This window comes from Arachis stenosperma, chromosome 9 (assembly GCF_014773155.1).
Source record: "Arachis stenosperma cultivar V10309 chromosome 9, arast.V10309.gnm1.PFL2, whole genome shotgun sequence".
NCBI classification, from domain to species: Eukaryota; Viridiplantae; Streptophyta; class Magnoliopsida; order Fabales; family Fabaceae; genus Arachis; species Arachis stenosperma.
Window position 1 is genome coordinate 72,979,156 of NC_080385.1, and position 72,089 is coordinate 73,051,244.

Below are 72,089 nucleotides of genomic sequence, written 5' to 3' on the forward strand. Positions count from 1 at the left end.
AAGTCAAATGGGAAGTGGCGAATGTGCACCGACTACATCGACCTCAACAAAGCCTGCCCAAAAGATCCTTATCCACTCCCAAGCATCGACGCTTTAGTAGATGCCTCATCGGGATATAAGTATCTCTCATTTATGGATGCATACTCGGGATACAACCAGATCCCAATGTATCCACCGGATCAAGAAAACACCTCGTTTCTAACACCCAAAGCAAACTATTGCTACATCGTAATGCCTTTCGGCCTTAAGAACGCAGGAGCTACTTATCAAAGGCTAATGAATAAGGTCTTCTCAGACCACATCAGAAAAATCATGGAGGTCTATGTAGATGACATGTTGATAAAGACACAAAGTGAAGAGACATTACTGACCGACTTGGTTCAAGTGTTCCACACCATACGGAAGCATGGCATGCGACTTAACCCGGCCAAATGCACCTTCGCAGTGGAAGCAGGTAAGTTCTTGGGCTTTATGCTCACACAAAGAGGAATCGAGGCAAATCCAGATAAATGCCAGGCCATACTCAACATGAAGAGCCCAACCTGCGTCAAAGAGGTACAACAACTCAATGGGAGATTGGCGGCCTTGTCCAGATTCCTAGCAGGGTCAGCGATAAGATCCCTCCCTTTCTACGCTACTTTAAGGAAGGGAAAAAACTTCGAGTGGACAACGGAATGCGAGCAAGCCTTCCGAGACATCAAAGAATTCTTGGGACGACCACCTATCCTATCTCGACCACGAGAAGGAGAACCACTCATATTATACCTCGCAGTAGGAAGTCGGGCAATAGCCTCAGCACTAATTAGAGAAGACGAGGGTGGGCAACAACCCGTCTACTTCATTAGTAAAGCACTGCAGGGGTCAGAGCTGAACTACCAAAAAATAGAGAAGTTTGCCTACGCTCTCATACTAACATCCCGACGACTTTGCCCGTACTTCCAAGCTCATACCATTAAGGTTCAGACTAACCAGCCCATGAAGGGGATATTGCAGAAAACAGATCTAGTAGGAAGAATCCTACAATGGGCAATCGAATTGTCTGAGTTCGGCCTCCAATACGAGGCGCGGACAGCCATTAAGTCACAATACCTAGCCGACTTCATTGCAGAATTCACAGACACCCCGGATATCCCCATAGAGTGGAATATATACGTGGACGGTTCCTCGAATAAAACCGGAAGCGGTGCAGGTGTGATAATCGAAAGTAACCAAGGAACCCAACTTGAGCTTTCCCTCAAATTCGGATTCCCGGCCTCGAACAACCAGGCGGAATATGAAGCGTTATTAGCTAGTTTGAAGCTGGCTAGGGAGGTTGGAGCTAAAAAACTCAACATATACAGCGATTCACAAGTCGTTACCTCACAAATAACAGGGAGGTACCAAGCCAAAGACCCTACCATGAAAAAATATTTGGATAAAACCAAGGAACAACGCAGACAACTCTGGGAATATAGGATCTACTACATACCCCACGAGCAAAACGCCCGAGCTGACGCACTCTCAAAACTAGCCAGCACCAAACTAGGGGGCAACAATAGAAGCCTCATCCAGGAAATATTGCAGAACCCGTCAATATCGGAATAAGAAAAAGTCCTAGCCATAACAGGTCGGGATCAAGGATGGATGACCCTCATAATTAACTACCTCAAAACAGAAGCGCTCCCTACAGATGAAAAGGAGGCAAAGAGGTTAAAAAAGGAGGCACAGTACTACACTATCATAAACAACACCCTATACAAAAGAGGGATCTCAGTACCATTGTTAAAATGCGTACCGACCTCCAATACAAAGGGAGTCTTGGAGGAAGTACACAGCGACATTTGCGGCAATCATCTCGGAGCGCAAGCTCTCACCAAAAAGGTACTCCGGGCGGAATTCTATTGGCCAACTCTATGAAAGGAAGCTACAGAATTTGTAAAGACATGTCCATCATGTCAGAAGCATGCCAATTTTCACATCGCCCCGCCGAAAAAGCTCATCAGTGTGAGCTCACCCTGGCCATTTGCAAAGTGGGGACTCGATCTTCTATGACCCTTTCCCCAGGGATCGGGACAAGTCAAATTCCTCATAGTAGGGGTAGACTATTTCACAAAATGGATCGAGGCAGAACCCCTAGCCAACGCCACTGCTCAAAGAAGCCGGAAATTCCTATTTAGGAACATCATTACGAGGTTCGGGGTCCCATACTCCATCACCACAGACAATGGCACCCAATTCACAGATGCAGGCTTCAGAAAACTAGTGGCCGACTTGAATATAAAACACCAGTTCACCTCCGTCGAACATCCCCAAGCCAATGGACAAGTCGAAGTAGCCAACAAAGTCATATTGGCCGGGCTGAAACGGAGACTGCAAGAAGCAAAGGGAGCTTGTGCCGAGGAACTTCCACAAGTCCTATGGGCGTATCGAACAACCCCCATTCTACTACGAACAAATCACCATTTCGATTAGCATACGAAGTGGAGGCAATAATTCCAATAGAAGTCGTGGAAGGGTCTCCCCGAGTAGTCCACTATAATGAACAAACCAACTCTCAACTTCAAAGAGAAGAGCTCGACCTACTTCCGGAAATCCAAGAAAGAGCTCGGATCAGAGAAGAAGGACTAAAGCGAAGAATGGCTTCCAGGTATAATCAAAAGGTATTGCCAAGAGGTTTCGCTGAGAATGATCTCATCTTAATCCGAAATGATATTGGAACAACTCGACCCGGAGAAGGAATGCTGGCAGCCAACTGGAAAGGACCCTACCGAGTCAAAGAAGTACTTGGGAAGGGCTACTACAGACTGTACGAACTCGAGGGACGAGAACTCCCTAGATCATGGCATGCCTGTAACCTAAGAAGGTACTATAGCTAGGAAAGGTCAAGATCTCATCACAAGATGCACTCTTTTTCCTGAAAAGGTTTTTTAATGAGGGATCAAGACTGAGATTTAATCCGACTTAAGGGTACGAAAAAGTCCCGCATGTATATATTTGCACTTTCTTTGAATAAAATACGTTTCAGATATTCTACAAATTCCTAAGACGCATTAATCTGAAGCATTCATCGTCCGATTATAAAGCAACAGATCGACAGAAAGTGAAGAACAGATTCACTGTACGATCTCGATAGGAATGATCGTCCGACAAAGGTGAAAACGCGATTCACCTAAAGGACGATCAAACCAGGACAGAAACCACCATCTACAAATTGGCAAAGATGAACACAGAATAATGCAAGAAGTTATCGAAGGTGATCTGATGAGCGGATAATTTATACGCTTTTTGGCATTGTTTTTAGGTAGTTTTTAGTAAGTTTAAGCTACTTTTAGGGATGTTTTAATTAGTTTTTATGTTAAATTCACATTTCTGGACTTTACTATGAGTTTGTGTGTTTTTCTGTAATTTCAGGTAATTTCTGGCTAAAATTGAGGGACTTGAGCAAAACTCTGAAAAAGGCTGACAAAAGGACTGCTGATGCTGTTGGAATCTGACCTCCCTTCACTAGAAATGGATTTTCTGGAGCTACAGAACTCCAAATGGCGCGCTCTCAACGGAGTTGGAAAGTAGACATCCATAGCTTTCCAGCAATATATAATAGTTCATACTTTATTCGGAAATTGACGACGTAACTTGGCGTTGAACGCCAAGTACATGCTGCTGTCTAGAGTTAAACGCCAGAAAAACGTCATGATCCGGAGTTAAACGCCCAAAACACGTCATAACTTGGAGTTCAACTCCAAGAAAAGCCTCAGCTCGTGGATAGATCAAACTCAGCCCAAGCATACACCAAGTGGGCCCCGAAAGTGGATTTATGCATCAATTACTTACTCATGTAAACCCTAGTAGCTAGTCTAGTATAAATAGGATGATTTACTATTGTATTAGACATCTTTTGATAGTTTAATCTCTTGACTGTTTAGCCTTTGATTATTCGATCTCTTGATCACTCAGGGGGCTGGCCATTCGGCCATGCCTGAACCTTTTACTTATGTATTTTCAACGGTGGAGTTTCTGCACACCATAGATTAAGGGTGTGGAGCTCTGCTGTACCTCAAGTTTCAATACAATTACTATTACTTTTTATTCAATTCTCTCTTATTCTTATTCCAAGATATACGTTGCACAACACTTTGATGAATGTGATGATCCGTGACACCCATCATCATTCTCACCTATGAACGCGCGTGATTGACAACCACTTCCGTTCTACCTTAGGCCGGGCGCATATCTCTTAGATTCCCCAACAGAATCTTCGTGGTATAAGCTAGATAGATGGCGGCATTCATGAGGATCTGGAAAGTCTAACCTTGTCTGTGGTATTCCGAGTAGGATCCTGGGAATCCGGAAAGTCTAACCTTGTCTGTGGTATTCCGAGTAGGATTCCGGTATTGAATGACTGTGACGAGCTTCAAACTCCTGAAGGCTGGGCGTGATGACAAACGCAAAAGAATCAATGGATTCTATTCCAACCTGATTGAGAACCGACAGATGATTAGCCGTGCTGTGACAGAGCATTTGGACCATTTTCACTGAGAGGATGGGATGTAGCTATCAACCAAGGGTGATGCCTCCAGACGATTAGCCGTGCAGTGACAGCGCATAGGACCATTTTCCCGAGAGGATTAAAAGTAGCCATTGATGATAGTGATGCCCTACATACAGCTTGTCATGGAAAGGAGTAAGAAGGATTGAAGGAAGAGCGAGTAGTGAAGCAGAGTTTCAAGAGGAACGCAGCATCTCCATACCCCTATCTAAAATTCCCACTATTGATTTACCAAAGTATTTCTATCCTTTTTATTTTCTTTTTATTATTAATTTTCGAAACCATAAACCAATTTAATCTGCCTAACTGAGATTTACAAGGTGACCATAGCTTGCTTCATACCAACAATCTCTGTGGGATCGACCCTTACTCACGTAAGGTTTATTACTTGGACAACCCAGTACACTTGCTGGTTAGTTGAACGGAGTTGTGAATTCAAATAGAGCCAATTATTAAATTTCATACAAGTACAAAGACAATAGATCACAATTTCATCCACCAAGTTTTTGGCGCCGTTGCCGGGGATTGTTCGAGTATGGACAACTGACGGTTCATCATGTTGCTCAGATTAGGTGATTTTCTTTTCAAAAATCTTTTTCAAAATTTTTCTTTTATTTTTCATTTTTTTCTAACATTATTTCCGAAAAAAAAATTAATAAAAATACAAAAAAATTAGAAAATCATAAAAACTAAAAATATTTTGTGTTTCTTGTTTGAGTCTTGAGTCAATTTTTAAGTTTGGTGTTAATTGCATGCCTTTAAAAATTTTTCTTGCATTTTTCGAAAATTCCATGCATTCATAGTGTTCTTCATGATCTTCAAGTTGTTCTTGATAAGTCCTCTTGTTTGATCTTGATGTTTTCATGTTTTGTGTTGTTTGTTGTTTTTCATATGCATCTTTTGTTTGTTAGAATCCATGCATTAAAGATTTCTAAGTTTGGTGTCTTGCATGTTTTCTTTGCATAAAAAATTTTTCAAAATTATGTTCTTGATGTTCATCATGATCTTCAAGGTGTTCTTGGTGTTCATCTTGACATTCATAGCATTCTTGCATGCATTCATTGTTTTGATCTAAAAATTTCATGCGTTGAGTATTTTTGTTGTTTTTCTCTCTCATAATAAAAAAAATTCAAAAATAAAAAATATCTTTTCCTTATTTCCCTCCAAATTTTCGAAATTTTGGGTTGACTTGGTCAAAAATTTTTAAAAATTAGTTGTTTCTTACAAGTCAAGTCAAAATTTCAATTTTAAAAATCTTATCTTTTCAAAATCTTTTTCAAAAATCATATCTCTTCTATTTTTTTTATTTTTGAAAATTCTAAAAAATTATTTTTCAAAATCTTTGTCTTATCTTTTATACCATATTTTCGAAAATATGCTAACAATTAATGTGATTGATTCAAAAATTTGAAGTTTGTTACTTTCTTATTAAGAAAGGTTCAATCTTTAAATTCTAGAATCTTATCTTGTAGTTTCTTGTTAGTTAAGTCATTTTAAAAAATTAAATCTTTTTATCTCTCATCTTATCTTTTTCAAAATTCTATCTTTTTCAAAATTTGATTTCAAAATATCTTATCTAACTTCTTATCTTCTTATCTTTTTAAAATTTGATTTCAAATCTTTTTCAATCAACTAACTAACTTTTTGTTTGTTTCTTATCTTTTTCAAAACCACCTAACTACTTTTCCCTCTCTAATTTTCGAAAATATCTCATTCCTTTTTCAAAAATTTCTTTTTTATTAATTAATTGTTTTAAATTTTAATTTTAATTACATCTTATCTCTAATTTTCGAAAATACTAACCCCTTTTTCAAAATTATTTTCGAAATTTCCCTTCTCTTTTCTTATTCTATTTAATTATTTATTTACTAACACTTCTGTTCACCTCTCTTCATCCAAAAATCCGAATCCATCCTTCTTCACTCTTCTACCCCCTTTCTTCTTCTACTACTAACATAAAGGAATCTCTATATTGTGACATAGAGGATTCCTCTTCTTTTCTTGTTTTCTTCTCTTTCATATGAGCAGGAACAGGGAAAAAGGCACTCTTGTTGAAATTGATCCAGAACCTGAAAGGACTCTAAAGAGGAAATTAAGAGAAGCTAAATTAAATTATTCTAAGGGTAACCTTTCAGAAATTTTCGAACAAGAGAAGGAGATGGCAGCCGAAAATAATAATAATGCAAGGAGAATGCTTGGTGACTTCACAAAGCCAATGTCCAAATTTGATGGAAGAAGCATCTCCATTCCTGCCATTGGAGCCAACAACTTTGAGCTGAAACCTCAGCTAGTTGCCTGAATGCAACAAAACTGCAAGTTTTATGGACTTCCATATGAAGATCCTTATCAGTTTTTAACTGAGTTCTTGCAGATCTGTGAGACTGTAAAGACGAATGGAGTTGATCCTGAAGTCTACAAACTCATGCTTTTCCCTTTTGCTGTAAGAGACAGAGCTAGAATATGGTTGGATTCACAACCCAAGGATAGCCTGGACTCATGGGATAAGCTGGTCACTGCCTTCTTAGATAAATTCTTTCCTCCTCAAAAGCTGAGCAAGCTGAGAGTGGATGTTCAAACCTTCAAACAAAAAGATGGTGAATCCCTCTATGAAGCATGGGAAAGATACAAGCAGTTGACCAAAAGATGTCCATCTGACATGTTTTCAGAATGGACCATATTAGATATATTCTATTATGGTCTTTCTGAATTTTCGAAAATGTCATTGGACCATTCTGCAGGACGATCTATTCACCTAAGGAAAACGCCTGAAGAGGCTCAAGAACTCATTGATATGGTTGCAAACAACCAATTCATGTACACTTCTGAGAGGAATTCCGTGAATAATGGGATACCTTAAAAGAAAGGAGTTCTTGAAATTGATGCTCTGAATGCCATATTGGCTCAGAACAAAGTGTTGACTCAACAGGTCAACATGATCTCTCAAAATCTGAATGGATGGCAACATGCATCCAACATGCATCCAAAAGAAGGAAGCAAGCGAAAAAAAAAAAGAAGAAGAAACCGAAAAAAAAAAGAAAAAAAAAGAAAAGGGAGAAAAAGAAAGAAATAAAGTTGTGATCCAAGGCAATAAGAGTGTGCTTAAGAACCCTGGACACCTCTAGTTGGGGACTCTAGCAAAGCTGAGTCACAATCTAAAAAGGTTCACCCAATTATGTGTCTGTGGCATGTATGTATCCGGTGGTAATACTGGAAGACAGAGTGCTTTGGGCCACGGCCAAGACTCAATAAGTAGCTGTGTTCAAGAATCATCATACTTAACTAGGAGAATCAATAACACTATCTGGATTCTGAGTTCCTAAAGAAGCCAATCATTCTGAATTCCAAAGGATAAAGTGAGATGCCAAAACTATTCAGAGGCAAAAAGCTAAAAGCCCCGCTCATCTAATTAATACTGATCTTCATAGATGTTTTTGGAGTTCATTGCATATTCTCTTTTTTTTTATCCTATTTGATCTTCAGTTGCTTGGGGACAAGCAACAATTTAAGTTTGGTGTTGTGATGAGCGGATAATTTATACACTTTTTGGCATTGTTTTTAGTATGTTTTTAGTATGATCTAGTTAGTTTTTAGTATATTTTTATTAGTTTTTAGTTAAAATTCACTTTTCTGGACTTTACTATGAGTTTGTGTGTTTTTCTGTGATTTCAGGTATTTTCTGGCTGAAATTGAGGGACCTGAGCAAAAATCTGATCCAGAGACTGAAAAGGACTGCAGATGCTGTTGGATTCTGACCTCCTTGCACTCGAAGTGGATTTTCTGGAGCTACAGAAGCCCAATTGGCGCGCTCTCAACGGCGTTGGAACGTAGACATCCTGGGCTTTCCAGCAATATATAATAGTTCATACTTTGCCCAAGATTTGATGGCCCAAACCGGAGTTCAAAGTCACCTCAAGAAAAACTAGCGTTAAACGCCGGAACTGGCACCTAATTGGGAGTTAAACGCCCAAACTGGCATAAAAGCTGGCGTTTAACTCCAAGGAGAGTCTCTACACGAAAATGCTTCATTTGCTCAGCCCAAGCACACACCAAGTGGGCCCGGAAGTGGATTTTTATGTCATTTACTCACCTTTGTACACCTTAGGCTACTAGTTTTCTATAAGTAGGACCTTTTACTATTGTATTAGACATCTAGAGATCGGGGTAGCTATCTTTGAGTTTTATGCTATCTTAGATCATTTGGGAGGCTGGCCATTCGGCCATGCCTAGACCCTGTTCTTATGTATTTTCAACGGTGGAGTTTCTACACACCATAGATTAAGGTGTGGAGCTCTGCTGTACCTCGAGTATTAATGCAATTACTATTGTTCTTCTATTCAATTCCGCTTGTTCTTTATCCAAGATATTCATTTGCACCCAAGAACATGATGAATGTGATGATTATGTGACGCTCATCATCATTCTCACTCATGAACAAAGTGACTGACAACCACTCTTGTTCTACAAGCAAACGAGGCTCTAGTGAATATCTCTTGGATTCTTTAACCGGAATCTTCGTGGTATAGGCGAGAACTGATGGCGACATTCAAGAGAATCCGGAAGGTCTAAACCTTGTCTGTGGTATTCTGAGTAGGATTCAATGATTGAATGACTGTGACGTGCTTCAAACTCCTAGCAGGCGGGGCGTTAGTGACAGACACAAAAGAATCAATGGATTTTATTCCGGCCTGACCGAGAACCGACAGCTGAATTCCACGTGCCGTGACAGGTCATATGCAATCGTTTTCACTGAGAGGATGGGAGGTAGCCATTGACAACGGTGAAACCCTACACAAGCTTGCCATGGAAAGGAATAAGAAAGATTGGATGAGGACAGTAGGAAAGCAGAGAGACGGAAGGGAAAGCATCTTCATGCGCTTATCTGAAGTTCCTACCAATGAATTACATAAGTATCTCTATCTTCATCTTTTATGTTATTTTCGTTTATCACCATATCCATTTGAGTCTGCCTGACTAAGATTTACAAGATGACCATAGCTTGCTTCATACCAACAATCTCCGTGGGATCGACCCTTACTCACGTAAGGTATTACTTGGACGACCCAGTGCACTTGCTGGTTAGTTGTGCGAAGTTGTAGTGATCACAATTTCGCGCACCAAGTTTTTGGCGCCGTTGCCGGGGATTGTTTGTGTATGGACAACTGACGGTTCATCTTGTTGCTTAGATTAGGTATTTATTTTATTTTATTTTTTTCGAAATTCTTGAAGGTGAATTCTAGAGTTTCATGATGATTTGTTGAAATCTGGCTGGCTGAGAAGCCATGTCTAATCTTATTGGACCGAGGTTTCAACTTATCATCATAGAAGCTTGTTGATTTTTTATCAATCTTGCTTTTGGAGCAGTGATCTGCTAAGGCTTGGCTGGCCTTTGGCCATGTCTAGTGTTTTGGACCGAAGCTTTCTTTGAAAGCTTGGCTGGCTGTGAAGCCATGTCTAATTCCTGGACCGGAGTCTTAGACTAGCATTGCACTGATTCCTGGAATTCTCATTAAGAATTTTGATGTCTTTTTTTCAACTTAATTTTCGAAAATCACAAAAAAAAAAATTTTCACAAAATCATAAAAAACCAAAAATATTTGATGTTTCTTGTTTGAGTCTAGTGTCTCATCTTTAGTTTGGTGTCAATTGCATGCATTCATTCATGTGTCTTAAGGATCTTCAAGTAATTCTTGATGATTTCTTACTCTGATCTTTGAATTCTTTTGACTTGAGTGTTTATGCGTCTCATATAGTGTCAGTAGTATACAAACTGCTAAGTTTGGTGTCTTGCATGCATTGTTATTTGATTCTTGTTGCATTTTGATTATTAAAAATCCAAAAATATTTTTAATTTGTGTCTTTTCAAGTCAATAATACAAAGAATTGAAGATTCAGAACATACTGCAGAGGAATTACACAGAAAAAGCTGAGCATTCAAAAATGCCCAGTGAAGAAGACAGACTGGCGTTTAAACGCCAGCCAGGGTACCTGGTTGGGCGTTTAACGCCCAAAAAGGGTGCATTTTGGGCGTTAAACGCCAGAATGGATACCATTCTGGGCGTTTAACGCCAGGATGGTGCTAGGGGGAAGATTTTGTTTTCAAATCAATTTTTTTTAGTTTTTCAAAATCAAATCTTTTTCAAATCATATCTTTTCAATCAAATGTTTTCAAAATTAATTTCTTTCCTTTTTCAAAGATACTTACTAACAATTAATGATTTGATTGAACATCTCAAGTTTGTTACCTTTTCTGCTGAGAAAGGTTTAATGTTTGAATCATATCTTTTCTTGTTAGGCAAGTCATTAACTTTTAAAATCAAATCTTTTTAAAATTATTTTCAAAACATATCTTTTAAAATTGTTTTCAAATCAAATCTTTTCAATCATATCTTCTTAACCACATCTTTTTCAAAATAAGTTTTCAATCAGATCTTTTTAACTTCTAATTTCAAAATCTTTTTCAAAAATCACTTGATTTCTTTTCACTTTGAATTTTCGAAAATTATCAATCATTTTTTCAAAATGTTTTTGACATCTTTTTAATTAATTTTCGAAAATTCTCTTCCTTCCTCCCACATCCTTCTATTTATGGAGTACTACTCCTTCTTAATGCACAATTCGAACTCTATCTAATCAAGTTCGAATTTTCCTTCTTCTTTCTTCTATTTTTCTTTTCCTCTGACACCTCAAGGAATCTCTATACTGTGACATAGAGGATTCCATATTTTCTTGTTCTCTTCTCTCTCATATGAGCAGGAACAAAGACAAAGGCATTCTTGTTGAAGCTGACCCTGAACCTGAAAGGACCTTGAAGCGAAAGCTAAGAGAAGCTAAGGCACAACTCTCTGTAGAGGACCTAACCGAATTCTTCAAAGAAGAAGAAGACATGGCAGCCGAAAACAACAACAATGCCAACAATGCAAGGAAGGTGCTGGGTGACTTTACTGCACCTACTCCCAATTTCTATGGGAGAAGCATCTCTATCCCTGCCATTGGAGCAAACAACTTTGAGCTTAAGCCTCAATTAGTTTCTCTAATGCAACAGAATTGCAAGTTCTATGGACTTCCAATGGAAGATCCTCATCAGTTTTTAGCTGAGTTCTTGCAAATCTGTGACACAGTCAAGACTAATGGGGTTGACCCTGAGGTCTACAGACTGATGCTATTCCCTTTTGCTGTAAGAGACAGAGCTAGAATATGGTTGGACTCACAACCTAAAGATAGCCTGGACTCTTGGGAAAAGCTAGTCAATGCCTTCTTGGCAAAGTTCTTTCCACCTCAAAATGGAGTAAGCTTAGAGTGGAAGTCCAAACCTTCAGACAGAAGGATGGAGAATCCCTCTATGAAGCTTGGGAAAGATACAAACAATTGATCAGAAAATGTCCATCTGACATGCTTTCTGAATGGAGCATCATAGGTATTTTCTATGATGGTCTCTCTGAACTATCCAAGATGTCTTTGGATAGCTCTGCTGGAGGATCTCTTCATCTGAAGAAGACGCCTACAGAAGCTCAAGAGCTCATTGAAATGGTTGCAAATAACCAATTCATGTACACTTCTGAAAGGAATCCTGTGAACAATGGGACAAGTCAGAAGAAAGGAGTTCTTGAGATTGATGCTCTGAATGCCATACTGGCTCAGAACAAGATATTGACTCAACAAGTCAATTTGATTTCTCAAAGTCTGTCTGGAATGCAAAATGCACCAAGCAGTACTAAGGATGCTTCATCTGAAGAAGAAGCTTATGATCCTGAGAACCCTTCAATGGAAGAGGTGAATTACCTAGGGGAACCCTATGGAAACACCTATAATTCTTCATGGAGAAATCACCCAAATTTCTCATGGAAGAATCAAGAGAAACCTCAACAAGGTTTCAATAACAATAATGGTGGAAGAAACAGGTTTAGCAATGGCAAGCCTTTTCCATCATCTTCTCAACAACAGACAGAGAATTCTAAGCAGAACCCCTCTGACTTAGCAACCATGGTCTCTGATCTAATCAAAACCACTCAAAGTTTCATGACTGAAACAAGGTCTTCCATTAGGAATCTGGAAGCACAAGTGGGACAGCTGAGCAAGAAAATTACTGAACTCCCTCCAAGTACTCTTCCAAGCAATACAGAAGAAAATCCAAAAGGAGAGTGCAAAGCCATAAACATGGCCGAATCTGGAGAGGAAAGAGAGGAAGTGAACGCCACTGAGGAAGACCTCAATAGGCATGCACTGACCTCCACTGAGTTCCCAAATGAGGAACCATGGGAATCTGAGGCTCAAAATGAGACCATGAAGATTCCATTGGACTTACTTCTGCCTTTCATGAGCTCTGATGAGTATTCTTCCTCTGAAGAGGATGAGTATGTCACTGAAGAGCAAGTTGCTAAATACCTTGGAGCAATCATAAAGCTAAATGACAAGTTATTTGGAAATGAGACTTGGGAAGATGAACCTCCTTTGCTCACCAAAGAACTGGATGACTTGTCTAGGCAGAAATTACCTCAAAAGAGACAAGATCCTGGGAAGTTTTCCATACCTTGTACCATAGGCACCATGACCTTCAAAAAGGCTCTGTGTGACTTGGGGTTAAGTGTGAACCTCATGCCTCTCTCTGTAATGGAGAAACTAGGGATCTTTGAGGTACAAGCTGCAAGAATCTCACTAGAGATGGCAGACAACTCAAGAAAACAAGCTCATGGACTGGTAGAGAATGTTTTGGTAAAGGTTGAAGACCATTACATCCCTACTGATTTCGTAGTCCTAGAGACTGGGAAGTGCATGGATGAATCCATCATCCTTGGCAGACCCTTCCTAGCCACAGCAAAGGCTGTGATTGATGTTGATAGAGGTGAACTGATCATTCAAGTGAATGAAAAATCCTATGTGTTTAAGGCTCAAGGATATCCCTCTGTCATCATGGAGAAGAAGCATGAAGAACTTCTCTCAAATCAGAGACAAACAGAGCCCCCACAGTCAAACTCTAAGTTTGGTGTTGGGAGGCCACAACCAAACTCTAAGTTTGGTGTTGAACCCCCACATTCAAACTCTAAGTTTGGTGTTGGGAGGTTCCAACATTGCTCTGAGTATCTGTGAGGCTCCATGAGAGCCCTCTGTCAAGCTACTGACAATAAAGAAGCGCTTGTTGGGAGGCAACCCAATAATTATATTTTATATTTTTCTCTTTGTTATTTTATGTTTTTTGTAGGTTGATGATCATAAGAAGTCACAAAATCCATTGAAAAAGCAAAAACAGAATGAAAAATAGGAAGAAAAACAGCACACCCAGGAGAAAGAAATCACTGGCGTTTAAACGCCAGTAAGACTAGCAGTTGGGCGTTTAACGCCCAGTCTGGCACCATTCTGGGCGTTTAACGCCAGAAAGGGGCACCAGACTGGCGTTTAACGCCAGAAAACCTGGCGTTTAACGTCAGGAATGGGCACCAGCCCGGCGTTTAACGCCAGAAATGCCTCAAAACGTGATTTTGAGCAACATTTGGTGCAGGGATGACTTTTCCTTGACACCACAGGATCTGTGGACCCCACAAGATCCCCACCAACCCCACCACTCTCTCTCTCTTCTTCACCCATTCACCAATCACCTCAATACCTCTTCCCCAAAAACCCCCACCTATCAAATCCCATCTTTCTCTTCACCACTCACATCCATCCTTCATAAAATCCCACCAACATCACCCTTCAAATTCAAACCACTTTCCCTCCCAAACCCACCCATAATGGCCGAACCATATCACCCCCTCTCTCCTATAAATACCCTTCTTCATCCCTTCATTTTCACACAACCTAAACACCACTTCTCCCCCTCCTTGGCCGAATACAAAGCCACTCCCTTTTCTCCTCATTTCTTCTTCTTCTACTCTCTTCTTTCTTCTTTTGCTCGAGGACGAGCAAACCTTTTAAGTTTGGTGTGGTAAAAGTGTTGCTTTTTCGTTTTTCCATAACTATTTATGGCATCCAAGGCCGGAGAAACCTCTAGAAAGAGGAAAGGGAAGGCAAAAGCTTCCACCTCCGAGTCATGGGAGATGGATAGATTCATTTCAAGGGTGCATCAAGACCACTTCTATGAAGTTGTGGCCTTGAAGAAGGTGATCCCCGAGATTCCCTTTTCACTCAAAAAGGGTGAATATCCGGAGATCCGCCATGAGATCCGAAGAAGAGGTTGGGAAGTGCTTACCAACCCCATTCAACAAGTCGGAATCTTGATGGTTCAAGAGTTTTATGCCAATGCATGGATCACCAAGAACCATGATCAAAGCATGAACCCGGATCCAAAGAATTATCTTACTATGGTTCGGGGGAAGTACTTGGATTTTAGTCCGGAAAATGTAAGGTTAGCATTCAACTTGCCCATGATGCAAGGAGATGAACATCCTTACACTAGAAGGGTCAACTTTGATCAAAAGTTGGACCAAGTCCTCACAGTCATATGTGAAGAGGGCGCACAATGGAAGAGAGATTCAAGAGGCAAGCCGGTTCAATTGAGAAGGCATGACCTCAAACCTGTGGCTAGAGGATGGCTGGAGTTCATCCAACGCTCAATCATCCCCACTAGCAACCGGACCGAAGTTACTTTAGACCGGGCCATCATGATCCATAGCATCATGAGTGGAGAAGAAGTGGAAGTTCATGAGGTCATAGCCCAAGAACTCTACAAGGTGGCGGATAAGTCCTCTACCTTCGCAAGGTTAGCCTTTCCTCACCTCATCTGTCACCTCTGTTATTCAGTTGGAGTTGACATAGAGGGAGACATCACCATTGATGAGGATAAGCCCATTACCAAAAAAAAGATGGAGCAAACAAGAGACCCCTCTCATCATGAGATCCCTGAGATACCTCAAGGGATGCACTTTCCTCCACAAGACTATTGGGAGCAAGTAAACACCTCCCTAGGAGAATTGAGTTCCAACATGGGACAACTAAGGGTGGAGCACCAAGAGCACTCCATTCTCCTTCATGAAATTAGAGAAGACCAAAGGATCATGAGAGAGGAGCAACAAAGACAAGGAAGAGACATTGAGGAGCTCAAGCACTCCATAAGACCTTCAAGAGGAAGAACAAGCCGCCATCACTAAGGTGGACCCGTTCTTTAATCTCCTTGTTCTTCATTTCCTTGTTTTTCGAAAATTATGCTTTATATTTATCCATGTTTGTGTCTTATGATCATTATTGTCTTAGTGTCTATGCCTTAAAGTTATGAATGTCCTATGAATCCATCACCTTTCTTAAGAATTGTTCTTAATTGAAAAGAAAAGAATTGCATGAATTTTGAATTTTATAACAGTTTAATTACTTTGATGTGGTGGCAACACTTTTGTTCTCTGAATGTATGCATGAACAGTGCATATGTCTTTTGAATTTGTGATTCATGAATATTGGCTCTTGAAAGAATGATGAAAAAGGAGACATGTTACTGAGGATCTGAAAAATCATAAAAATGATTCTTGAAGCAAGAAAAAGCAGTGAATACAAAAAAAGAAGGAAGCAAGCGAAAAAAAAAAAAAGAAGAAACCGAAAAAAAAAAGAAAAAAAAAAAGAAAAGGGAGAAAAAGAAAGAAATAAAGTTGTGATCCAAGGCAATAAGAGTGTGCTTAAGAACCCTGGACACCTCTAGTTGGGGACTCTAGCAAAGCTGAGTCACAATCTAAAAAGGTTCACCCAATTATGTGTCTGTGGCATGTATGTATCCGGTGGTAATACTGGAAGACAGAGTGCTTTGGGCCACGGCCAAGACTCAATAAGTAGCTGTGTTCAAGAATCATCATACTTAACTAGGAGAATCAATAACACTATCTGGATTCTGAGTTCCTAAAGAAGCCAATCATTCTGAATTCCAAAGGATAAAGTGAGATGCCAAAACTATTCAGAGGCAAAAAGCTAAAAGCCCCGCTCATCTAATTAATACTGATCTTCATAGATGTTTTTGGAGTTCATTGCATATTCTCTTTTTTTTTATCCTATTTGATCTTCAGTTGCTTGGGGACAAGCAACACTTTAAGTTTGGTGTTGTGATGAGCGGATAATTTATACACTTTTTGGTATTGTTTTTAGTATGTTTTTAGTATGATCTAGTTAGTTTTTAGTATATTTTTATTAGTTTTTAGTTAAAATTCACTTTTCTGGACTTTACTATGAGTTTGTGTGTTTTTCTGTGATTTCAGGTATTTTCTGGCTGAAATTGAGGGACCTGAGCAAAAATCTGATCCAGAGACTGAAAAGGACTGCAGATGCTGTTGGATTCTGACCTCCTTGCACTCGAAGTAAATTTTCTGGAGCTACAGAAGCTCAATTGGCGCGCTCTCAACGGCGTTGGAAAGTCGACATCCTGGGCTTTCCAGCAATATATAATAGTCCATACTTTGCCCAAGATTTGATGTCCCAAACCGGCGTTCAAAGTCACCTCAAGAAAAACCAGCGTTAAACGCCGGAACTGGCACCTAATTGGGAGTTAAACGCCCAAACTGGCATAAAAGCTGGCGTTTAACTCCAAGGAGAGTCTCTACACGAAAATGCTTCATTTGCTCAGCCCAAGCACACACCAAGTGGGCCCGGAAGTGGATTTTTATGTCATTTACTCACCTTTGTACACCTTAGGCTACTAGTTTTCTATCAGTAGGACCTTTTACTATTGTATTAGACATCTAGAGATCGGGGTAGCTATCTTTGAGTTTTATGCTATCTTAGATCATTTGGGAGGCTGGCCATTCGGCCATGCCTAGACCCTGTTCTTATGTATTTTCAACGGTGGAGTTTCTACACACCATAGATTAAGGTGTGGAGCTCTGCTGTACCTCGAGTATTAATGCAATTACTATTGTTCTTCTATTCAATTCCGCTTGTTCTTTATCCAAGATATTCATTTGCACCCAAGAACATGATGAATGTGATGATTATGTGACGCTCATCATCATTCTCACTCATGAACAAAGTGACTGACAACCACTCTTGTTCTACAAGCAAACGAGGCTCTAGTGAATATCTCTTGGATTCTTTAACCGGAATCTTCGTGGTATAGGCGAGAACTGATGGCGGCATTCAAGAGAATCCGGAAGGTCTAAACCTTGTTTGTGGTATTCTGAGTAGGATTCAATGATTGAATGACTGTGACGTGCTTCAAACTCCTAGCAGGCGGGGCGTTAGTGACAGACGCAAAAGAATCAATGGATTTTATTCCGGCCTGACCGAGAACCGACAGCTGAATTCCGCGTGCCGTGACAGGGCATATGCAATCGTTTTCACTGAGAAAATGGGAGGTAGCCATTGACAACGGTGAAACCCTACACAAGCTTGCCATGGAAAGGAATAAGAAAGATTGGATGAGGACAGTAGGAAAGCAGAGAGAAGGAAGGGAAGGCATCTTCATGCGCTTATCTGAAGTTCCTACCAATGAATTACATAAGTATCTCTATCTTCATCTTTTATGTTATTTTCGTTCATCACCATATCCATTTGAGTCTGCCTGACTAAGATTTACAAGATGACCATAGCTTGCTTCATACCAACAATCTCCGTGGGATCGACCCTTACTCACGTAAGGTATTACTTGGACGACCTAGTGCACTTGCTGGTTAGTTGTGCGAAGTTGTAGTGATCACAATTTCGCGTACCAAGGCACAAGTAGGCCAGCTGAGTAAGAAAGTCATTGAAACTCCTCCCAGTATTCTCCCAAGCAATACAGAAGAAAATCCAAAAGGAGAGTGCAAGGCCATTGATATAATCAATATGGCCGAATGCACAAGGAAGGAGGAGGACGAAAATCCTAGTGAGAAAGACCTCCTGGGACGTCCCTCAAGCAAGAAGGAGTTTCCTATTAAGGATCCAAAGGAATCTAAGGCTCATATAGAGACCATAGAGATTCTATTAAATCTCCTTCTGCCATTCATGATATCTGAAGACTATTCTTCCTCTGAAGAGAATGAAGATGTGACTGGAGAGCAAGTTGCTCAATATTTAGGAGCTATCATGAAACTGAATGCCAAGTTATTTAGTAATCAGACTTGGGAAAGTGAATCTCCTTTGCTCATTAATGAACTGGATACTTGGATTCAGAAAATTCTACCCCAAAAGAAACAAGATCCTGGAAAATTCTTAATACCTTGTACCATAGGCACCATGACCTTTGAAAAAGCTCTGTGTGATCTGGGGTCAGGGATAAATCTTATGCCACTCTCTGTAATGGAGAAGCTGGGGATCATTGAGGTACAACCTGCCTTGTTCTCATTACAACTGGCAGACAAGTCATTGAGACAAGCCTATGGAATAGTAGAGGACGTGTTAGTAAAGGTTGAAGGCCTTTACATCCCTGCTGATTTCATAATCTTAGACACTAGGAAGGAAGAGGATGATTGCATCATCCTTGGAAGACCTTTCCTAGCCACAGCAGGAGCTGTGATAGATGTCAACAGAGGTGAATTAGTCCTTCAATTGAATGGGGACTACCTTGTGTTTAAGGCACATGGCCATCCCTCTGTGACAGAAGAGAGTAAGCATGAAGAGCTTCTCTCAGTTCAGAGTCAAGAAGAGCCCACACAGTCAAACTCTAAGTTTGGTGTTGTGAGGCCACAACCAAACTCTAAGTTTGGTGTTAAGACCCCATATCCAAACTCTAAGTTTGGTGTTGGGACTACACAACATTGACCTGATCACCTTGTGGCTCCATGAGAGCCACTGTCAAGCTATTGACATTAAAGAAGCGCTTGTTGGGAGGCAACCCAATTTTATTTATCTAATTTTTATTTTATTTTATTGTTATTTTGTGTTTTATTAGGTACATGATCATGAGGAGTCACGAAAAAAATCATAAAAATTAAAAACAGAGTAAAAAATAGCAGAAGAAAAATATCGCACCCTGGAGGACGCACAGGCTGGCGTTCAACGCCAGTAAGATGCATCTGGCCAGCGTTCAACGCCAGAATAGAGCATCATTCTGGCGCTGAACGCCAGAAACAAGCAACATTCTGGCGCTGAACGCCAGGAATGTGCCCAGAGAAGAAAAACTGGTGCTGAACGCCAGGAACAAGCATGAAACTGGCGTTCAACGCCAGAAACATGCTTTACATGGGCGTTGAACGCCCAGAATGTGCACCACACGGCGTTTAAACGCCAGAATGGTGCACGAAGGCATTTTACATGCCTATTTGGTGCAGAGATGGAATTCCTTGACACCTCAGGACCTGTGGACCCCACAGGATCACCTCAGGATCTGTGGACCCCACAGGATCCCCACCTAACATATTCCCACCTTACCTCCTAATCCTATTTTTGTGATTTCTCTTCCCCATATCACACTTCACAACACTTTTCACCAATCACCTCAATTCCTCTTCCCAATCAACCCATTCACCACTCACATCCATCCACTTTTCCCCATAAACCCCACCTACCTTCAAAAATTCAAAACCAATTTCCCACCCATTCCCACCCTAAATAGCCGAACACAAACTCCCCCCTCTCCCTATAAATACCCTTCCATTCTACTTCATTTTCACACAAAACAACCCCCTCTTCTCACCCTTGGCCGAACCATCACTTCCCCTTCTCCTCCATAGTTCTTCTTCTTCTTCTTCTCTTCTTTCTTCTCTTGCTCGAGGGCGAGCAATATTTTCAGTTTGGTGTGGTAAAAGCATAAGCTTTTTGTTTTTCCATTACCATCAATGACACCTAAGGCCGGAGTATCCTCTAGAAAAGGAAAAGGGAAGACAAAAGCTTCCACCTCCGAGTCATGGGAGATGGAAAGATTCATCTCCAAGAGCCATCAAGACCACTTCTATGATGTTGTGGCAAAGAAGAAGGTGATCCCTGAGGTCCCTTTCAAGCTCAAGAAAAATGAGTATCCGAAGATCCGACATGAAGTCCGAAGAAGAGGTTGGGAAGTCCTAACCAACCCCATGCAACAAGTCGGAATCTTAATGGTTCAAGAGTTCTATGCCAATGCATGGATCACTAGAAACCATGATCAAAGTATGAACCCGAGTCCAAAGAACTATCTTACAATGGTTCGGGGGAAATACTTAGATTTTAGTCCGGAAAATGTGAGGTTGACGTTTCACTTGCCCATGATGCAAGGAGATGAACGCCCCTACACTAGAAGGGTCAACTTTGATCAAAGGTTGGACCAAGTCCTTATGGACATTTGTGTGGAAGGAGCTCAATGAAAGAGAGACTCCAAAGGCAAGCCAGTCCAACTAAGAAGACTGGACCTCAAGCCTATAGCTAGAGGATGGTTGGAGTTCATTCAACGCTCCATCATTCCTACTAGCAACCGATCTGAAGTTACTGTGGATCTGGCCATCATGATTCATGGCATCATGATTGGAGAGGAAGTAGAAGTTCATGAGGTCATCTCCAATGAAATCTACAAAATAGCCGACAAGCCCATCACCAAGAAGAGGATGGAGCAAGCAAGAGAGACCCCTCACGGTTCTCAAGAGATGCATGAGGAAGCTCATCATCAAGAAATCCCTGAGATTCCTCAAGGGATGCACTTTCCTCCAAACAACTATTGGGAACAACTCAACACTTCCTTAGAAGATTTGAGCCACAATGTTGAACAATTAAGGGTGGAACATCATGAGCACTCCATCATTCTCCATGAAATAAGAGAAGACCAAAGAGCAATGAGGGAGGAGCAACAAAGACAAGGAAGGGACATAGAAGAGCTTAAGAACATCATTGGTCCTTCAAGAAGAAGACGCCACTAAAGGTGGATTCATTCCTTGTTCTTTATTTCTTTCTGTTTTCGGTTTTTAATATTGTATTTATCTATGTTTTGTGTCTTTACTTCATGATCATTAGTATGTAACCATGTCTTAAAGCTATGAATAAAATCCATTAATCCTTCACCTCTCTTAAAAGAAAAATGTTTTAATTCAAAAGAACAAGAAGTACATAAATTTCGAATTTATCCTTGATTTTAGTTTAATTATATTGATGTGGTGACAATATTTTTTATTTTCTGAATGAATGATTGAACAGTGCATAATTTTGATCTTGTTGTTTATGAATGTTAAAACTGTTGGCTCTTGAAAGAATGATGAACAAAGAGAAATGTTATTGATGATCTGAAAAATCATGAAATTGATTCTTGAAGCAAGAAAAAGCAGTGAATAGCAAAAGCTTGCGAAAAAAAGAAAAATAGAAAGAAAAAGAAAAAGCAAGCAGAAAAAGCTAATGGCCTTTAAAACCAAAAGGCAAGGGTAAAAAGGATCCAAGGCTTTGAGCATCAATGGATAGGAGGGCCCAAGGAAATAAAACCCAGGCCTAAGCGGCTAAACCAAGCTATCCCTAACCATGTGCTTGTGTCATGAAGGTCCAAGTGAAAAGCTTGAGACTGAGTGGTTAAAGTCGTGATCCAAAGCAAAAGAGTGTGCTTAAGAGCTCTGGACACCACTAACTGGGGACTCTAGCAAAGCTGAGTCACAATCTGAAAAGGTTCACCCAATTATGTGTCTGTGGCATTTATGTATCCGGTGGTAATACTGGAAAACAAAGTGCTTAGGGCCACGGCCAAGACTCATAAGTAGCTGTGTTCAAGAATCAACATGCTTAACTAGGAAAGTCAATAACACTATCCAAAATTCTAAATTCCTAAAGAAGCCAATCATTCAGAACTTCAAAGGAAAAAGTGAGATGCCAAAACTGTTCAGAAGCAAAAAGCTACAAGTCCCGCTCATCTAATTATAATTAACATTCATTGATATTCTGGAATTTATAGTATATTCTCTTCTTTTATCCTATTTGATTTTCAGTTGCTTGGGGACAAGCAACAATTTAAGTTTGGTGTTGTGATGAGCGGATAATTTATACGCTTTTTGGCATTGTTTTTAGGTAGTTTTTAGTAAGTTTAAGCTACTTTTAGGGATGTTTTCATTAGTTTTTATGTTAAATTCACATTTCTGGACTTTACTATGAGTTTGTGTGTTTTTCTGTAATTTCAGGTAATTTCTGGCTGAAATTGAGGGACTTGAGCAAAACTCTGAAAAAGGCTGACAAAAGGACTGCTGATGCTGTTGGAATCTGACCTTCCTGCACTCGAAATGGATTTTCTGGAGCTACAGAACTCAAAATGGCGCGCTCTCAACGGCGTTGGAAAGTAGACATCCAGAGCTTTCCCGCAATATATAATAGTCCATATTTTATTCGGAAATTGACGACGTAACTTGGCGTTAAACGCCAAGTACATGCTGCTGTCTGGAGTTAAACGCCAGAAAAATGTCATGATCCGGAGTTGAACGCCCAAAACACGTCATAACTTGGAGTTCAACTCCAAGAAAAGCCTCAGCTCGTGGATAAATCAAGCTCAGCCCAAGCATACACCAAGTGGGCCCTGGAAGTGGATTTATGCATCAATTACTTACTCATGTAAACCCTAGTAGCTAGTCTAGTATAAATAGGATGATTTACTATTGTATTAGACATCTTTTGACAGTTTAATCTCTTGACTGTTAAGCCTTTGATTATTCAGTCTCTTGATCACTCAGGGGGCTGGCCATTCGGCCATGCCTGAACCTTTTACTTATGTATTTTCAACGGTGGAGTTTCTGCACACCATAGATTAAGGGTGTGGAGCTCTGCTGTACCTCAAGTTTCAATACAATTACTATTACTTTTTATTCAATTCTCTCTTATTCTTATTCCAAGATATACGTTGCACAACACTTTGATGAATGTGATGATCCGTGACACTCATTATCATTCTCACCTATGAACGCGCGTGATTGACAACCACTTCCGTTCTACCTTAGGCCGGGCGCATATCTCTTAGATTCCCCAACAGAATCTTCGTGGTATAAGCTAGATAGATGGCGGCATTCATGAGGATCCGGAAAGTCTAACCTTGTCTGTGGTATTCCGAGTAGGATCCTGGGAATCCGGGAAGTCTAACCTTGTCTGTGGTATTCCGAGTAGGATTCCGGTATTGAATGACTATGACGAGCTTCAAACTCCTGAAGGCTGGGCGTGATGACAAACGCAAAAGAATCAATGGATTCTATTCCAACCTGATTGAGAACCGACAGATGATTAGCCGTGCTGTGACAGAGCATTTGGACCATTTTCACTGAGAGGATGGGATGTAGCTATCAACCAAGGGTGATGCCTCCAGACGATTAGCCGTGCAGTGACAGCGCATAGGACCATTTTCCCGAGAGGATTAAAAGTAGCCATTGATGATAGTGATGCCCTACATACAGCTTGCCATGGAAAGGAGTAAGAAGGATTGAAGGAAGAGCGAGTAGTGAAGTAGAGTTTCAAGAGGAACGCAGCATCTCCATACACCTATCTGAAATTCCCACTATTGATTTACATAAGTATTTCTATCCTTTTTATTTTCTTTTTATTATTAATTTTCGAAACCATAAACCAATTTAATCTGCCTAACTGAGATTTACAAAGTGACCATAGCTTGCTTCATACCAACAATCTCTGTGGGATCGACCCTTACTCACGTAAGGTTTATTACTTGGACGACCCAGTACACTTGCTGGTTAGTTGAACGGAGTTATGAATTCAAATAGAGCCAATTATTAAATTTCATACAAGTACAAAGACAATAGATCACAATTTCGTCCACCATGATCCCAAAAAGAACCTGACAAGGTTTTATGGATTGTTATATAATAACTTAAAAAGACTGGCCGACACTAAAAAATCGGACCAAGTCAACCCAAGTTATCAGCAAATCCCTGGAAAGAGGTTTGGCCAACCCTACTAAAGAGGAATTGCTATAACTTAGAAGAGATCGACCTAACAAAGTCGGTCTCCTACAAGACAAGTTATAAAAGTAATCCTTGAAAGAGACCTAACAAAGGTCCAAGAAAGAGGACTACAAAAATAACTTAGAAGAGATCGACCTAACGAAGTCGGTCTCCTACAAGACAAGTTATAAAAGTAATCCCTGAAAGAGACCTAACAAAGGTCCAAGAAAGAGGATTACAAAAATAACTTAGAAGGGGACCAACACAAAGAAATCGGTTATGGGACGCTAAAAATACAAGCAAAAGCGAGAAAACTGAGAAACAAGTCGGACCCATACAGTCACGGCCTCAAAGGATGCAAGTTACAAACAATAAGTACAAAAGCAACCCAAAGAGGTCAAGCAGCAAGATTCCAACACCCTCAGAAACCAGAAGAGATACCATGTTAAAGCGCAATAAAAGCATAGTATAATAAAGCTTCAAGAGGCCACCAAAATCTACCTCAGAAAGCTACTTTTGTTTTTCAAAGTAAAAGTTGCCAGGCAGGCAACTAAAAAGCGTCAGCAGTTAAACAAAACAATAAAACAGTTCAAAAGCCCAAAAACCGGGCTATTTACACAAATACTTAAAAAGAAGATCAGCAAAGATCGGGAGCCTTCCCACAGCATCAGTACGGGGAGAAGGAGGGCGAGTCTGAATAGGCACATCATCTACAGTTCCATCATCCCAGTTCATAATCTGACAATACGGATCAGACATAACTAGAGGAACCGAGGAGGTCGACACCTTAATAGAAGGCACTGGGGGAGGTTCAACATCATCATCGGGATCATCTGGGACAATGTTGCCATCCTTTACTACGTTATCAAGACTAACGAGAGTCAAATCGGCATTAGGAGCAACAATCCGGAACTGCTTCATCAGGTTCTCAGAGGCGGCTCCGCATAATCAACCCGAGCAATTTCCAAATCATCCCGGAGATGCACCAACTCCCTATAAGCTGAGACATAGCTATCCTTGTGCTTCAGTGCCATGTCCTTAGCCAACTTCAAAGAAGCAGCCAAGGCAATAGAGTTGGCCTTCTCACCCTCCAGTTCCTTCTCTACCTTTCCTAACTTCACCTCTAACTCATTCTTCAGACCCTTGATCCGATCAAATTTTGATTTGGCCTCCTCCATGAAGGATTTGTGGCATGAATCGGGATCCCCTAAACAGTTCGAAAAATAGCCACACCCATATGTGCCATTTTCACACAAATTTTGGTGATAAAATCCAGATGCTGAAGAAGAGACACATCATCCATGGAGAGCCCACCATAGGGGGCAATTTGCTGGTCAACAAACTCGACAGCATCAAAATCTGAGGCATCCAGGTTAAAGGGCTCGGATGTTTTTTGCTTTTTTAAGGGAGGAGCACCAGAAGCAGCGACAGAAGTCTGTGGAGGATCGACCAGATGAACCCGAGGAATATGAATTGCTTTCCTCGGCCCGGGAGAACTCGGCACAGGAGGTTTCACTGGAACCTGAGAAGATCCCTCTCCGGCCACTTTGGCCGAGATGTTTTGAGCAGCAGTTGCCTTCTTTGCCTTTTTGAAGGCCTTCATGGAGTCATTGTTTTTTGACATCTCTGCAAATACAGAATCTGCCATAATAAAGGGTTACAATCACAAGAAGAGAAAGCAAAACTAAGAAAACAAGTACAGAAACAAGTCAGACAAGTACCCAAAATAGTCCGAACCAAGGACAGGTCATTCAAAAACCTTTTTGTATCGAGATGGGGTGGTTCCCCCCATAAATCCTCAAGAACAAAAACAAAATAACGATTAACCTCGTCAAGCATCTTCCATGTATACCGAGACACTCTCACATCCTTCTGCCACTCTAGAGGGAAAGAAGGCTCATCATTTTCATCAAGAAAAAAGGGGCGGGCCCCCTCGACAGCACGAACTCTAAAGAAGTAATTCTTAAAATCCTTAAAGGACTCGTCATACATGGCAAAAACTTTATGGCCCTGGGCAGACCTAAAAGAAACCCAGGAAGCTTTCTTTTTGGAAGAACCACCAGGCTTGGCAGAAATAAACAGATAAAGGAAAAGAGTTTGAGAAGGTTTTACGCCTAACTCTTGGCAAAGTAGCTGAAAGATCTTGACAAAACCCCAGGAATTCGGGTGAAGCTGGGATGGGGCAATGTTACACGACCACAACAGGCTAGTCTCAAAAGCAGTAAAAGGAAAAGTAATGTCCAACTGACTGAAGAAATATTCATAGGTATAGAAGAAGGGACACTCTCCCTTGATGGAGGTAGGAAAACAAACCCTTTCATCAGAAACAGGAGCGACAAGCTCATAATTCCTCTCCCGAGCACTATTACCATAGATCATATGGCGCTTCCTCAGCTCTACGCAAAATTCAGAATCCACAACAGAGACACACATCAAGACAAGGGAGTCCAGCCAATTGGACATCCCCTCGGGAACTCTGGAAAACATCTCTACAATGTTATTGCGAGAAGACATGAGGCCAACTAATCCTACAATAAGAAAAGAAGATGGGATTACTAAAAACATCTTGGACGAAGGACAAAACAAATCGATTAATACAACACAGGCGAACAAACAGAAAAGGAAAACCCCAAGACTCAAACCAAAGTCCTGGGGCATCCTTTGGAGGCAGTAACAAAGCAAGGTTTTCAGGAAAAATCTACAGCTCGCATCCCAGCATCTCTCAAACAAGAAAAGAAGACTTCAAACAAACAAAGCATTTCAAAAAAGGAAAGTAGAAACACAAAAATCATCAAAGCCACTATCTTTCTACAGTCTACCAGCAAAGAGCATTGTCAACAACACCAAGCAGATAATCGTTAAAAACACAACCTTTTGCAGACTAAAGCAAAAACCCTAAAAAGTATCAAGAGGAAGTCAAGAAAATGCACTCCAAGCAAAAAGCAAACTATAGGTATCATTATCTCCCACAAAGATAAAGCAACAAGGATCTTTTGAAATTAAGGAACAAGAGACAGTTTTTCCTAAAATAACAGCCAAAAGCAACAATAGAACATGTAAACCCCTGGGAAACCGCAAAGAAGAAACACCAGGAATACGCGAAGAAGAAAAAACACATTACAGCGACAAGAAAATACAAGATCATAAGAAAGGTTCAAACTTTTTTGACATTCAAGCAAATATCAACAATTTACCAGAGAATTAAAGACAAAGTAAAATGAAAAAAAATGGAACCAACCTGGAAAAAAGCAGGAAGCTTCAGAAAAGTTGGAGATGGAGAGACGGAATCACCGATCACTGAACGACGCCGCAACGCAAGAAAAGCAAAATGTGGGCGAAAGACAGAGAGCGAGAGAACGAAGGGAGAAGTTACGAAGAGGAGCGAAGAAGGGAAACCGTTTTCTGATCGCAAATTCAAAATAAAAGGCCACAAGAAAAAACGGGGCAATTAATACCAATTAATGAAGGTATTAAACCCTCGCACGTTCCCAAAAGTGCTGATATAAAAGCACGCGCTTTTTGAGAAAAACGTTCCACATTCAAAAAGCTTCTACAAAGGAATCGACAAAATGCTTGAGTTCGGCTTCACTAGAGAAGGACCGAAGTCAAGGACTCGACCTCAAAAAAGAAGACCGAGCTCAAGCAGGGGCACTGTTCATACCCTGGGTCGAGCTGTCCGAGCCGAGATGTTCAGTAGCAAAGCAACCGACCTCTTTAGGTCAAGCGGACCGACTTCTTCGTAAAGAACTCGGCCAAATTGACAGGAAAGCCCAAAGAAGGACCCAACTCAAGGAATACGACCCCGATCCAAAGGCAGCCCAAGCCTATAGAGATAAGGGCGGTTCCATGGAAGATAAGCTGACCTCGACAAAAGATAAGATAAGATAAGATAACTAACTTATCTTATCCAAAGAAGGTCACATCTCACCATTATAAATAAACTGGAGCACCCAGGTATAACTCATACTTTGATTCCACTCAATACCTGCTTAATACCCTTGCTAACTTAAGCATCGGAGTCCTTTGCAGGTACCCCCCACCCTCCGGGGACGAAGGATCAGCACTATCACCAAGTCCAACCAGCACAGAAGATCTCGTACGAGATCGACCTCCAGTTTCAGGTAACCATCGGAACAGAAACCAATATGGTAGCTAATGGAGGAAATCCAAATGCTGAAGAGCAAGCAAGGAAGGTTCTTGGCTCATACACTACACTCACAACTGACTTCTATGGGTGCAGTATATTTGTACCTGCCATTGGGGCCAATAATTTCGAGCTCAAGCCTCAATTAGTCACTCTAGTGCAACATATCTGCCACTTTCATGGACTCCCGTAGGAGGACCCCAACAAGTTCATATCTGACTTCCTACAGATCTGTGATACGGTCAAAATGAATGAAGTGAACCCCAAGGTTTACAAGCTCATGCTCTTTCCTTTTGCTTTATGGGACAGAGCAAAGCTATGGTTGGATTCTCAGCCCAAGGAGAGCTTGGACATATAGGATAAGGTGGTCATTGGATTTCTGGCTAAGTTCTTCCCACCCCAGAAGCTAAGCAAGTTTAGAGTGGATGTGCAGACCTTCAGACAGAAAGAGGAAGAGTCCCTCTATGAAGCCTAGGAGAGATACAAGCAGATGATTAGGAGATGCCCTCCTGACATGGTTTTAGAATGGACCCGGCTGTAGATTTTTTATGATGGCCTCTCTGAAATTACCATGATGTCACCGGATCACTCTGCAGGTGGTTCACTACACATGAAGAAGACGCCTGAAGTGGCGAATGAGCTTATTGAGATGGTTGACAATAACCAATACATGTACACTTTTGAGAGGAACCCTGTGAACATTGGGGCTACTTAGAAGAGAAAAGTCATAGAAGTGGACACACTGAATGCCATTTTAGCACAGAATAAGATCACTCATAGCTCTGACTTAGCCACAATAGTCTATGACTTTTTGAAGACCACTCATAGCTTTATGCAAGAGACTCGGTCTTCAATTCGAAATTTGGAAATAAGTGGGTCAGTTGAGCAGCAAGATACCTGAGAGATCGCCCAACACTCTTCTATGCAACACAGAGGTAAATCCAAGGGAAGAGTACAAGGCCCTCACCATGGACAAGAAGGCCAAACCCAAGGAGGAGGATGCTGCTGAGGATTTGAAAGAGAAAAAGTCTCAAGAGGAGACTAGTAGTACACTTGTACATGCCCCAGTGCTGATAGAAGAGCCTGAAGTACAATACCTTCTGAACGTGCAAGAAGAGACCAAGGATGAGCAACTTGCTCAATTCTTGGTAGTCTTCAAGAAGTTACAAATCAATATTCCTTTTGCTGAGGTGTTGGAGAAGAAACCTCCCTATATGGCCTGTTTGAAAAGTGTTTTTTATGAGAAGAAGGCCATAGGGGAGATGAAACTGTAGTGCTAACCAAGGAGTGCAGTGCACTAGTGCAAAAGAAGCTACAGTAGAAATTGCCTCGGAAGCTTCCTAATTCCCTGCACTATAGGGACCATCACATTTGAGAAGACATTATGTGACCTTGGATTAAGCATAAATCTGATGTCTCTCTCTGTAATGAAGAAGCTGGGAATCCAAGAGGCTGTAGGATCTCACTGGAGATGGCAAACAAGTCCCTAAAGTAGGTATATGGATTGGTGTAAAACGTTCTAGTAAAGGTTAACACTACAAGAAAAAAGGCCTATGGCCACGCTTTTTTCTTGCCACGCTTTAAAAGCGTGGCCAAAAGTGGTCAATGGCCACGCTTTTATGAGGGTGGTGATAGATTAGAGATTTGGCCACCTTTTTTTTTGCCACGCTTCAAAAGCGTGGCGAAAAGGATCAACGGCCACGCTTTTATAAGGGTGGCAATTGATTAGAGAAACGGCCACGTTTTAAAACTGCCACGCTTCAAAAGCGTGGCCATAGAGAGCAACAAGGACGTTTTAAAAGCGTGGTGAAAGGGTTTCATTAGGACCACGCTTGGAAAACGTGGCTATATCCTGGTCCTCTTTTGGCACGCTTTAAAAGCGTGGCCAAAAGGTTTTTTCTGCCACGCTTCGAAAGCGTGGCCGTAGAGAGAAACAGTTACGTTGTAAAAGCATGGCAAGAGGGTCCCCAACCCATGGACACCAACCCGACCCGCAACCCGGTAAACACTAACCCTAATCTTCTTTTCCCTTCGAAACCACACTCGCCTGGAAGAGCTCCTTCACCCTTCGCCCTCGTCACTGTTCATACTCTTCATACTCTTCATCTTCTTCATCTTCTTAATCTTCATCTTCTTCTTCATACTTTTCATCTCTTTGTTCACCTTCAAGCTCCACCAAACATGGGCGACGGCAAGGTATCCGCGACGCTCTCTTCTCCTCCAAGCCCTCCGATTCCAAAGGTATGATCTCTTCACCAAACCCTAATAAGCCCAAAGAAAGCTTCGGCACTACTCTCTCACTCTCAACTCGATCTTACGCTGTCACTCTCAACTCCCATCTCTCAACCCTGGAAGAGCTCAGATCCCCGCCGTTACCAGCACCGTCCTCGCTGCGCCATTAGCCTCCCCTCTGCCTCGTCTCCCCCTCGTCACTAGGGTCGCCCTCCTCGCCGATCTCCTCTGCATCGTCAGTGTCGTCTCTCTCTCTCTGCTCCCAACGCTAACTGCAATGTAAGTCTCCTCAGTCAGATCTGTTCTCTTTGTACTTGATTTCTCCCATGGATCTGATCCTATGTTAATTTGTTGTTTTCTTATTTATTGACCTGCACTTAGGGCTGACGACGAACCCGTTGATCAAAAGAGATACCTCGAAGACTCTTGCAAACCAAAGTGTGTCAAACCATTACTTGAATATCAGGTATGGATTACCTTATTTTTGTTGCTTTTTCTACAAGATGGCTTCTGGAATGGCAGAATAGATAGATTCAAACATTTAGGACAACTAGGAAATGAAATGCTTATATTTTATACCTTAGGTTCTGCCTTCTTATATGGATGATGTGAGTTGGTTATAATTTTTTACTGAACCATATAATCTAGAAACAAACAAGAGATGCTACCATTCTTTCATTCTGTTCTTCAATTGCCTTCCTTTTTCTTCCTTCTGTGCAGAGGGTTGCCATGGCGATTTCTCCATCTGGTATAAACCCGGCAGTTGGCTCAAAACTCTCTCCTGGTTCTCCAGAGTCTCTTACACTAGCCAACTGGATCTGCTGCAGTTATAGGCAAGTCTGCATCTGTTGTATTGTGTTCAAGCTTTATTGTTGAATATTCATTCTTGAAAAGTATCTAATGATGCCCTTCACTTTTGTGTTCTTTTTTCTTCTAATAACAGTTATTATTTGGGGGCAGAGTTGCTGAGATTTGATTCTCTCATTGGTGAGTCAGTGCTTAAACATTTGTGGCATCATCAGGATGCCATTTTGTGCTGTTCTTTGAAGGTATGGCAGATGTTTTGTTCATAGTAGAGTTCATCATTTCCATGAAAGCCTTTAATTTAAGATATATATGATTATCTGTCTGGATCGTAGTCGGTGCCGGTGTTTATCTTTGCAAACCAGGCTGGCCTTGACATGTTGGAAACAACTTTGGTGGCTTTACAAGACATCACATGGGTATTTAGAGGAAGGTAATTCATTAAGTCTGCAAAATTGTAACAATAAATCTTTCTCTAAGTGTTGTTTATGTATGTTCAACTTTAATTTGTGGGAAATGGGAATTGTTTCTTTAATTAACTGTTCTGTTTCTTTGTTTATCAGTGCCTTGTATTAACTCCATCTTGTGAAGGCAGAGAAAGCTAGAAGATACATTCCAAAAGAATTCAAATAGGTTGAAGCTTTTGGGTAGGTCCAATATTGTAATTTCCTCTCTTTAAATGCAGCAATTCTTTTATGGATTTGATCTTTAGACAATTTGTAAATATTGAATCCAAGAAATGTCGTCAGTTTTGAGTTGTGTCTTGAACGTTCTGAATCCTGACACCAAAGTTTGATAATAATAATAATAATAATAATAATAATAATAATAATAATAATAATAATAATAATAATAATAATAATAATAATAATGTGATTTTTCTTGTAGTATCATTGATTAGCATGTCAGATCTCCTTTTTTGAGTTACTAATGTTCAATTGTAATCAATTTCAGGGGGCCAATATTCTTGTAGATAATAAAGGTTGCATTAAACTTGCAGATTTTGGGGCCTCCAAACAAGTTGAGCTAGTAATCTAAGTCTTCTTTACTTCTCTACTATAGTACTATTAGATACACTATTTTGACTTTGTGAGGATCTTGTATCTGCGTATTTGTTTGATTTAGGAGTTATTTATAACATAGTCTCGATTTTGTGTTTCTATTAATATCTTAGTTATTTATAACTATCTTTGATGTGCATCATATTCATTACTTCACATACAAAAAGAAAAGATAATTGATATTCATTATTCATTATGATACAAAGAAATCGAGCTAGCTAGTTCTAAATTTCTAATAGAAAGAGATGGAACTGCTACAGTTTTGCGATGGGGTTGCAACTCTTATGGAGCACATAGGTTCATAATACACTTAATCTGAGCACATTGCACCATCAATATCTCAACCAATCATGTTTATTTCTGAAGTTTGAAGATTATATTAAAAAGATAATGACACTTGATCATTATGAGTTAGAGATACAGCATTATAAATCATTATATATCGTTTTTGTTGGTTCAATTTGTTCTTGATATTTTGCTGCAGGCTAGTATTAGAATGGATTACTTGAACGTGCACAAAGTGGAGCAGTTTTAGGTTGATTCTGATCTTTTACCAAGTATTTAGGTTGATGATCATCTCTATTAGTGTAATTTGATATACTATGAGCAGTTCTAACTTGTATTGTTTTTGTATTTTTCTTCGGTTTTTAGTTTTGGAATTTGAACTCGAGATTTATTTTGTATTTGAGTATTAGTTTTTTAATGTATAAAACAATTATAGTAAATTATATATGTCACTAATTATTGTTTGATTTGTCTTGTAATAAAAATTGCATACTATATTTGTAGGTTTGGTAATAAAAAAAGATTGAAAATTTATATTGTGTAGTAATGAAGATCAAGTAAGGAAAATAAATATTATTTTTTTTAATTTAACAAGGCTTTCGCCACGCTTTTAAAGCGTGGCTGTATATCTTTGCTATCGCCACGCTTCCAAAGCGTGGCCTATCTCTCCCTATCGCCACGCTTCTAAGGCGTGGCCGTATCTTTCCCTATGGCCACGCTTCTAAAGCGTGGCCGTATCTCTCGCATATGGCCACGCTTTAATGGGTGGCCAGTTGTAAAAAGCGTGGCAAAAGAAAAAGCGTGGCGATAGGTCACCAAAAGCGTGACGATAGAGCAACCGCCACCCTTTGATAGGTCACCCTTTCAAAAGCGTGGCGGTAGCTCAAAAAGCGTGGCGAAAAGTTATCGCCACGCTTTTTTCAGCTTTTTGCCACGCTTTTTTTCTTGTAGTGTAAAGACCTTTACCTCCCTGCAGACTTCATGATACTTGATACTGGAGAAGGAAATGATGACTTCATCATCCTAGGAAGGCCATTCCTAGCATCTGCGAGAGCCTTGATTAATGTAAAAAGAGGAGAGTTGGTGATGAATCCATATTTCATGGTATTTATTTGCTTTAATTAGGTGAATTTCATTGACTTTTCTTTCATTTATTCATTAAAATAGCATGCTTTTGTGAATTCTCTCATAATTGTGCTTAATTGTGAAAAACATACTTTTTATGCTTAAAATTGCCAATTTTAATTCACTTTTCTCCCATTGGATATCTTGATATGTTTGTTTGAGTGATTTAAGATTTTGAAGGCAAGAATGGCTTGAAGAAGTATTAGGAACGCATACAAAGTAGAAGAATTAAAGAAATGAAGGATTTGCAAAGCTGTCAATTCTGACCTCTTTACAGTAAATTGATCATAACTTGAGCTACAGAGGTTCAAATAAGGTGGTTCTAGTGGAACTAGAAGGCTAACATCCGGGGCTTCAAAATGATATGTATATGTCTAAAGTGGACATGGAGTTTGGGTGTGTGTACGCAAACACTTGTGCGTACACACGAGAAGAAAATCAGCAAGTGTGCGTGCGCACACACCTGTACGTACGCACAAGTCCTAACACGTGACTTCATTAATTGCAACTTGCTGGTAGCGAATTCTGGTCCTCCAAAGCCCAATCCAACTCACTTCTGAAGCTATTTCAAGCCAAATTGAAGAAGGATGAAGGGGGAACAATTAGGTTTAGGTTTTTACATGTTTTAGCTTAGTTTTTCTAGAGAGAGAAGCTACCCCATCTCTCTAGAAATAGGGTTTCTAGCTTAATTTCTCTTTAATTTTAGTCTTTAATTCTTGTTTTAGTATAGTTTTTTTATGTTTTCATGCTTTCTTGTCTTGATCATCTTCATTTCTTGTGTTATTTTCTCAACTTTGCCACTTTTAGTTTATGAACACTGGTTAATTTTAGTTCCATTAATTCAATTTTGATTTTTTTATCTTTCTTTAATGCTTATTAAGTTTTTATTATTATTCTCATGAAATTGGTAATATAGATTTTATTTTTATTGTAATTTATAATATTTTTCCTTTTATGTATGTTAGGTGTTTGATAAAATATCTCTTATAGTTTTTGTATAGTTTTTCACACTATTGGTCAGGAATTGGGTAATTAGTGAGTTTACTTGGACTTATGGATTAAGATCAATGATGCCCTTTTGACTTATCCTTGATATTAGGATAGACTAATTGGGATTAATTCTACGCAACTACCATGTTTGTGGTCTATGACTAGGATAGGAATCCTCGATTACCCAATCCTTGCCAAGAGTTCCTTTTTGCCACTTGAATTCTATTTTTGTTGCTTTAATTGCTTCTCATTTAATTCCTTGCATGCTTGTTGAATTTCTTGCCTTTTATTTTTCTTTTCACTTGCAATCACAATCCCCAATTTCTCATAGCCAATAATTGAGCACTTCATTGCAATTCCTAGGGAGAATGACTCAGGAGTTTAAATACTCTTGGTTATTTTGTGTTGATTGTGACAATCCTTTATTTTAAACTTTGATGTTGGTTGATAGTAGATTTGGAACTATACTTCCAATACCAATTCTATTTTGAGAAAAATTCCTAACCCACTTTTGGCCATCATGAAGTTTTTGGTGCCATTGCCGAAAATTTGCAATGGTGTTACATTGCTGGCTATTGTTAATATTTGAATATGTAAATAGTTTGTTTTTGATTGGTTGCTTGTGTTTGCTAGTTTTAGGAGTTTATTTTACTTGTTCTTATTATCTTTTGTTTTTGTTACCTTTTTCTCTAATGAATTCTCACCCACTGCATTATGAGTTTTGTTGCTATTGTGTTATAGGAATTGAGAATTCCACATGTTTGTCACCTAGATGGAATGAAGAGAATCCACAAGAAGATTAGGTTCACAAGCTTTGAAATCTCAAAATCCATGAAAAATGCAAGCATGGGTGGAGATTCAAAGAAGAATGGAAGCACAAGCCTCCTTGATGAGAGCTTCTCAAAAGGTCCAACTTAAGGACTCTAAATAGAGGTGCTTGGTGGGAGACACCTCACTAAGGTAAAATTTTCCCACTTTCCTCCTTTACATCATTCTTGTAAATATGTCTCTTAGTTGTGGGTTTGCCTTAATAATTTTTTGTTTGAAAATGCATACTTGAATAATTGGTAATCTTGTTTTAAATTACCTTTTTGACTTGAATTGCATGCTTTAAAAAAGTTTGAAATTGTTTTTGGATAGTTGAAATAGTTTCGCTAGATTCTTGTTTGTACATATAAAAAATGCTTTGAATAGATAGTTTTGTTTTAAAAAAAAAATTGTTAACTTTAAAGTTTAATTTGAATAATTGAATAGTTGCATATTTTGGTTATTTTTGTTTATATGCATGTTGGGTGAGATCATAAAAAAAATCACTCCGTGCGTACGCACACTCTCATGTATTCCCTCTGCTCATAGCGTTCGCACAACATGTTGCATACGCACAATTGCCCATTTCCCCATCCGTGCATTCGCACGATAGAAAAACAAGCCCCCATCCTCTTCGCGTCACCATACATTTCCCCTCCTCTAACGTTCCCCATTCCCCTTTTAACCTCCAAGACACAAGAACCACCACCACCATTCCTTACCATCAACGGCCACCGTAACCGCCGTCAACCAAACCACCACACCCTCACCCCGTTTCGTCTCTTCTTCCTCTCTCTCATCCCTTCTCACCCCTGTTCCCTTCTCTGCTCCTCTACATACCCACTACCGCGGCACTCAACAGTCACTGGCGCCGTCAAGGCCTACCCAACCTCCACTCGCTGTCGCCACCGCGTCCTTTCCCCTTTTCTTTCCACCTCTTCTCTTTCACTCTCTCTTTCTTCTTCTTCCCCTCGCCTCACCTCCGCAGGCCCAGGACCATCGTTGCCTTCTGTTTTTGCCGCTGGTCGTAACCTTAGAGCTTCCCATCTTTTGCTGACATAAAGCTCCAGCCCCTGTCTAGTCCACGGTTCTACCTGCTCTTCCCTCGTCTGCAAATCCAGAGACCACTGAACCTACATCACGCAACCATCACAGCCCGACTTTCTAACTCTAACACCACCGCATCTTTTCCTTTTCTTCCCACCTTCACCAGCGTCACAGTCCATCACCGTCCCTTTCCCTCCACCCACAAGCTCCACACCAAACGTTACTCCATTTTCATTTTCCCCTATTTTCTTCGAAAGGCATAACAGGGCTTCTACTGTTTCTCAAAATGCCACAGACATGGTCGAATCTTTTGGATCAGAGAATGTTGTGCCTTTGGTTCTAGCCTCTACCACAAAGACTCTAATATCCCCATAGCACAAGTCCCCAACAAAGTCGTAGATTAGCCGTCTAAGATATATAAAATCAAACTAGTGGTTCATCATTATCCGATGAAAGAGTCACTCTGAACCCTTGTAGAATGACATAACCTTGTGCTGGTTCAACGCATTTACAATGATGAAGAACGGATATACATCTTAGAATAGAGAATCAAACACGTATTGAGATAGAACAGTAGTACTTTATTAATACATAAAACTTAGCAGAGCTTTGATGACAAGTCATCATATACCTATTTTTCAAGCTAATTTCACTTGTTTCACTAGTTTTTATGCACTTTCTTGCATTATAAGTAAGTAATTTAGAGTGGAATTGCATGGTTTATTTGAATCAATCAACCACCCTTTAATTGATGCTAAATCATGAGGTTCAAGCTAAATTTAATTGATATTTGAATGATTTATGAACCTTGTGAATTTGGTGATACTTTGATTGGTTGCTTTGATTACTTGTAGGTGAAGAAAAGAAGAAAAGAAGAAAGCGTGGCTTAAGAAGTGTGGCCCAAGGAAGAAAATAGTGTGGCAAAAGAAGAAAAGAGTGTGGCGCAACATTGAAGGAGGAAGCCACAATGCTCTCTCCAAGAGCACAATGCTCTCCAAGAGAGCACAACAATGAACCAAGGAGGCATGCTTCAATGCTCTGCTCCCCTTGAGAGCGGAGCACAAATTGAAGCCAAGAAAGAAGGAAAAGAAAAACAATGTTCTGCTCTCCTTGGGAGCATTATCGGGCTTCTCTTGGAGGAAAATTGAAGGAAAATGTCTCCAAATGCCCCCCATGGGTTTCGAACCCAATCACAAGAGGGAAGGGGGCAGCGCTCAAATGCAAGGGAAACAAGCCAAAATTGGCTTGTTTTCAGCTTCCAAGGTTCGAACACAAGACCTCCAAGGAAGTAAAGGCCTAGGCGCTACTTTGGTGCCAAGGAAACCAAGGAAAAAATGCAGCAACTTCCTCCACCAAGTTTCGAACCAAGGGTCTCTAGGAAGCTAAGCCTTGTGCGTAAATCAGGTGTCAAGAAAGCCACTTTGGTGCCAAAAAAAGAAAAAAAGCCAAGCAATGCACTCTATAGGATTCGAACTTGGGACCTCCCTTTGGCAGCTCCAATGCTCCGCTCACAAGGAGAGCAGAGCTCTACTCCTTGGCACACACAAGGCTCCAATGCTCCGCTCTCCACAAGAGCAGAGCATCCTCCTGGGAGCAACACTTGGGCTGAAATTCACTTAAAAATCCAATTTAATTCAACTCTTCACCCATCTTTCAAGCCTACTCAAAATTCTTAGATCTAAAATAGAAAGTGTATAAATAGGTGTTAGTTAGGATTAGAAGGAAGCGGACTTTCATTTTTAATTTTCATCTTTTGTCAACTTGAGAGCTCACTTTTCATTTTCTGCTTTTGAACTTCTGGTTTTAAATTTTCATTCTCTATTTTCGGCAATTGGCTTGAGAATTGGAAGAGAGAATTCACTTCTTCTTCCTCTAATATTTTTGTTTTCTTTACTGGGTTTTGTTTGAGTCTTAAGTGTGAAGAATTAAGGAACTTCTGTCTCAATCTCCATTTAAGATCTCTTTGATTTTTCTACTGCATAATTAAGTTGAATTCAATTTCCTTTACTGCTTCAATCTTCAATTTCTCTTTAATTGCTTTGTGAACTTAGATCTAGGAAGGCAATTGAGATCTAGACTTTGCTATCTAGTCTTTGGAGTCCTGAGATCTGATTTTCTTTTTGGTTCTTCTGCTGAACCACTACTGCAATCAAATTTTATTTTCTATTTGAGATCTAGTTAATTTCAATTCACCTTTTGCTTTGTTAATTGTTGCAATTTACTTTCTCTTGCTTAAATTCTGAATTTCCAGTCTCTCAATCCCTTTTTCATTCGAGCAATCTATATTTCTTGCACTCTAAGTTACCTCAATTTACATTTCTTGCAATTTAAGTTTCAGTCATTTAATTTCTTGTTCTTTAAGATTCAGCACCTTTACTTTTAGTTCTCTTTAATTTCTGTAATTCATCCCTTTCCCCTTTATAATTCATGCAATTTATCTTCTGTCTACTACAAATCACTCAAATCAATCCTTGTTTGCTTGACTAAATCAACCACTAAACTAAAATTGATCAATCCTTCAATCCCTGTGGGATCGACCTCACTCATGTGAGTTATTATTACTTGATGCGACCCGGTACACTTGCCGATGAGTTTTGTATTGGATCGTTTTCCACACATCAAGCTCCTCTCCTCAACCTAGCAGGTTTAGAAATTCATTCTGACAGAATATACAATGATAAACGTGTAAAATGGTGGAAGATCCCCAAAAAGTATAAAAGTTCTAAAATAATAGTCTTTTAGTGCTAAAATCCACTTCTGGGGCCCACTTGGTGAGTGTTTGGCCCGAGCTTGATTGGGATCCATGTGCTAGGAGGCCTCTAGGGCGTTAAACGCTGGCTAGGGGTCCTTTTTGGGCGTTGGACGCTGGTATCTTCTCCCTTGGTCATTGGACGCCAGAATAGGGCTGCAAGCTGGCATTGAATGCTAGTTTTGGGCCTTTAATTTTGAAACAAAGTATAAACTATTATACATTTCTGAAAAGGCCTAGATGCTAGCTTTCCATAGCCGTTGAGAACACTGCATTTGGTCATTTGGATGTCTGGAGCTCTAGAAAACTCTTTCGAGTGCAAGGAGGTCAGATCCTGACAACATCTAAAGCACTTTCTGTGTCTCTGAATCAAACTTTTGCTCAAACTCCTCAATTTCAGCCAAAAAATACCTGAAATTGCATAAAAACACACAAACTAAAAGTAGAATCCAAAAATGTGAATTTTGCATTAAAACCTATGAAAACTTAATAAACTTATACAAAACATACTAAAAGCTATATGAAAATGATGGCAAAAACCGTATAAAATATCCGTTCATCAGAACACCAAATTTAAAATGTTGCTTGTCCCCAGGCAACTAAAAAACTAAGTAGGATAAAAAGAAGAGTAAGATACAATAAATTTCAGAATTCTTGATGAATCTTAGTTTCAATTAGATGAGTGAGACTTAGTAGCTTTTTGCTTCGGAATAATTTTGGCATCTCACTATCCATTGAAACATAGAAGTGTTGGCATCTTTAGGAACTTAGAATCTAGATGATTTTATTGACCCTCCTAGTTTAGTTCTTTTTGATTTTTGAACACATCTTTTAGAGTCTTGGCCGTGGCTCTAAGCACTTTATTTTCCAGTATTACCACCGGATACATAAATGCCACAAACACTTAACTGGGTGAACCCTTTTGGATTGTGATTCAGCTTTGCTAGAATCCCTAGATAGAGGTGTCCAAAGTTCTTAAGCACACTCTTTTTGCTTTAGATCATGACTTTAACTGCTCAGTCTCAAGCTTTTTACTTGACACCTTCACACCACAAGTATATAGTTAGGGACAACTTGGTTGAGCCGCTTAGGCCAGGATTTTGTTTCCTTTAGGCCCTCCTAACCATTGATGCTCAATGTTTTGGATCCTTTTACCCTTGCCTTTTGGATTAAAGGGTTATTGGCTTTTTCTACTGCTTTTTTTTTGTATGTATATTTTTTTTCTTTTATTGCAACATGCTTTTTTTTGCTGCTTTTTGTTGTTTCAAGAATCAATTTTTTGGTTTTTTAGATCACCAATAATACTTTACTTACATCATCATTCTTTCAAGAGCCAACATTCTTAATTCCAATTTTAAATATGCACTGTTCATTCATACATTCAGAAAACAAAAAGCAATGCCACCACATCAAAATAATTGACTATTCTTATTATATAACTCAAAGATTCATGCATTTTAATTTTCTTTTTCAATTAAAAATTTTTCTTTTAAGCAACGTGAGATATGCATGGAATATTTCATAACTTTAAGATATCAAGACAGATGATTATGCACTAGAAACAGACAATAAAACAAAACACATGGAAAATAGAAAATAAAATAAACAACAGGGGAGTAAAGGGAACGAATCCATGATGAATCCATAATTGATGATGATTTTTGGCTAGAATTGAATGGATTTCATCACATAAACTTGCACTTATTACCTTAAATAGCATGCTTTTGATCTTTCCTCCCAAATTGTGCTTGATTGTGAAAACATGCTCTTTTACGCTCTATTTGATCTATTTTTGTTCCATTTTATTCCATTTGATGCCTGATGTTGTTTATGAGTGATTTTAGGTGTATGAGGTAGGAATGTGTTGGAGAAAATGGAAGGAGAGCATGCAAAGTCGATGAAGCATGATGAATCAAAGGAGAAGAGTTTTGAGACGTGTGCGTACGCACAGCACCCTGTGTGTCCGCATAAGAACCCAATCAAGAGCGCGTGGACCAATTAGAGCGCGTTGTGCATCTAGCCAAGCATCTCGTGCGTGCGCACAGGAAGGAAAATTCGCAAAGTGTGCGGACGCACACGCTTATGCGTCCGCAGAGGTGTTCGCACATGACTTCATTAAAAAGGCACGTGACTCGCGATTTGAGGTTTTGGAGGCCCATTTCTGAAGTCTCTTAGCTCATATTTGATAAAGAATGAAGAGAATAGCATAGGATGTCATTAGGGTAGTTTTAGGAGTAGTAGTAGGAAGTTTTAGTTTAGTTTTTCTCTAAGTTTTCTTCAGCCTCTACTAGGGTTTTCATTAGGATTTTACATTCAAGTGCCATTTTCCATTTTTGATCTTGGATTTTGCTAAGTCTCATTGTAAGTATTCTCTTGTTATTACTCTTTCTAGTTACTTTGTTCTTACATTTTCTTCTAATGCAAGTTATAGTTCAATTTTACTTCTCTCTTGCAATTTAAATTCCTTGTTGATGAATTTGATGTTTGATGTTCATTTCATGCTTTCTTATGTCATTCTTGTTGATTGAGATCAATTGTTGCTTTTAATTTCAAGTCATTTCTCATTCTCACCATGTTTAAGCTTTTTGGCCTACCAAGTATTTGATAAAATGTCAAACATGGTTTTAGGCTAAGTTTTTACCTCTTGGCTTGGGTAAAGTGAGCAATTGGGTTCCTAGAGTTGGGATGTCCAACATTTAGTGTCAATTCTTGGATTGTTAATTGCTCTTGTTCCCACTAACGCTAAGTTGTTGCTAAGGCAATTAGCAAGCAATTTAGGATTTGTGGGTTAAGGACACTTATGCTCATTTAACTTATCTTCCGATGTGAGGGTTGATCAAGTGAGACTAATCCATTATAATTGTCATAGTTGTGATTCCAACAAGGAAAGGATCCCTAGCTCACTCCAAGCCAAGACCCCTTTTTATGCTTTCAATCTTTCACATTTTGCTATGTTAATCTCTTTCATACTTTACTTATTTATATTACACACTCGGTTCTTTAATTGCTTCATTAGTTCAATCATTACAATTTTGCATGTTCTTTTATTGCTTTATATGTTCATCTCTTCATTGAAAACCCCTTGATCACTACAACCAAAACTTGCACACTCATTGCCATTGAGTAATTCCTAGGGAGAACGACCTGGGAGCTAAATACTCTTGGTTTATATTTGGTTTGAATTGTGATAACATTTGATCGATGGTCAATTTTTTGGGTTAGAACTATACTTACAACGCCGATTCCATTTTGATAATCAAATTCCTAACCTATGCTAATCGGGCGTTCGTCAATCCACCTTAGTGATGGTGTCTACTACTCCTTCTGGAGGATCCAATAGAGTGCTTGATTTCCTCTATGTCACGCCCTTGCCTCTGTTGCTCCTCCCTCATGGTTCTTTGATCTTCTTTTGTCTCATGGAGGAAGGTGAACTGCTCTTAGTGGTCTAACTTTAGCTGATCCACATTTGAACTCCGTTCTTCTACAGAGGTGTTCAGTTGATCCTAAAAGAATTTTGGGGAGGAAAATATATCCCTTAAGGCATCTCAAGGATTTTCTATTAAGGCGGCTCCACATTCTCTTGTTGTTGCCCATGTGCCGATTCTCTAACATGCTCCATACTTCTTTTAGTATGGGCTTGTCCTCTTCTATGATAATTTCAACTAAATTCTATTGGTGACAAAAGAGGTGAGGGAAGTAGAGGCAAGTGCCTTTCCCTTCATCTTTCTTGAGGTTTCATCAGTCTTTGGAGAAATACTTAGGAGTGGTGGGAGTCAAAAAGTAATGCTTTTGTAATACCAAACTAAAGAGTTATGCTCGTCCTCGAGCAAATACGTGATGTGTGAAAACTTGTCTCTCAACAAATTTCCCTTCGGCAAGTATACCGAATTGTCGTCAAGTAAAACTCACAGTAGAGTGAGGTCGAATCCCACAGGGATTGATTGGTCAAGCAATTTTAGTTAGAAGAAAGTGCTAGTTGAGCTGAGCAGAAATTGGATTTAGAATTTGCAGAAAATTAAAAGACTGGAAAGTAAATAGAAGGAATTAAGGTGCAGAATCTTAAATGGGGAATTGGGGTAATAAGCATGAAATTAAATGGCAGAAAGTAAAGAGAATGGGTAAGATAAGATATGGGAAAATCATTGGGTTCAGGAGATGTTGCATTCTCCGGATCAAGTTCATTCTCATCTCTTCCTCAATCAATGCATTCATTGATCTCCTTGGCAATCTTAAGTGATTGGATCCCAATTCCTTGGCAATCCAATCTCTCTACGCTTGAACAATTGCCCAATTCCTTGATTTAATTGCTCATGGGAAGAGATGAAGTGTGGTCACTGATTATACCACATGTATTTCCAAATCAAAGTGTTGGTAGGATTACATGTCACAATATCCATCTAAACCCCAATTTGGTCCAACATGAGAAAGCATTTCTAGCATGATCTCCTCATTCCTTTTCCAAGGCTCAAAGGAGATCCAATTATGGAGAGTTTCTTTTCCAAGACAACTAACCAATTGAATTAAGATTGAAAGCTTTCTAGTAAGATCAAGAGAAAAGAAAGAAGAAGAAGAATGAAAACTATAATTGATCCATCAAATTACAACAGAGCTCCCTAACCCAATGAAAGAGATTTAGTTGTTCATAGCTCTAGAAATGAAAAATAGCAGAAAAGAAGAATCCATGCTAAAGTGCAGAAAAAGTAAATCTATAGAGAGTAGTGCCCAGAAGTTCCAAGCTCCTCTCTAGTTCAAAACTACTCCTATATATACTACTCCTCATGATCTTCTAGTGAGTTCTTTAAGTCTTGGATGTGGTCTCTGGACCTTGAGTTGAAGCAGTTCTCGTCTTTAGTGGGCCCACCTTGCAAAGAAATATGAGTTAGGCTTGGGCATTTAGTGAAATTAACGTTGAGTCACATTTTTGGGTGCGAGAACGTTAGTGGCATTCACTTTTTCCACTAACGTTCCACCCTTATATACCCACGTTAACTCCAACGTTAGTAGTCTTAACGTGACTACTAACGTCTCCTATTCAATTCTTGGCCAACGTTAATGGGACTCACTTTTCCCATTAACGTTGGCTTGTGGCCCTTTTCGCAAACGTTAATGGGACTCACTTTTTCCATTAACGTTGGCTTGCCTCTTGCCCCTACGTTAAGTCTCACGTTAGCTTAGCTAACGTGGTTCTTAACGTGGGTGTTCTTCACCTTCGAGAGCGTTAGTGACACTCACCTTTGTCACTAACGTTCTAATTGCCTAAAGTTCCTACGTTAGGACTCACGTTAACTAAGTTAACGTGGCTCTTAACGTAGTAAATGAAGCCATCTCCCAATGTTAGTGACAAAAGTGAGTGTCACTAACATTGGTTCTTTGAATTCAACTCCACGTTAACTTTCACGTTAACAATCTTAACGTGAGAATTAACATAGGCAATGCTAATGATCCAACGTTAGTGACAAAAGTGAGTGTCACTAACGTTGGCATTGTTGCTCCTTTTCCACGTTAGAGTTCACGTTAACTAAGTTAACTGATGAGCGGATAATTTATACGCTTTTTGGCATTATTTTTAGGTAGTTTTTAGTAAGTTCAAGCTACTTTTAGGGATGTTTTCCTTAGTTTTTATGTTAAATTCACATTTCTGGACTTTACTATGAGTTTGTGTGTTTTTCTATGATTTCAGGTAAATTCTGACTGAAATTGAGGGATTTGAGCAAAACCCTGAAAAAGGCTGACAAAAGGACTGCTGATGCTGTTGGAATCTGACCTCTCTGCACTCGAAATGGATTTTCTGGAGCTACAGAACTCCAAATGGCACGCTCTCAACGGCGTTGGAAAGTAGACATCCAGGGCTTTCCAGCAATATATAATAGTCCATACTTTATTCGGAAATTGACGACGTAACTTGGCGTTGAACGCCAAGTTCATGCTGCTGTCTGGAGTTAAACGCCAGAAAAACGTCATGATCCGGAGTTGAACGCCCAAAACACGTCATAACTCGGAGTTCAACTCCAAGAGAAGCCTCAGCTCATGGATTGATCAAGCTCAGCCCAAGCATACACCAAGTGGGCCCCGGAAGTGGATTTATGCATCAATTACTTACTCATGTAAACCCTAGGAGCTAGTTTATTATAAATAAGATGATTTACTAATGTATTAGACATCTTTGGTCTCAGTTTTGTTTTATTCTTCATCCTAAGAGGCTATTGATCACGTTTTAGGGGGCTGGCCATTCGGCCATGCCTGAACCTTTTACTTATGTATTTTCAATGGTGGAGTTTCTGCACACCATAGATTAAGGGTGTGGAGCTCTGCTGTACCTCAAGTATTAATGCAGTTCTATTTTCTTTTATTCAATTCTCTCTTATCCTTATTCCAAGATATTCATTCGCACCCAAGAACATGATGAATGTGATGATTAGATAACCCTCATTATCATTCTCACTTATGAACGCACGTGATTGACAACCACTCTCGTTCTACATGCAACAGAGCTTGAATGTGTATCTCTTAGATTCCCCAACAGAATCTTCGTGGTATAAGCTAGATAGATGGCGGCATTCATGAGGATCCGGAAAGTCTAAACTTTGTCTATGGTATTCCGAGTAGGATTCTGGGATTGAATGACTGTGACGAGCTTCAAACTCCTGAAGGCTGGGTGTGATGACAAGCGCAAAAGAATCAATGGATTCTATTCCAACCTGATTGAGAACCGACAGATGATTAGCCATGCGAGTGACAGCCGCAGAGGACCATTTTCACTGAGAGGATGGGATGTAGCCACTGACAACGGTGATGCCCTACATACAGCTTGCCATGGAAAGGAGTAAGGATTGAGTTGAAGCAGTAGGAGAGCAGGCGTCCTTGAGCCATACAGTACCTCCATATGCTTATCTGAAATTCCTACCAATGAATCTGCATAAGTGTTCTATCCCTTTTATTATTTTATCTATTTTCTTCTTTATTAATTTCCGAAACCATAAAACAATTTTAATCTGCCTAACTGAGACTTACAAGGTAACCATAGCTTGCTTCATACCAACAATCTCTGTGGGATCGACCCTTACTCAAGTAAGGTTTTTTACTTGGACGACCCAGTACACTTGCTGGTTAGTTGTGCGAAGTTGTGAAGAATGTATGTAAGCCATGGTATTGTGCACCAAGTTTTTGGAGCCATTACTGGGGAATTAATTTCGAACAACAATTCAAGCATATTCACAATTTCGTGCACCAAGTTTTTGGCGCCGTTGCTGGGGATTGTTCGAGTATGGACAACTGACGGTTCATCTTGTTGCTCAGATTAGGTAATTTTCTTTTCAAAAAGTTTTCTAAAATCTTTCAAAATATTTTTTTATTATTTTCGTTTTTTTTTAATATAATTTTCGAAAAAAATAATAAAAATACAAAAAAATCATAAAATCATAAAAAAACCAAAAATATTTTGTGTTTCTTGTTTGAGTCTTGAGTCAATTTTTAAGTTTGGTGTCAATTGCATGCTTTAAAAATTTTCTTGCATTTTTTTTAAATTCATGCATTCATGGTGTTCTTCATGATCTTCAAGTTGTTCTTGACAAGTCTTCTTGTTTGATCTTGATGTTTGTTTGTTTTGTGTTGTTTGTTGTTTTTCATATGCATTTTTTGTTTGTTAGAATCCATGCATTAAAGATTTCTAAGTTTGGTGTCTTGCATGTTTTCTTTGCATAAAAAATTTTTCAAAAATATGTTCTTGATGTTCATCATGATCTTCAAAGTGTTCTTGGTGTTCATCTTGACATTCATAGTGTTCTTGCATGCATCTTGTGTTTTGATCCAAAATTTTCATGTTTTGGGTCATTTTTATGTTTTTCTCTCTCATCATTAAAAAATTCAAAAAAATTCAAAAAAATATATTTTCCTTATTTTTCTCCAAATTTTCGAAAATTTGAGTTGACCAAGTCAAAAAAATTTTTAAAATTAGTTGTTTCTTATGAGTTAAGTCAAATTTTCAATTTTAAAAATCTTATCTTTTCAAAATCTTTTTCAAAAATCATATCTTTTTCATTTTTTTTTTAAATTTTCGAAAATTTCAATAACATTTTTCAAATTATTTTCAAAATCTTTTCCTTATCTTTACATCATATTTTCGAAAATTCACTAATAATTAATGTGATTGGTTCAAAAATTTGAAGTTTGTTACTTTCTTGTCAAGAAAGGTTCAATCTTTAAGTTCTAGAATCTTACCTTGTAGTTTCTTGTTAGTGAAGTAAATAATTTCAAAATTTTTGAATTAAATCTTTTTATCTTTTATTTTGATCTTTTTCAAAAATTTTATCTTTTTCAAAATTTGATTTCAAAATATCTTATCTAACTTACTATCTTCTTATCTTTTTCAATTTTGATTTCAAATCTTTTTCAATCAACTAACTAACTTCTTGTTTGTTTCTTATCTTTTTTTAAAACCACCTAACTACTTTTCCCTCTCTAATTTTCGAAAATATCTCATCCCTTTTTCAAAAATTCTTTTTAATTAACTAATTATTTCATGTTTTAATTTTAATTACACTTTATCTCTAATTTTCGAAAATCACTAACCCCTTTTCAAAAATTATTTTCGAAATCTCCCTCCTCCTTTCTTCTTCCATTTAATTATTTAATTACTAACACTTCTCTTCACCTCTCTTCATCCAAAAATCCGAATCTCCTTCTTCATTCTTCTACTCCCTTCTTTTTCTACTAACATAAAGGAATCTCTGGTGCACGAAATTGTGATCACTACAATTTCGCACAACTAACCAGCAAGTGCACTGGGTCGTCCAAGTAATACCTTACGTGAGTAAGGGTCGATCCCACGGAGATTGGTGGTATGAAGCAAGCTATGGTCATCTTGTAAATCTCAGTCAGGCAGACTCAAATGGGTATAGTGATAAACGAAAATACATAAAGATAAAGATAGAGATACTTATGTATATCATTGGTGTAAGAGCTTCAGACAAGCATATGAAGATGCCTTCCCTTCCATCTCTCTGCTTTCCTACTGTCTTCATCCAATCCTTCTTACTCCTTTCCATGGCAAGCTCGTGTAGGGTTTCACTGTTGTCAGCAGCTACCTCCCATCTGCGCAGTGAAAGCTAATGCACACACTCTGTCACAGTGCTGCCAATCACCGGTTTGGTTCCCTCCCCTACCGGAATAGAATAACTCTTTTGCGTCTGTCACTAACGCCCAGTAGGTTACAGGTTTGAAGCACGTCACAGTCATTCAATCATTGAATCCTACTCAGAATACCACAGACAAGGTTTAGACCTTCCGGATTCTCTTGAATGCCGCCATCAGGTCCTGCCTATTCCACGAAGACTCCGAAGAATCCAAGAGATATTCACTAAGCCTCGGATGCTTGTAGAACAAGAATGGTTGTCAGTCACCTTGTTCATGGGTGAGAATGGTGATGGGCATCAATCATCACCTTCATCATGTTGAAGAACAAGTGATATCTTGGACAAAGAACAAGCGGAATTGAATGGAAGAACAATAGTAATTGCATTAATACTCGAGGTACAGCAGAGCTCCACACCTTAATCTATGGTGTGTAGAAACTCCACCGTTGAAATACATAAGAACAGTGTGATCATTGGTTTCGGCCCCAAAGAGGGAACCAGAAGAACCAAGATGAAAATACATAGTAAAAGGTCCTACTTATAGAAAACTAGTAGTCTAGGGTGTACAGAAATGAGTAAATGACATAAAAATCCACTTCCGGGCCCACTTGGTGTGTGCTTGGGCTGAGCAATGAAGTAATTTTCGTGTAGAGACTCTTCTTGGCGTTTAACTCCCGTTTTAGTGCCAGTTTGGGCGTTTAACTCCCATTCTTATGCCAGTTTGGGCGTTTAACGCTGGGAATTCTGAGGGTGACTTTGAACGCCGGTTTGGGCCATCAAATCTTGGGCAAAGTATGGACTATTATATATTGCTGGAACGCCCAGGATGTCTACTTTCCAACGCCGTTGAGAGCACGCCAATTGGGCTTCTGTAGCTCCAGAAAATCCACTTCGAGTGCAGGGAGGTCAGAATCCAACAGCATCTGCAGTCCTTTTCAGTCTCTGAATCAGATTTTTGCTCAGGTCCCTCAATTTCAGCCAGAAAATACCTGAAATCACAGAAAAACACACAAACTCATAGTAAAGTCCAGAAAAGTGAATTTTAACTAAAAACTAATAAAAATAATAAAAACTCAACTAAAACTAGCAAAAACATACTAAAAACAATGCCAAAAAGCATACAAATTATCCGCTCATCACAACACCAAACTTAAATTGTTGCTTGTCCTCAAGCAACTGAAAATCAAATAAGATAAAAAGAAGAGAATATACTATAGACTCCAAATTATCAATGAAACATAGCTCCAAATTAGATGAGCGGGACTAGTAGCTTTTGCCTCCAAACAGTTTTGGCATCTCACTTTATCCTCTGAGGTTCAGAATGATTGGCTTCTTTAGGAACTCAGAATCCAGATAGTGTTATTGATTCTCCTAGTTAAGTATGATGATTCTGAACACAGCTACTTATTGAGTCTTGGCCGTGGCCCAAAGCACTCTGTCTTCCAGTATTACCACCGGATACATACATGCCACAGACACATAATTGGGTGAACCTTTTCAGATTGTGACTCAGCTTTGCTAGAGTCCCCAATTAGAGGTGTCCAGGGTTCTTAAGCACACTCTTATTGCCTTGGATCACAACTTTATTTCTTTCTTTTTCTTCTTTTTTTTTCTTTTTCTTTTTTTCGTTTTTTTTTTTTTTTTTTGTATTCACTGCTTTTTCTTGCTTCAAGAATCATTTTTATGATTTTTCAGATCCTCAGTAACATGTCTCCTTTTCATCATTCTTTCAAGAGCCAACAATTTTAACATTCATGAACAACAAATTCAAAAGACATATGCACTGTTCAAGCATACATTCAGAAAACAAAAAGTATTGTCACCACATCAAACTAATTAAGCTAGTTTTAAAGATGAATTGAAATCCTGTACTTCTTGTTCTTTTGTGATAAAAACAGTTTTCATTTAAGAAAGGTGATGGATTCATATTGATAGCTTTAAGGCATAGACACTAAGACACTAATGATCATAAGACACAAACATAGATAAACAAAAGCATAATTTTCGAAAAACAAAAAGCAAAGAACAAGGAGATTAAAGAACGGGTCCACCTTAGTGATGGCGGCTTGTTCTTCCTCTTGAAGATCCTATGGAGTGCTTGAGCTCCTCAATGTCTCTTCCTTGTCTTTGTTGCTCTCTCTCATGATTCTTTGATCTTCTCTAATTTCATGGAGGAGGATGGCATGTTCTTGGTGCTCCACCCTTAGTTGTCCCATGTTGGAACTCAATTCTCCTAGGGAGGTGTTTAGTTGCTCCCAATAGTCTTGTAGAGGAAAGTGCATCCCTTGTATGGGGAGAAGGGGTTTTGTGGATGTGATGGTGAGGATGAGTTGAGGTTTGGTGAATGGTGAAAAAAAAAGTGGTAGGGTGTTTTTCCACAGATCTTGTGGTGTCAAGGAAAAGTCATCCCTGCATCAATTGGCATCAAAAATCACGTTTGACCCATTTCTGGCGTTAAACGCCGGGCTGATGCCCATTCCTGGCGTTTAACGCCAGGTTCTAGCCCTTTTCTGGCGTTTAACGCCAGTCTGGTGCCCTTTCTGGCGTTAAACGCCCAGAATGGTGCCAGACTGGGCGTTAAACGCCCAACTGCTAGGCTTACTGGCGTTTAAACGCCAGCAGCTTCTTCCTCCAGGGTGTGCTGTTTTCTTCCTGTTTTTCATTCTTTTTTGCTTTTCAATGGATTTTGTGACTTCTCATGATCATCAACCTACAAATAAAGTAAAATAACAAAAGAAAATAATTAATTATAAAACATTGGGTTGCCTCCCAACAAGCGCTTCTTTACTGTCATTAGCTTGACAGAGGACTCCCATGGAGCCTCAGAAATACTCAAAACCGTGTTGGACCCTCCCAACACCAAACTTAGAGTTTGAATGTGAGGGTTCAACACCAAACTTAGAGTTTGATTGTGGCCTCCCAACACCAAACTTAGAGTTTGACTGTGGGGGCTCTGTTTGGCTCTGTTTTGAGAGAAGCTCTTCATGCTTCCTCTCCATGATGATAGAGGGATATCCTTGGGCCTTAAACACCAAGGATTCTTCATTCACTTGAATGATCAACTCTCCTTTATCAACATCAATCACAGTCTTTGCTGTGGCTAGGAAGGGTCTGCCAAGGATGATGGATTCATCCATGCACTTCCCAGTCTCTAGGACTATGAAATCAGTAGGAATGTAATGGTCTTCAACCTTAACCAGAACATCCTCTACAAGTCCATAGGCTTGTTTTCTTGAATTGTCTGCCATCTCTAGTGAGATTTTTGCAGCTTGCACCTCAAAGATCCCTAATTTCTCCATTACAGAGAGGGGCATGAGGTTCACACTTGACCCTAAGTCACACAAGGCCTTCTTGAAGGTCATGGTGCCTATGGTACAAGGTATAGAAAACTTCCCAGGATCCTGCCTCTTTTGAGGCAATTGTTGCCTAGACAAGTTATCCAGTTCTTTGGTGAGCAAAGGGGGTTCATCCTCCCAAGTCTCATTTCCAAATAACTTGTCATTTAGCTTCATGATTGCTCCAAGTATTTAGCAACTTGCTCCTCAGTGACATACTCATCCTCTTCAGAGGAAGAATACTCATCAGAGCTCATGAAAGGCAGTAGTAAGTCCAAGGGAATCTCTATGGTCTCAGTATGAGCCTCAGATTCCCAAGGTTCCTCATTAGGGAACTCATTGGAGGCCAGTGGACGTCCAGTGAGGCCTTCCTCAGTGGCGTTCACTGCCTCTTCTTCCTCCCAGAATTCGGCCATATTTATGGCTTTGCACTCTCCTTTTGGATTTTCTTCAGTGTTATTTGGGAGAGTGCTTGGGGGAAGTTCAGTAATTTCTTGCTCAGCTGACCCACCTGTCCTTCCAAATTCCTAATGGAGGATCTAGTTTCAGTCATGAAACTTTGAGTGGTTTTGATTAGATCAGAGACCATGGTTGCCAAGTCAGAGGTATTCTGCTTAGAGCTCTCTGTCTGTTGCTGAGAAGAGATGGAAAAGGCTTGCTATTGCTAAACCTGTTTCTTCCATTATTATTATTGAAACCTTGTTGAGGTCTCTCTTGATTCTTCCATGAGAGATTTGGGTGATTTCTCCATGAAGAATATAGGTGTTACCATAGGGTTCTCCTAGGTAATTCACCTCTTCCATTGAAGGGTTCTCAGGATCATAAGCTTCTTCCTCAGATGAAGCATCCTTAGTACTGCTTGGTGCATTTTGCATTCCAGACAGACTTTGAGAAATCAAATTGACTTGTTGAGTCAATATTTATTCTGAGCCAAAATGGCATTCAGAGTGTCAATCTCAAGAACTCCTTTCTTCTGACTAGTCCCATTGTTCACAGGATTCCTTTCAGAAGTGTACATGAATTGGTTATTTGCAACCATTTCAATCAATTCTTGAGCTTCTGCAGGCGTCTTCTTCAGATGAAGAGATCCTCCAGCAGAGCTATCCAAGGACATCTTAGATAGTTCAGAGAGACCATCATAGAAAATACCTATGATGCTCCATTCAGAAAGCATGTCTGAGGGACATCTTCTGATTAATTGTTTGTATCTTTCCCAAGCTTCATAGAGGGATTCTCCATCCTTCTGTCTGAAGGTTTGGACTTCCACTCTAAGCTTACTCCATCTTTGTGGTGGAAAGAACTTTGCCAAGAAGGCACTGACTAGCTTTTCCCAAGAGTCCAGGCTTTCTTTAGGTTGAGAATCCAACCATATTCTAGCTCTGTCTCTTACAGCAAAAGGGAATAGCATCAGTCTGTAGACCTCAGGGTTAACCCATTAGTCTTGACTGTGTCACAGATTTGCAAGAATTCAGCTAAGAACTGATGAGGATCTTCCATTGGAAGTCCATGGAACTTGCAATTCTGTTGCATTAGAGAAACTAATTGAGGCTTAAGCTCAAAGTTGTTTGCTCAATGGCAGGGATAGAGATGCTTCTCCCATAAAAATCAGGAGTAGGTGCAGTAAAGTCACCCAGCACCTTCCTTGCATTGTTTGCATTATTGTTGTTTTCGGCTGCCATGTCTTCTTCTTCTTTGAAGAATTCGGTCAGGTCCTCTAAAGAGAGTTGTGCTTTGGCTTCTCTTAGCTTTCTCTTTAAGGTCCTCTCGGGTTCAGGGTCAGCTTCAACAAGAATGCTTTTGTCTCTGCTCCTGCTCATATGAAAGAGAAGAGAACAAGAAAATATGGAATCCTCTATGTCACAGTATAGAGATTCCTTGAAGTGTCAGAGGAAGAAAAATGGAAGACAGAGGTAAAAAATTCGAACTTATCAAAGAAGATGAAGTTCGAATTTTGCATTAAGGGATAGTGTTAGTCCAAAAATAGAAGGATGTGAGAGGAGGAAAGTAATTTTCGAAAATTAAGTAAAAGATTTTGAAAACATTTTGAAAAACACTTAATTGATTTTCGAAAATAAGAGTGGAAAAGAAATCAAGTGATTTTGAAAAAGATTTTGAAATTAGAAGTTAAAAAGATTTGATTGAAAACTATTTTGAAAAAGATGTGATTAAAAAGATTTGATTGAAAAGTTATGGTTTTAAAAAGATGTGATTGAGAAGATATGATTTGAAAACAATTTTTTTAAAAGATATGATTTGAAAACAATTTTAAAAGATATGATTTGAAAACAATTTGAAAAGATATGATTTTAAAAATTAATGACTTGCCTAACAAGAAAAGATATGATTCAAACATAAAACCTTCCTAAACAGAAAAGGCAAAAAATGTTCAATCAAATCATTAATTGTTAGTAAGTATCTTTGAAAAAGGAAATAAATTGATTTTGAAAACATTTGATTGAAAAGATATGATTTGAAAAGATTTGATTTTGAAAAACTTTGAAAACTTGAAAAAAATTGATTTTGAAAACAAAATCTTCCCCTTTGCCATCCTGGCGTTAAACGCCCAGAATGGTGCACATTCTGGCGTTTAACGCCCAAAACTATACCCTTTTGGGCGTTAAACGCCCAGCCAGGCACCCTGGCTGGCGTTTAAACGCCAGTCTGTCTTCTTCACTGGGCATTTTTGAATGCCCAGCTTTTTCTGTGTGATTCCTCTGCAGTATGTTCTGAATCTTCAATTCTCTGTATTATTGACTTGAAAAGACACAAATTAAAAATATTTTTGGATTTTTAATAATGAGGAATAATCAAAATGCAACTAAAATCAAATAACAATGCATGCAAGACACCAAACTTAGCAGTTTGTATACTATTGACACTAACAAAATGAGAATGCATATGAGAAACAATAAAACACTCAAGTCAATAGAATTCAAAGATCAAAACAAGGAAATCATCAAGAACAACTTGAAGATTAATTAAGACACATGCATAAATTCGAAAAATGCAAGAAGAACAGAAACATGCAATTGACACCAAACTTAAAATGAGACACTAGACTCAAACAAGAAATATTTTTGGATTTTATGATTTTGTAATTTTTTTGGATTTTTTCAAAAATTATGTAGAAAAGGAAAATAAAGGTATCAAAATTCTTAATGAGAATTCCAGGAATCATGCAATGTTAGTCTAAAGCTTTAGTCTAAAGGAATTAGACATAGCTAGCTAAGCTTCAGCAAGACATTGCATTCAAGAGCTAAATTGATGATGATCAATCAGCTTTGGTGATGATAAGAACATCACCTTGAAACACTAGAATTCATTCTTAAGAACTCTGAAGAAAAATACCTAATCTAAGCAACAAGATGAACCGTCAGTTGTCCATACACAAGAACAATCCCCGGCAACGGCGCCAAAAACTTGATGCACGAAATTGTGATCACTACAACTTCGCACAACTAACCAGCAAGTACACTGGGTCGTCCAAGTAATACCTTACGCGAGTAAGGGTCGATCCCACGGAGATTGGTGGTATGAAGCAAGCTATGGTCATCTTGTAAATCTCAGTCAGGCAGACTCAAATGTATAATGGTGATGAACGAAAATAACATAAAGATAAAGATAGAGATACTTATGTATATCATTGGTGTAAGAGCTTCAGACAAGTGTATGAAGATGCCTTCCCTTCCGTCTCTCTGCTTTCCTACTATCTTCATCCAATCCTTCTTACTCCTTTCCATGGCAAGCTCGTGTAGGGTTTCACTGTTGTCAGCAGCTACCTCCCATCCGCGCAGTGAAAGCTAATGCACACACTCTGTCACAGTGCTGCCAATCACCGGTTTGGTTCCCTCCCCTACCGGAATAGAATAACTCTTTTGCGTCTGTCACTAACGCCCAGTAGGTTACAGGTTTGAAGCACGTCACAGTCATTCAATCATTGAATCCTACTCAGAATACCACAGACAAAGTTAGACCTTCCGGATTCTCTTGAATGCTGCCATCAGGTCCTGCCTTTACCACGAAGATTCCGAAGAATCCAAGAGATATTCACTAAGCCTCAGATGCTTGTAGAACAAAAATGGTTGTCAGTCACCTTGTTCATGGGTGAGAATGATGATGGGCGTCAATCACCACATTCATCATGTTGAAGAACAAGTGATATCTTGGACAAAGAACAAGCGGAATTGAATGGAAGAACAATAGTAATTGCATTAATACTCGAGGTACAGCAGAGCTCCACACCTTAATCTATGGTGTGTAGAAACTCCACCGTTGAAAATACATAAGAACAGTGTGATCATTGGTTTCGGCCCCAAAGAGGGAACCAGAAGAACCAAGATGAAAATACAATAGTAAAAGGTCCTACTTATAGAAAACTAGTAGCCTAGGGTGTACAGGAGTGAGTAAATGACATAAAAATCCACTTCCGGGCCCACTTGGTGTGTGCTTGGGCTGAGCAATGAAGTAATTTTCGTGTAGAGACTCTTCTTGGCGTTTACCTCCCGTTTTAGTGCCAGTTTGGGCGTTTAACTCCCATTCTTATGCCAGTTTGGGCGTTTAACGCTGGGAATTCTGAGGGTGACTTTGAACGCCGGTTTGGGCCATCAAATCTTGGGCAAAGTATGGACTATTATATATTGCTGGAAAGCCCAGGATGTCTACTTTCCAACGCCGTTGAGAGCGCGCCAATTGGGCTTCTGTAGCTCCAGAAAATCCACTTCGAGTGCAGGGAGGTCAGAATCCAACAGCATCTGCAGTCCTTTTCAGTCTCTGAATCAGATTTTTGCTCAGGTCCCTCAATTTCAGCCAGAAAATACCTGAAATCACAGAAAAACACACAAACTCATAGTAAAGTCCAGAAAAGTGAATTTTAACTAAAAACTAATAAAAATATAATAAAAACTCAACTAAAACTAGCAAAAACATACTAAAAACAATGCCAAAAAGCATACAAATTATCCGCTCATCAGATCCTGTTTCTTTTGAGGTAAATTTTGCTGAACCAATGTATTCAGTTCATTGGTGAGCAAGGGAGGCTCTTCCTCCAAAGTCTCATTACCAAATAGCTTGGCATTTAGCTTCATGATTGCTCCTAAATATTGGGCAACTTGCCCTTCAACAATGTCTTCATCCTCTTCAGAAGATGAATAGTCATCAGAGCTCATAAATGGTAAAAGGAGGTCCAAGGAAATCTCTATGGTCTCTATATGAGCCTCAGATTCCTTTGGTTCCTCATTAGGGGATTCTGTACTGACCTTTGGACGTCCCCTGAGGTCTTCCTCATTGGGATTCACGTCCTCCTCCTCCTCTAAGGTTTCGGCCATGTTGATTATATCAATGGCCTGGTACTCTCCTTTGGGATTCTCTTCTATATTGCTTGGAGAGTGTTAGGAGGAGTTTCAGTAACTCTTTTACTCAGTTGGCCCACTTGTGCCTCCAAATTTCTAATAGAGGATCTTGTTTCAGTCATAAAACTAAGAGTGGCCTTAGATAGATCAGAGACTATGTTTGCTAAGCTAGAAGGATTATGCTCAGAATGCTCTGTCTGTTGCTGAGATGATGATGGGAAAGGTTTGCTATTGCTAAACCTGTTTCTTCCACCATTGTTATTATTGAAGCCTTGCTTCTGTTGATCCTTCCATGAAAAATTTGGATGATTTTTCCATGAAGGATTATAGGTGTTGCCAAAGGCTTCACTCATGTAATTCACCTCTGCCATTGCAGGGTTCTCAGGATCATAAGCTTCTTCTTCAGAAGATGCTTCTTTTGTACTGTTGGATGTATTTTGCAATCCATTCAGATTCTAAGAGATCATATTGACTTGTTGGGTCAATATTTTGTTCTGAGCCAGTATGGCATTCAGAGCATCATTTTCAAGAACTCCTCTCTTTTGAGGCATCCCATTACTCACAGGATTCCTCTCAGAGGTATACATGAACTGTTTATTTGCAACCATTTCAACAAGTTCTTGAGCTTCTGCAGGCGTTTTCTTTAGGTGAATGGATCCACCTGCAGAGTGGTCCAGTGACTTCTTGGAAAATTCAAACAGACCATCATAGAATATATCTAATGTGGTTCATTCTGAAAGAATGTCAGAAGGACACTTTTTGGTCAACTGCTTGTATCTTTCCCAAGCTTCATAGAGGGACTCACCATCTTTTTGTCTGAAGGTCTGAACATCCACTCTAAGCTTGCTCAGCTTTTGAGGAGGAAAGAACTTGGCTAAGAAAGCCGTGACCAGCTTATCCCAAGAGTCCAGGCTATCTCTAGGTTGTGAGTCCATCCATGTTCTAGCTCTGTCTCTCACAGCAAAAGGGAAAAGCATAAGCTTGTAGACTTCAGGATCAACTCCATTGGTCTTAACGGTATCACAGATCTGCAAGAACTCAGTTAAGAACTGATAAGGATCTTCTGATGGAAGTCCATGAAACTTGCAGTTCTGTTGCAGTAGTGAAACTAATTGAGGCTTTAGCTCAAAATTGTTTGCTCCTATGGTAGGGATTGAGATGCTTCTTCCATAAAAGTTGGAAGTTGGTGTAGTAAAATCACGAAGCATCTTCTTTGCATTGTTGTTTGGTTCGGCCATAATTGTTTCTTTTGCTGCCTCCTTTTCGAAAATTTTAGTGAGGTCCTCTTCAGAGTTTTATGCTTTAGCTGCTCTTAGCTTCCTCTTCAGAGTCCTTTCAGGTTTAGGATCAACTTCAACAAGTATGCCTTTATCTTTGTTCCTGCTCATATGAAAGAGAAGAAAACAAAGAAAATATGGAATCCTCTATGTCATAGTATAGAGATCCCTTGAGGTGTCAGAGGAAGATAAGAATAGAAGAAGGAAGTAAGGCAGAATTCGAACACACAAAGAAGGAGTGAGTCTGAATTGACAATGGAGGAGGAATGTTAGTGTTAAAATAAAAAATGAGAAAAAGAGAGGGAAATTTTCGAAAATCAAGTTGAAAATTCAAAACAATTAATTAATTAAAATAATTTTTAAAAAATTGTTTAATGGTTTTCGAAAAAAAGTGGTTAGGTGGTTTTGAAAAATATAAAAAGTAAATTTGAAAAAGATAAGAGGTTAGAAAAGATTTTTGAAATTAGAATTTTAAAAAGATGTGATTTTGAAAAAGATATGATTTAAAAAGATATGATTGAAAAGATAAAATTAAAAAGATTTAATTTTTGAAAAAGATATGATTGAATAGATATGATTTTGAAAAAGATATGATTGAAAATATTTGATTTAAAAAAGATTTGATTTTGAAAAAATATGAACATTTGAAAACAAAATTCCTCTCCTTGTGTCATCCTGGCGTTAAACGCCCAGGAGCTACATGTTTTGGGCGTTTAACGCCCAATTGCTGAATGGTTTGAACGCCCAATTGGCTGGCGTTTAAACGCCAGTTTTTCTTCTTCACTGGGCGTTTTGAACGCCCAGCTTTTTCTCTGTAATTCCTCTGCTTTATGTTCTTAGATCTTCATTTTGCTAAATCCTTTATTCAAGAAGATATGTTTTCAATTTTGAAAAACAACAAAATGAGTCGAAACATATAATTCTTGGATCCAAACACAAGATATATGCAAGAACATTATGAACGTCAAGATGAACACCAAGAACAATCTTGAAGATCAAGATGAACATCAAGAACTCAGTTTTCTTAATAAAAGAAAACATGGAGGACACCAAACTTAGAACTATCTCGTGTTTGGGCCATATGAATGCAAGAATGCATATGTAGACCATCATGCAGTGCAAATCAATAAATCATGAAGATCAAACAAGACAATTCATCAAGAACGACTTGAAGATCATCAAGAACACAACGCATGTGTTTCAAAAATTGCAAGACAATTAAAATCATGCAATTGACACCAAACTTAAAATTTGGCCATAGATTCAAACAAGAACCATGAAATATTTTTGAGTTTTTATGATTTTATGAATTTTTTTGGATTTTTCGAAAAATATTTTTTTAGAAAAGAGAAAAAGAGGAAAAAAATTTTTTGAAAGATTTTTGAAAAATTTTTTAACATAAAATAAAGGTTGAAATAAGAAGAAAATTACCTAATATAAGCAACAAGATGAACTGTCAGTTGTCCAAACTTGAACAATCCCTGGCAATGGCACCAAAAACTTGGTGCACGAAAATTGTGATACACAATGGTGCCAATAACTTGGTACGCACAATTGTAATCTCAACTCTTTTTCACAACTTCGCACAACTAACCAGCAAGTGCACTGGGTCGTCCAAGTAATAAACCTTACGTGAGTAAGGGTCGATCCCACGGAGATTGTCTGTTTGAAGCAAGCTATGGTCACCTTGTAAATCTCAGTCAGGCAGATTCAAATGGTTAAGGAGTTTTAATAATTGAAAGATAAATAAAACTTAAAGTAAAGATAGAGATATTTATGTAATTCATTGGTTAGAATTTCAGATAAGCGTATGGAGATGCTTCATCCATCCTGAATCTCTGCTTTCCTACTGCCTTCATCCAATCCTTCTTACTCCTTTCCATGGCAAGCTGTATGTTCGGGTTTCACCGGCGTCAATGGCTACCTTCCGCCCTCTCAGTGAAAATGGTCCAAAATGCGCTGTCACCGCACGGCTAATCATCTGTCGGTTCTCGATCATGTTGGAATAGAATCCAGTGATCCTTTTGCGTCTGTCATTACGCCCAACACTCGTGAGTTTGAAGCTCGTCACAATCATCCCTTCCCAAATCCTACTCGGAATACCACAGACAAGGTTTAGACTTTTTGAATCTCAGGAATGGCCGCCAATAGTTCTAGCTAATACCACGAAGACTCCGATTTTTTGGAATGGAGGCTAAGAGATACATGCTCAATCTTAAGTAGAACGGAAGTGGTTGTCAGTCACGCGTTCATAGGTGAGAATGATGATGAGTGTCACGGATCATCACATTCATCAGGTTGAAGTGTGAGTGAATATCTTAGAACAAGAATAAGCATGAATTGAATAGAAGAACAATAGTACTTTGCATTAATATTCAAGGAACAGCAGAGCTCCACACCTTAATCTATGGTGTGTAGAAACTCCACCGTTGAAAATACATAAGTGATGAAGATAGGCATGGCCATGAGGCCAGCCCCCAATGTCTAAGGATAATGTTCCAAAGATATCAAATTCCAAAGATGAAAATACAATAGTAAAAGGTCCTATTTATAATGAAACTAGCTACTAGGGTTTACAGAAATAGGTAAATGATGCAGAAATCCACTTTTGGGCCCACTTGGTGTGTGCTTGGGCTGAGCATTGTGCTTTACACGTGTAGAGACCTCTCTTGGAGTTAAACGCAGCTTTGATGCTAGTTTGGGCATTTAACTCTAACTTTTGTGCCAGTTCTGGCGTTGACTTCAGAATAGGACAGAGAAAGGGCGTTTGAACGCTAGTTTGCGTCATCAAAACTCGAGCAAAGTATGGACTATTATATATTTCTGGAAATCCCTGGATATCTACTTTCCAACGTAATTGAGAGTGCGCCATTTGAAGTTCTGTAGCTCCAAAAAATCCACTTCGAGTGCAGGAAGGTCAGAATCCAACAACATCTGCTGTCTTTTGTCAGCCTTTGAATCAGATTTTTGTTCAAGTCCCTCAATTTCAGCCAGAAAATACCTGAAATCACAAAAAAAACACACAAACTCATAGTAAAGTCTAGAAATATGAATTTTGCATAAAAACTAATAAAAACATCCCAAAAAGTAGCTAGATCCTACTAAAAACTACCTAAATACAATGCCAAAAAGCGTATAAATTATTCGCTCATCACCTACCAGCACCGGGAGCCATGGCAAACCCGACTGCAGTGGTGATGCTACCAGTCCCACCTTGCTCCTTACTGATGGCACGGAGGACCGTGCCAGCCCTTAAGTGTGAGGAGGTCAATACCTAACTTCCAGAGGTAATCTCTCTCTCTTAACACCAATATGTTATTTTTCTTTTGTCAGATAGGATAGATTGCATGATAATAACTGCTTGCATGTATATTCTGCTTGATTGAATGAATGAGTTTCTTTTCAAAACCCTATTTAGAGCATTTCACTAATTCAAATTGAAAATTTGTGTTAAACTTGTTTGAAGATTGTAATTTGGAACATGGTTGATAGCTAAGAAGACATAACCTGTGAGACTTTGAGCTTAATTATATGGCTACATTATTTAACCATGATTTTTATTCTTGTGTGTTTTTCCCTCTACGATTGCAATCTATGTTTTGTTCCATTCTATTTGTCCACTGTTTAGTGTATATTCATGCATACATATGACTGAGGCCATCGTTTGTTATTAGCTCACTTATCCCAAATAGCCTACCATTTCATCTGCCCTTGTTTACCACTTTGAGCCTTTTTAACCCCCATTTGTTCTTTATGTTATCACATCACTAGCCTTAAGCGGAAAAATAAGTACTTACCCTATTTGACTCTTCAGTTAGCTTAAGATAGAGATTGTGTGTCAATTAAGTGTGGGAAATATGGGAACTTGGGTTAGTAAGAAAGTGTTTTGGAGTTATTGACAAATTTTTGAGAATTTGGGTGCTACTCATGTGAAATTATAAAACCATAGGCATTGATCTATTATGCTTTTATTGAAAAACAATAATAATAATAATAAATAAATAAATAAATAGGGGACAAAAACTGCCCCAATGTTAAGTGCACGATAAAGATCTGATGCCAGGGCATCTTGGCTAGTTTTACTAGCCATTTTTTGTATGCTTTAGGTTGGTTTGATGCATTTTCTTAGGAAATAAGCAAGTATTTAGTTGAAAATACAATCATACCATGATTCAAGCAAACATTGTGAATTTTGAATGATTTTATGAGAATTATGCATGAATTGAATGATAAATTGAATGATGCATGATCCCATGATTAAGAGCAAGACTTTGATGCACTTTGTTTGATTGATTTCAGGTAACAAGAAGCAGAGAAGAGCCACGTTAGTGGATACGTTAGTACCACTAACGTGGCCATTAACGTGGAAGAAAAGAGAAGCCTCAACGTTAGTGAGAAAGTTAATGGCATTAACTTTGAAGAAGGAGAGCATGGAACGTTAGTGGTAAAAGTAAGCACCACTAACGTTAGCGAATGACAAGAAGACCCACGTTAGCTTCCACGTTAGTTACATTAACGTGGGAACTAACGTGGAAGGAAAGGGAAAGGCTAACGTTAGTGGAAAAAGTGAGTGCCACTGACGTTTGTGAAGCAAGAAGACCCACGTTAGCTTCCACGTTAGTTACATTAACGTGGAAACTAACATGGAAGGAATGGGAGACGCCAAAGTTAGTGGAAAAGGTGAACGCTGCTAATGCTAGTGAAGCAAAGGAAGACCCACGTTAATGGCCACGTTAGTTACACTAACGTCGACATTAACGTGGGCAAAAGTCTCACCTGGCAGCCTGACCATGCCTTCTTCAAACAAGAATAGCTTGGACCACAAAACTGCAAATGAAGTGATTCTAAAAGCGTTGGAAAGTAGGATTCCAGAGCTTTCCAAGCATATATGACACTACATGGTGGACACTAAATTTGAGGGAGAAAACCAGCCCCGAAAGTGCAACTGACCTCTTCACCTTCCAAGAAGTGTAACTCGAGCTGTAGAGCTCCAAATGATGTGCTTTCAAAGGCGTTGGAAAGTAGACATCCAGAGATTCCCAAAAATATATAATAGTATGGGATGGACATTAAGCTTGAGCTCCAGAACCTGGCAACATTAAACCCCTGATCGCTAGCGTTATCGTGACTCACGTTTTCCAGTAACGCTAGCGATTGTGCCAGCGACCTTGTCTACTTCAAAGGAGCATAACTTGAGTTATAGAGGTCCAATTGAAGTGATTTTAGTTGCGTTAGAAAGTTGACATTCAGAGCTTTCCAAAGATATATAATAGTCTATAGTGGGCATGAAATTGGAGCACAAACAAGAGGCATCTTTTAAGCTCCAAAAATACCAACTGGGTAGCAAGTGTGACGTTAGCCACACTAACTTCAGCACTAACACTACCACACTTGTAGCGTTAGTGTGGCTAACGGAAGCAATAAAGCCAAGTCACCCTGGACCTCAATTTGATTCACTTCTCTTTCAAGGACCACCCAACCTCAAGGAAGCAAGCCCACAAGTGTCAACCAATCAAGGGCACAAGAAGCATCTAGAATAGGAATTTTCATTTAATTGTAATTTACTTTTAATTTCATTTTGTAATTTAGGAGAGCCTATATAAAGGCCTTAGTTTGTACATTCAAAGTAGGCTGGAAATTAGGGAATGAAGAGGGGTCTTCAGACTCCCTCCCCTCACACACTTTTCCTTCTCTTTCTTTTCTTTGTACTTTTCATTTATGAATTTGGAATTTTCAATGTTAGTTTTAATCTTCATCTTTACTTTTCTGCACTTTCTTTCTTTTCTATTTTGGTAGAGCAATGATCAACTAACTCTTTTCATTGGGTTAGAGAGCTCTATTGTGATTCAATGGATCAATTGTAGTTCTTATTCTTCTTCTTCTTTCTTTTCTCTGGATTTTACTAGATAGCTTTCGATCTTCATCCAATTGGTTAGCTATCTTGGAAGAGAAGCTCTCCATAATTGGATCTCCTTAGAACCTTGGAAGAGGAATGAGGAGATCATACTAGAAATGCTCTCTCACATTGGATTATGTTAGGGGCTGGATGGATATTGTGACATGTAATCCTACCAATACTTTGATCTATGAATGTGTGTGGTATAATCAGTGACCAAACTTTATCTCTTCCCATGAGAAATTAAATCAAGGAATTGGGAAATTGTTCAAGCTTAGAGAGATTGGACTGCCAAGGAATTGGGATCCAATCACTTAAGATTGCCAAGGAGATCAATGAATGCATTGATTGAGGAAGAGATGAGAATGAACTTGATCCAGAGGATTGCAATATCTCTTGATCCCAATGTTCATTTTATTTTTAGTTCTTACATTTACTTTTCTTGCCATTTTACTTTTCTGCACTTTATTGCTTTCTTTACTTTTATGCCATTTACATTTCCTTGTTACTTATCACTCCTTAATGATTCGTCTAACTAGAATAATCAATTAACCATTGATTGTTTAATCCATTAATCCCTGTGGATTTGACCTCACTCTATTGTGAGTTTTTACTTGACAATAATTCGGTATACTTGCCGAAGGAAAATTTGTTGAGAGACAAGTTTTCATGCATCAATATCAATGCATATGTGATGAAAATTAAAGAAAATTGATACATGAGTATGTGAAATGTACAAAAGTGAGATTTTGGGTAGCTAAGCATGAATTTAGAATTATGTAGAGTGTATGTGTGTGTTAGGTGGGAACTTATGCTAGTCAAAGATTTAATTTATAGCTCACTTGGCCATACATATATCCTCACCCTTACCTTACCCCATTAAAACCTTGGAAAGACCTCAAGATGTTTGCATTGGTACACTAGATATTTGTTGATTGGTTAGATGAAGAGCAAAATTTTAGAAAGCATGACTAGAGGAGACTAGAGTGGATTACCCCCAAACACCTAAGTGATTAGAATGCATATACTTTTCCAGTGAGGGTTTAATGCTTGATTCTATGTTCCCGGCTTTCATGAGCTATCTTCTTACAAGTTTACTTGCTTCTTATTGTGTGATTTGAATTAGTGGAGTCTGATTTATGTCTATCTTGAAAGACTTGTTTATTTTTAACTAAGTAGGTAAAAACATCTTAGCATGTAGTTGCATTCATTTACATAAGTTGCATTGCATGAGTCTTGCTTTCCCCCATTAATTCTTTTCGTCTCCTTGAGCTTAGCACGAGAACATGCTAATGTTTAAGTGTGGCGAGATTCGATAAACCACTATTTTGTGGTTTATCTTGCGCTAAATTGAGTGGTATTTATCAATTCTCTCCATACTTATTCATATAATTTGCATGGTTTTACAAATCCTTCCTAACTTTGTTTTATGTTTGAAAACTTGCTTCCTAAACCTTTAAATTGTATATTTTTAATTCTTCTTTATCCCATTCGATGCCGTGATCCATGTGTTAAGTGTTTTCAGGCTTTATAGGGCAGGAATGGCTTAGAGGATGGAAAGGAAGCTTGCAAAAATGGAAGGAACACAAGAAACTAAGGAGCTGGCCAGCAAGGAGTGGCGCGCACGCGTACCTGACGCGCAAGCGCAATTTGGTGCATCCCATAGCGACGCGGATGCGTACCTGACATGGACGCGTGAACGCGCAAGAGACCATCGACGTGCACGCATGCTTGATGCGTACGCGTGACATGCGCCACGTGCAAAAAACGTAGAAAACGCTGGAGGCAATTTTTGGGCCGAGTTTGGACCCAGTTTTCGGCCCAAAAACACAGACTAGAGCCAGGGGCCAGCAGGGACTCAACACACATTCGCACATTCTCAATTTTTGTTTTTAGTTTTTTAGTTTTTGGGGATCTGAGAGAGAAATTACTACTTCCTCTAGGATTCTTCATATTCGTAGATTTTAGTTTTATGCTTCTGAGTTGGATATTGAGAAGAGTTACTACCTCCGTGAAGTTTTTATCACTCTAGTTTGTTCCCTATTCCTTCACTCTTTTAATTTCCCATTTATCTTAATTAGAATTATATGGATACTTTTGATTTTGGAATTAATTAATGCAAGGATACTTTTCTATTTAACTCCTGTATTTCTTGATTATTTTCAATTGAGTTCAATCATCATGTTTTCTTTCTACTCCCTTCACATGTATGTGAAATTGGCATCCATGTCAATGGAGTAGTCCTCTAACATGGCATTGGAGTTGTTTAATAAGAGACCCTTGAGTTGGAAAACTCAAGAGTTAAATAGTAATTGGAAGTTGTTGGCTAGCCCTCTAGTCACTAATGTTAATCCTTCCCAAAGGAGAGGATTAGGACTTGTGAATTAGAGTTAGCTCAACTGCTTGACTTTCCTTACTAAGTAGAAACAACAACCTATTACCATTAATCTAGGGGAATCCAACAAGGATAGAACTTTCGATTAATCTTCTCGTGGCCAAGGCTTTTATTTCAATTATACAAAATCTCTTGTAAATTTATAATCATTTGCCCATTCCCCAAACTCCACATTTTTGAGAAACCCTTAATCAATAATTTGCATTCTCTAAGCAACTCGTTGGGAGACGACCTGGGATTTCTACTCCCAGTAGTCTGTTCTTAATTTTGTGAAAACTCTTTTTAAATTGATACGCAGAATTTTTATCGTTTAAGAACTGTACTTGCAACACAAATTTTCATTATAAATTCTTAATCGGTGATTTTCCGTACGTCAATTAACCAACACAGTTTTCTGAAGGAGAGGTCTGACACATAACTCGGGAGTCAAATACCCAAGCAGATGCCCTCTCCAAGTTAGCCAGCACCAAGCCAGGGGGCAACAATAGAAGCATCCTCCAGGAAACTCTCCACGCACCATCAATATCAAAGGGAGATGACAACTTGAACATAATGGCCATATCCAACCAAAATTTAGGATGGATAACCCCTATAGTTAATTATCTTAATTTGATATTATCTCTTAAGATGAAAAAGAGGCTCGAAGGCTCATAAGGGAAGCACAAAATTATACCTTAGTCCATAATATTCTATACAAAAGTGGGCTATCAGCACCTCTCGTAAAGTGCGTCCCGACCTCTAATACGAAGGAAACCATAGAGGAAGTACATAATGGCATATGTGGGAACCACTTGAGAGACCGATCACTAGCTAAAAAGGTGATCCGAGCTGGCTTTTTTGGCCAACCTTGCAAAGAGAATCGGCCGAGTTTGTCATAAAGTGCCCCTTGCTAGAAGCATGCCAACTTCCATGTTGCACCTCCCAAAGAGCTTATCAGCGTCACTTTACCTAGGTCATTCACAAAGTGGAGGCTCGATCTACTTGGACCATTTTCTCAAGCTCTAGGGCAAGTAGAATACCTCATAGCGGGGATTGACTATTTTATTAAGTGGATTAAGGCGAAGCCATTAGCAACCATCACTGTCCAGCAAAGTCGAAAGTTTCTTTACAAAAATATTGTCACAAGGTTTGGAGTTTTCCAGTCTATCACCATGAACAATGGGACTCAATTTACCGACTCGACCTTCAGGAATTTGGTAGCTGATCTCAAGATAAAGCACAAATTCACATCGGTAGAGCACCCTCAAGCCAATGGACAAGTCGAAGCCGCAAATAAAGGCATACTGGCCGGGTTAAAATGCCGACTATAAGACGCAAAGGGAGCATGGGCAGATGAGCTTCCCCAAGTCTTATGGGTATATCGGACAACTCCTCAATCCACAACAGGGGAGTCACCTTTCTGATTCTTATAAAAATTACTGAAGAATCACCAAGGGTTATATTCTACAATGAAGGGGTCAATAATCAGCCCAAAAGGAAGAGCTCAACCTCCTCCCAGATGTTCGAGAACAAGCTCGGATCAAAGAGAAAGCACTAAAGCAGAGGATGGCCCTAAGGTATAATCAGAAGATGATCAAAAGAAACGTCACCACAAACGACCTTATACTGATATGAAATAACATCAGAATTCAGAAGTTAAGCGAAGGAAAGCTAGCTGCAAACTGGAAATGACCCTACAAGATTCTTGAAGTCTTAGGAAAAGGTTACTGACGATTGGATTTCCTATCGGTAAAGAGATTCACAAATGTAATCGCGTTGTAAGTATAGCTTCTAAACCAACAAAAAATCCTTTCATATAAATGTTTGGTTGACACAAGTAACAAACCTAGTAAAATTTATAACCGAAGTATTCAAACCTCGGGTCATCTTCTCAAAGAATTGCAGGGAGGTGTGTTTTATTATTGGTTATGAAAAACAGTAATTTTGGGTTTTGAAAAGGTTTTAACAAGAGAAAAATAGATTACAGGGAATTAAATCAATAGCTAATGAAACTCTTGGCAAGATATGAAAATTGGAAGTCCTATCCTAGTTATCTTTTTCAATGGTGATGAGAATTATATTTTTGCTCCCACTAAGTCAACCTCTAACTATGAAGGTCAGTTAAGTGGACAAATTAATTTAACACCTAAAGTCTTAGTCAACTCCTAAGGAAAGACTAGAGTTATAGGAATCTAAATCAATCAGCAAGAATAACAATTATCAATCACGATGAGTTTGATAACTCAAGAGTCGCCAATTAATCAACTAGAACCAAGAATAGAAGAAACTAAATAAAAGTCATATGTCTGAAATACCTCAAATATTAATAAAAGAAATTAAATCCAACATGGAAGGTTCATAAGTCAAATTGGGAAAATAAAAGGAACATTGAACCTGTAATGAAGAGAAGTAGTTTGAACATAATAAGAATCCTAAATCCTAATCCTAATTCCTAAGGGAGAGGAGAGAACCTCTCCCTCTAGAAACTACATCTAAATCATAAAACTATGTATGAATGTATGTTGTATCCTGTGTCTAGTATATATTGATGAATGGATGGATTCCTCCATTTATAGCTCTTTAATCTGTGTTCTCTGGGCATTGATCTGGACCAAAAAGGGCTCAGAAGTCGCTGGGGCCGACTTCTGCAAATTCTGCAGATCGTGCACGTCACGCGTACGCGTAGGTCACGCGATCGCGTCATCTAGAGTTTTACTCTTCCATACGGTCGCGTCAGTCATGCGTCCGCATTAGTTGTGTTTCACGAGTCACGCGTTCGCGTCATCCATGCGCTCGTGTCAATGCTCTTTGCGCTAAGCACGCGTCTGTGTGGGTCACGCGTTCGCGTCGCTTCCAGTTTCTTCAAAAACTCCAATTTGTGCTTTCCTTCCATTTTTGTATGTTTCCTTCCCATCCTTTAAGTCATTCCTACCCTATAAAAACCTGAAAGTACTCAACACACAAATCACGGCATCGAATGGTAATAAAGGATAATTAAATTTAATAATTTTAAAGCATAGGAAAAATATTTTCTCATATGTCATATCATAAGGATGGAATTGTAAGACCATTCAAATTCATATGAATAAGTAGGTGAAGAGTTGATAAAATCATTCAATTTAAGCACAAGATATATCATAAAATAGTGGTTTATCAACCTCCCCACACTTAAACAATAGCATGTCCTCATGCTAAATCCAAGAGAAAAGTGTAAAGGTAAAATGGTGGAATCATATGCAATGCAATCTATTTTAAATGCAACTACCTAAATGAGTCATGCAATTCTAGTTATTATTCACCTATATATAAAGCATAAATATAGATAAATTAATTCATATCTTCAAGGAATCATGTATGTACAATTAGGGGCAAATCATATTAAAGCATAATTACAATTGAGTTGAGTTAAGATAGTTCACAACTTGCAAGACAATTAATAATTAAACATGGACACATGAGAATGAGCTATTGAACCCTCACTGGATTGTGTGTTTACTCTCTAGTCACTTAGTGTTTGGGTTTAATCACTCTCTTCTTTTTTAGTCATGCTCTCTAAAACTTTGTTTTTCCTCTAATCAATCAACAATTATTGAATATAGACATACAAAGATCATGAGGTCTTTTCCTAGGTTGTAATGGGGCTGAGGTAAGGGTAAGGATGTATATATAAGGCTAAGTGAGCTAACAAAGTGAATCCTTGACTAGTCTAAGATCTCACCTAACATATACATATATAATTTTGTAATTCTTCACCTAGCTATCCAAACCTTTCCACTTTTGTGTTACATGCTCATGCATTTTATTTTTGACTTTTGTCCCATGTGCATTGATTCTTTGTAATTGCATTCGGGATAATTTTTGTATCCCCTTATTTAAATACTAAAATTATTTTTCAATGCACATGGTAATTTAATTGTTTTGATTTCACATAAGTATGCTTCCCAAATTTTTTTGAAACATCTTGTTTAGTGTAAATCCCTACATTTTTTCTATCATCCCATATTCCCATAAAATTCCCTATACTTAAATTATACACAATATCTATCTTAAGCTAACCAAGGATTCAACTTGGGATTTTTATTTTTTTTTAATTTTATTAATTTTGTTATAAAATAGAAGGGGGTTAAAAGGCTCAAGGGGGCTAACAAGGGTGATGTAAAAGGTGGGTTTATTTGGGACAAGTGAGCACAAATACAAATAATGGCCTCAATCATCTCTTGGTATACATCTATATTCTATAATTGGACATATAGATTAAAACAAAATAAAGACTGTAAGCATAGAAAAGAAGTGCGAAACACATAGGGATGAAATTTATGGTTTGATGTAACCATACAATTAAGCTCAAAACTCACGGGTTGTGTGTTCTTAAGCTCATAAATCACATATCAGTTATGTATGTCATGCAAGTAGAAATTAAGAGTTTCTTATTCAACTCAATGTAAATCTCTAAGGTGCCCCTTAAAATCTTAGTGTTCCTCCTTGAAGAAATGTTGTTAACTAACTAACATGTAATGCTATATATACAAGGTGTGTGGATTGTTTTAATATACTATGGTTCCTAGCTTACTCTTTTTATTTTTCAATTAAGCCAAACTATCATATGCTAAAAAGGGTAAACTATACTAATTAATCCACTTAATATATAACTAGTAAACTAAGGTGCAAATTAAGCTAAAATATCCAAGATATATATAGCCCAAAGGGCAGAATGTAGAAATACAAAAAAAGCAAAAAAAGGAAAAAAATGTGTAAATAAAATAGAGAAAATGAACAAAATAAGATAAAAGTCTGTAGTAGTTCACCAAAAAATATGCCAGAGATGGCAACCTCCCCACACTCAAACCTCTCATAACATCGCCTGTTGCGACGTTCAGACCTCTCAAAATGCTGCTGGTGGGTGCGTTCCATCTTGTCTAAGCGATCAAAAAGTCGGTGCACTAGAAGATAGACGGGCTCAGGAGTAGGTGGGGGTGCAGAGGATGGAGCTGGGGCAATGGATGCTGAAGGGGCAGCTGAAGACATAGCTGCCTCAACAGAGTCAGTCAAAAAAGAAGGTCGGTAGCCCAAAGCCTGAAACTTCTGAATGTGAGGGATGATCTTCCTACAGTCCACGGTGGATGGCCTTTCATCAACAACTTCCCAAGGTACCTCAGCTCGGTGACCCAACTGAGTAATCAAGAATGGAAAAGGAAGGGTGCCTTTGACATGGACCCTGGGCATTATGTAGTTACTCAGAATCTGCTGCCATAGTCAAGC

General features: G+C 38.9%; 1 protein-coding gene and 4 non-coding genes across 5 annotated transcripts; 3 read left to right on the forward strand and 2 right to left on the reverse strand.

Moving 5' to 3' along the window:
- Positions 1-7,079: 7,079 nt before the first annotated feature.
- LOC130953616 (small nucleolar RNA R71) lies at positions 7,080-7,183 on the reverse strand. The gene has a single exon (XR_009075779.1). It is a non-coding gene; the product is annotated as a small nucleolar RNA R71 (small nucleolar RNA).
- Positions 7,184-11,812: 4,629 nt separating this feature from the next.
- Positions 11,813-11,916, reverse strand: LOC130952357 (small nucleolar RNA R71). Its single transcript, XR_009074537.1, has one exon. It is a non-coding gene; the product is annotated as a small nucleolar RNA R71 (small nucleolar RNA).
- An 18,634-nt stretch (positions 11,917-30,550) lies between these two features.
- On the forward strand, positions 30,551-31,981 carry LOC130949606 (uncharacterized). The gene is made up of 7 exons (XM_057878277.1): positions 30,551-30,610; positions 30,732-30,880; positions 30,983-31,067; positions 31,322-31,434; positions 31,545-31,650; positions 31,741-31,838; positions 31,969-31,981. The coding sequence occupies exons 1-7, from the start codon at positions 30,551-30,553 to the stop codon at positions 31,979-31,981; spliced, it is 624 nt and encodes a 207-aa protein (XP_057734260.1).
- A 21,122-nt stretch (positions 31,982-53,103) lies between these two features.
- Positions 53,104-53,211, forward strand: LOC130953132 (small nucleolar RNA R71). The gene has a single exon (XR_009075304.1). It is a non-coding gene; the product is annotated as a small nucleolar RNA R71 (small nucleolar RNA).
- A 4,813-nt stretch (positions 53,212-58,024) lies between these two features.
- On the forward strand, positions 58,025-58,128 carry LOC130952905 (small nucleolar RNA R71). Its single transcript, XR_009075080.1, has one exon. It is a non-coding gene; the product is annotated as a small nucleolar RNA R71 (small nucleolar RNA).
- Positions 58,129-72,089: the final 13,961 nt, after the last annotated feature.

Coding starts and splice junctions, on each gene's coding strand:
- LOC130949606 (XM_057878277.1), top strand. CDS start 30,551: ATGGGCGACGGCAAGGTATCCGCGACGCTCTCTTCTCCTCCAAGCCCT. Junction 31,068..31,321: donor AACCATTACTTGAATATCAG/GTATGGATTACC, acceptor CCTTCTGTGCAG/AGGGTTGCCATGGCGATTTC. Junction 31,651..31,740: donor TTTTGTGCTGTTCTTTGAAG/GTATGGCAGATG, acceptor TCTGGATCGTAG/TCGGTGCCGGTGTTTATCTT.